At 47.3% G+C, this 58962-nt stretch overlaps 1 protein-coding gene and 1 long non-coding RNA gene across 6 annotated transcripts; both read right to left on the bottom strand.

Moving 5' to 3' along the window:
• Positions 1-11068: 11068 nt before the first annotated feature.
• SPP2 (secreted phosphoprotein 2) lies at positions 11069-38870 on the bottom strand. 5 transcript variants are annotated; one of them, XR_013340389.2, is made up of 8 exons: positions 38669-38870; positions 38448-38572; positions 37514-37636; positions 36307-36417; positions 34548-34602; positions 33933-34043; positions 18206-18395; positions 11069-11417 (listed from the first exon to the last, which is right to left on the bottom strand). XR_013340389.2 is itself a non-coding variant. In XM_021552914.3 (7 exons), the coding sequence occupies exons 1-6, from the start codon at positions 38856-38858 to the stop codon at positions 33943-33945; spliced, it is 705 nt and encodes a 234-aa protein (XP_021408589.2). In that variant the 5' UTR covers positions 38859-38870; the 3' UTR covers positions 28688-28978; positions 33933-33942. The 5 variants fall into 5 exon arrangements, 1 of the variants encoding a protein (XP_021408589.2); XR_013340390.2 differs by having other exon boundaries at positions 11069-11352; XR_013340391.2 differs by having other exon boundaries at positions 11069-11349.
• A 15446-nt stretch (positions 38871-54316) lies between these two features.
• On the bottom strand, positions 54317-55059 carry LOC144246658 (uncharacterized). The gene is made up of 2 exons (XR_013340325.2): positions 54907-55059; positions 54317-54634 (listed from the first exon to the last, which is right to left on the bottom strand). It is a non-coding gene; the product is annotated as an uncharacterized LOC144246658 (long non-coding RNA).
• Between the last annotated feature and the right edge of the window lie 3903 nt (positions 55060-58962).

Here is a 58962-nt window from a genome sequence, read left to right as displayed (position 1 = left end):
AGGTTTGAACGAAAGAAGGAAAGTACATTTGTATTTTTGGCTTGTGACATCAAGCTCTGGGAGGGGCCACATGCTGCTGCCCAGCCCCTCAGCAGGATATTTTAGGGCAGTGTTTTAATGTGATCAGAGCCCCTCTGCTCTGAAGTCAGGCTGGGAGAGCTGTGGGTGCTCATCTAGAGAAGAAAAGGATTCAGGGAGAGCTCAGAGCCCCTTCCAGGGCCTAAAGGGGCTCCAGGAGAGCTGGAGAGGGACTGGGGACAAGGGATGGAGGGACAGGACACAGGGAATGGCTCCCACTGCCAGAGGGCAGGGATGGATGGGATATTGGGCAGGAATTGTTCCCTGGGAGGGTGTGCAGGCCCTGGCACAGTGTTGCAGAGGATAGATAGATATGATATTCCCTCAGCTAGCCGGATGTCACTTCTGCCCTTGGATGAATCCTGGATTGAAATGGACTGTTCCATCCCACCCCCCAAAAGATTGTATGGCTCATCCCACACCTCTGTACCTGCCCCTAAAACATCAGAGTCTGTAACCCCATTGGCCCATGCCTTGTCCCGGCCCATCTAGGAGCCTCTGGAAAGGGAGCTCCGAGGGGCCATGCGCTCTCTTGGACTTCCTCCCTCTCTTGGACTTCCTCCCTCCTCCCCTCTTGTACCTCTCCCCCTCTCTTGGACTTCCTCCCCTCTTCCCCTCCTGGGGCTTCCCCTCTCCTGAACCCTTCTCCTTTTGTCTGTCCCCTCCCCACCCTCTCAGGCCCGGCCACGTGCTGTGCCTGGGAGCACGAGGCTCGGACCTTCCTGCACCCCCAATAAGTCTCTTTCCCCAAGAACAAGCTTCTGAGATCTCTGCCTCCCTCCACCCCCACCGTGCTGGAGCCTAATCTTCTCACAGCACAGGGTGCCCAGAGCAGCTGTGGCTGCCCCTGGATCCCTGGCAGTGCCCAAGGCCAGGCTGGACACTGGGGCTTGGAGCAGCCTGGGACAGTGGATGGTGTCTCTGCCCATGGAATGAAATGATCTTTAAGGTTCCTTCCAACCCAAGCCATTCTGGGATTCAGGGCCATCATAAAGGTACAGGGAACATTCATGGCTCAGCCCCTTTTCACTGATACAACCTGAACTGAACAAGCTTACAGACGCAAAAAGCAGTTTGAGGCATATCTTGGTTTCAAATAAAACCCTCCCTCAGCAGAGAGGCAGAGGTGAGAGATGAGGTGGTCCAAGAAACCATTAAGCAAACTCTTCATGCTGAACATGAGTGCCAAGGTTTTGAGGAGCTCAAGGGCTCAAAGCCCCCTGCAAGTCACTTGTGACTTGAGTGTAAACCATGCTAAGCCAAATCCCAGAGCTGGCACTGATGACATCCAAACCATGCAGAGATCAAGAGTCTAATGCCACATTTCAAACCCCCCAAATCATGAGATGAGCTGAGGATTTTCTTATACTTGTATACAACAGAATTTATGAAACAGATAGCAAAAGCCATCCATCTTCATTTATAAGTCATGGCTTTTGCCTTTGTTAAATTTAATTGCTTCCCCTGTGGCTTCAAATCAAGGGCAGATTCTATTAAAAGTAATTACTTTGCTGTGCAGCTGGCATAGCAAAGTTGCTTGATAAAGGTTAATCTACTAAGTGATGGCAGCTTCCAAATGAGGGTGATGATTTTCATTAATAACTTCATGGGGAGGATGATGCTGGAATTTACACATGCATTGACATGATAGCCACAGCTCCAGAGGGTGCTGTGTCCCCAGCCTGGCCCAGGAGCCAGGACAAGCATGACACTGGGGCCATGGGGTCTTGCTGCAGGTGCCAAGCACTGGCAGCTTGCTCCCTGTGTCATCCACAGGGCTTCCACTCACACTCATCCTCAGGGATGTTCAGACTGTGGTCTGCTCCATCCCTGGAAGTGTCCAAGGACAGGCTGGAGCAGCCTGGGATAGTGGAAGGTGTCCCTGGCCATTGCTGAAGGTTGGATGTGATGGGCTTTGAAGTCCCTTCCAACCCAGACCCTTTTAGGCCAGTGTAGAATCAGCACCCCCCTGTGAGGAGCTCACTCCGAGCCGTTTGCTTTTTAGGATTCTTTTTGTTTTCCATACTTCCAGCAGAAGAGAAAGCAGGGGCAGGAGCCTCCTAATAATCATCAGCCAAAGTGGGACCAATCTCAGATGGAAGGCTTCAAACAAACTCCTCGTTTTTCTTTCTTGTCTACAGTAGCCCAGAAATGCAACCCATCCACATGGGCTGCAGCATTCTGTGCAAAAGGCCACTTGTGCCACACAAATAATGGGAGAAAGGCTAGAAGATATAAAAAATACACTTCCGCCCCCCACTAATGCCATCTTTTAGCTGCAATGGAGGATTTTACTCCTCCCACTCATGACCAGAATGTTCAGTTATGCAGTAACAGCACTGCTGCTCTCTCCAAACTAACTAAAGCTGGTCTAATGATCCTTTGTGGATCTCTTCCAACTCAAGATATTCTATGAATCCTGTGGGTTTAGGCACCAGGACATAGCAATTCAGTGCCTACTGTGGCAGATTTACAAAAAAAAACACAAAAAAACAAGCATTTTAATGTTTTTAACCATCAGAACCCAGTTTTATACACAAGCTGTAGATATTTCATGGAAAATTAGACCAGCACTCTCAACCACAGGAAAGTTTTACACAATAAGTCACAAGTGCCTCTGAAATCAGGAGCTTGAGGGGAAAAAAAAAAAAAGGTTAAGAATTAGAAGCTTAGCACCAGCTATTTTTAACATAATACTGAGAGTAACACCCTGCAAGCAACACACACACCCTCCATGAATAAAGTAAAAATTCAGCCTTCTGCACACGCCTGCCCTTCTGTGAAGGGAGCTGCCATCTGCATGTTGAAAGGTTTATTTTCCACGTGGGAGGCCAGAGAAAGGGCGGGGGGGGGGGGGGGATGGAATCCCAGAAACCTGCTAGGAAATGCAGTCAAGAGGGCAAGTAGTCTCCTGTTTCAGCAAGCAGAGGTGGTCCAAGTGGAATGGCTCTGGCAGAGGGGAGTGCTGGCTTTCCAGCCTTGCACCATTAATTGCCCTTCAGGGAATTAATTAATTAGGGAATTAGGTAACTTCAGGGAGAGGGTTGAGACTGAAAGTTCTGAAAGGGGCGACCTGCTGGATCCCCAAGTCTTTAATATTAACCTTGGAACCATCTTTCTGTAAGGTGGAAACATCTCTTGGCACCTCTCTTCCATCCCAGCTGCACAGTTTTCACCCCACTAACCATAGTCATGTAAAGTTTCAGCTACCAGGGCTCAGTCCCTGGCTCAGGCCAGTCCCAAATGGGACACCCCAGCTCCAGTTTTTCCTCTAAATAATGAAAAGCCACTATGAGCACCTCTGTTCCTGCTCCTCCAGCAAAACAAAGCCCTTTTAGAGCAGCAGGTTGCTGCTCCTTCCTTGCCTGCTGTACTTCACAAAGCCACTTAGGGCTATTCCCATCTCCCCAGCCCTTGGTTTCCCAGTGGTTTCCCCTTGGTTTCCCAAGCTTTGCCTTTCCTTGTGTCTGTGACAAGGATTTGTACTCTGGGGGTTTCAATTTCCCCTTGGTAGTTATCATTCCAGAGCAATAAAAATCTCCTTGGGTCAGATGCAAACAACACGTGGCTCCAACTCCCCCTAAATCAAATTTTACTGGAAAGTCACGGGAAGCTCCCAAGACTAGAAAGAGAAAGGAGCTATTTATTCTTGCAGTTACACCAAGCTAGAGCTGAAAAGGTGTTACATTGCTGCCAGCTTAGCTACACATTCAAAAATAAATGTGTTTTCTTGGTGATGGTGAGAGTGCAAATCTCCAGGGAAAGCAAAATCAGAATGGAAAGGCAGTGAGGCAAAGTTATTTATTCAGACTACGGCTGTCAGAAGGGTCTGTTTTGATCAAAAGCTGTTCTGCTGCCCAGGGGGAAAGCTGAGCAGCCCTACCTGCAACTGGCAGGTGAGAAAAGCAAGGAATTCCTCACTGGGAGCAGGTGAAGCAGCCCAGCAAGGCCGTGTGGGATACCCAAGGGATGAGCATCCAGTACCACCTGTGTGATCCAGCAGGCAGGGCAGCAGCTGGGTCAAGGCAAGGGCTGTGCCAGGTTGTCCACTGTGGATATCCTCAGCTCAGTCAGAGAGAAAACGGAGAGTTTCTACCCAGGCAGGAGCCTGGGAAACAGTGGGAAAGAATGTAAATAATTCTTTATCTCTCTTGTTGTTCACATTGTTTATAGATAAGTTCTGCCACTGTGCATCATTCACTGCACACTAATGGTGTGAGATGTTTTTACTCTGGGACCGATGGAATTGGTCTGGATGGTGCTCTCTATAAAAGAGTGATGTATTTGAAATAAATCAGAGTTTTACTCTGAAGCTTTCCGAACTGGAGTTCTTCTATACCGTCCTGCCTCAATGGCATCAGCTTTTTTGTGTAATTATGTGGGGGAGCAAGCAGCAATTTCACCAGAGTCTTCTTGAGTTTGATCAAGCCTTCAGTAGATAAATAGAGCAGTCAGAACAATCCTGCCCCAATGTCACTGCCCCAGAAAAGAGGAGGAATCCCTCAGGGACATGAGCCAGCCCTCGGGGACAGGACGGGACGGTGCTTACAGGGGGAAAGGACCAGGCCTCATGGCAGTGCTCCGCAGCTGCAGCAAGCTGGGGCGGGGATCAAGGTTAACACAAGTCCGGATGGATTTGTATCCTCAGTCAAATTGTGCTCCCTAAAAGAACAAAGAGATTTTAGGGCAGTGTTTTAACAGGACCGTAGCCCCTCTGCTCTGGAGCCAGGCTGGGAGAGCTGGGGGTGCTCGACTGGAGAGGAGAAGCTCCAGGGAGAGCTCAGAGCCCTGCCAGGGCCTAAAGGGGCTCCAGGAGAGCTGGAGAGGGACTGGGGACAAGGCATGGAGGGACAGGACACAGGGAATGGCTTCCACTGCCAGAACAGGGTTAGATGGGATATTGGGAAGGAATTGGTCCCTGTGAGGGTGGGCAGGCCCTGGCACAGGGTGCCCAGAGCAGCTGTGGCTGCCCCTGGATCCCTGGCAGTGCCCAAGGCCAGCAGCAACCTGGGATAGTGGAAGGTGTCCTTGCCCATGGGAAGAAGTGGGCTTTAAGGTCCTCCCAAACTATCCAGTGGGATAATTTGGAAATAGGATCCATGCTTCCAAACGATGCCACCTCGGCCCTGGAGCTCCTGGAGCTCTAGTATTCCCTGGAGTACTTTTGATTAGCAGAAATGGGAGATGCAGCTGTAGGATTTGTACAAAGCTCAGTAAAAGCCAGCCTTGAGCACGCCTAGGAGCGTGTGACCCTCCCTGGATATTTTTGGTAGTTTTGGGTAACAATGTGTACATTACACTGCAAGTCACACTGGTGGATTGCTGCCAAATCCAAGGCAGGAACTATTCCTGGTGCCTCCAACCTGAGGAGATGTTACATTTCCAGAGCAATTTGATATTAAGAGCTTAATATAAAAGGAGAAAAGAGGAGCTAAAAGTGAGTTATTTGTTTCTTATTTTTATGGCCACTTTGATTCTTTAGCAATATTTACCACAAGGGGGGGAGGTGGGGGGGAAGCACACCAAAACTCTAATAAAAATCAACTACTCTTCAGATTTTTAGCTAAAAATAGGCTATTGGATGCCACAGAGCTCCCTCTTCATCATTCTCTGTATAAATCAGACTGAGAAAGAGCACAGCCAACCCTCACAGTCACCTGCAGAGTGGGATGCTCATGCACACAAAGCCAAGATTTAGAGCTAACCCAAAGGCAGAGCCTCTAATCCATCACAGTTTTAATTGCTTTTAGTCCCCAAATAAATACTTCAGTAGATATGAACTGAACCTGGCAGCCATGCAGGGATGGGAGAGAGGCACATACTGATTCTAGGGAGAGATCTTTAAACCCCAAGACCGAGCCTTGGACACTCAAATTGGTTTCTGTGGAAAAGCTGTAATGAAATTTTATGGCTCCTTCAGAGGCACAATAGAACTAGCTGAATTTGAGCAACCTTCAGTGAAAAATATACATAAAACAAACCTTTTCTCCCTCTCTTTTTTAAAAAGAAAAACCTTGCTGCTTCAAAAACATGAAACAGGAAGGAGAAGCTAAAGAGAAACGGGATAAAAATGCCCCCCCTTTTTCCCCCCTCCCTCTTTAAAAATCAAAGGTATTTTACCTCCCCTAAGGCACCAGAATGAAATAATGAAAAAGCTGAATGAAGCAAAAGTTTTGTGGAGGTTCACATGTGGATTTGACCTAGATACAGTGAACATTCTTGTGATTAATACAGAGGTTATAATTTTTACACCAGAGCGCTCCAGCTCCAGCTCTAAAACAAATTGGACAGAGCGTCTTATTACACCCTCACTCTCCTTAATAGATCACTAAATAGCTGTGTGCTTTAATTATTTGAAACTGACCACAATTCATTATTTCCCCTTTGAATTCTGGTACAGAGTTGGATTTTCTTTCATGCCCTGCAAACTGCATCAGGCTATAAAGGGACTGGGATACTAAAGGAATATGAAACCCTTTGCCCACATGCCAAAATCTGTGGGAGGTACCAAATGCTCATACACTGCCCACACTGCACACTCCACTCCACCTGAGATTATTTAATGCTCTTGAAGTTTGTTTTTTTTAAAAAAAAGCAGGTGAAAAGGAAAATTTGAAAGGCAAAATAAAAGCAGGCTTCCTGGGTTTCAGAGCAATTGGGTTTGTTTGACATCCCAGAGCAGGTTGTTCTGGAATGGTTTGGTTGCAAGGGACCTTAAAGATAATCTAGTTCCAAGACCTAGAAGCTTAAAAAGTCTTTAAAAACTCCAAATCAGCATTACTTTTCCACTTTTGCTGCCATACAAAGCTGGGTTTCTTACTGTCAACAGGGTTTGTAGCCAATCACCCCTTCTCTGATCCACATGTGATGCCCCCAGGGCCTCCCTGTCCTGCCTGACTCCACCTGGGCTCAGCTACAGCAATCAAGTGACCATGGATGTCTTCACAGCATCAGCTGGCACCTGCACCCACCCACCCTGAATTTAGTAGCAACCACACAAAACTCACAGCCAGCTTCTCTTAACAAACCAACAGCAGGGTAAACGTTTGCAGTGGACACAGTAGGGGGAAAAAAAAGAGAAAAAAAATTATAATTTATTAGAAAAATTAAGCCTCCTTAGACATATATTGAATTTCCCATGAGACACGGTGTCCAATATCTGGGAGGAGGGAAAACACCTTGGCCTTCCTGGCAGGACACATCCCTGGGGGATACATTCTCATCACATCTCATGCAATTAGATGAAAAATTATAAACTAGAGCATCTCTGCCAGAGCAGAGCTAATCTAAGGCTAGCTTGACGACTACTGCTCTGGCTTGTCAGGTGTGAGCATCTAATCACACCTCCATTCTTAACCTACTTCAGCTGTCTGCTGAGGTTTCCTTCATTTTTCACCAATTAAGCCTCCCCAGACCACCTTTACTCAGATTTAATTCTCCTGGTTACCTGAGTAGCCAGGGCTGATTTATAATGTTCTGCAGGTAATTAATCCACTGATGGCAGCCTGAACAATCACAAAACAGGTTGGGCTGAATGGGACCTTGAACTCCATCTCATTACTGCTCCCTCTTTCCCATCTCAGTTTTTCTCCATTTGTGGGGACAAAAAAACATTGCTCTGGGGAGAAAAATGCAACACAGGCACATCAATAGCTGTAAAACATCTGTAATATCTACCAGGAACTTTGCAGCTGGTGGTTGAAGAAGCACAACCACCACCTCCAGTGACTCCTTCCTAACCCTCCAATCCTATCACTTGCACTGCAATCTGACTAAGAGATGTCCCCAGGCCAGCCACAGAAAACGTCCTTAGATGTTCCCTCCAGGGGAGAGGAGGGCAATGAGAGGAAAACAGGGATAGGAGAGAATACAGCCAGCTCACTCAGGCATCTCCAGCCATTTCATGCTTTCAGTATTCATCCCATTCAAATTCATCTTGCCCTACAGACAGCATTTTAGAGAGAATAGAGGAGAAAGTTTCTCTTCTTCCTACTTTGTGCCCAGAAGGCCAAAATCAACACATCCCTGCAAACAGACTGGGACAGGTACTAAAGAGCTGAAGAATGCACTTTCTCCCCAGGCTACATATGTCTAAATGACATTTGATTCCACTGAAAGGCAGATTCATTTGTATCTGGGAAAAAAGCAAACATGGAATGTGAGTTTATTTTTAACAGAATCAGCATTGTGGTAGCCAAAGCTCATTAATTATGAATTTTATCAACTGTTCACTGAAATTTGTTCTGCTAGCACAGTGTAACTGCCTGCAAAAACAGTACTTTCAAAGAGAAAATGCCAAGCTATGAAATAGCTTCTGGAAAAGGAAGGATGTGGGTTCTCTTGTTCCAGAACAATTATAGCACTGGGAGAATCCTTGAGGTTCTCCAAGCATCTCACCACAGCATTCATTGCCAACAAGAAGTGCTGAAGGGCATAATGGGGTGAAATATGAATGTGGAGCACAGGAAGGAGCTCTCCTGCTTGCTGCTGGGGTTCTGGCAGGGTGCTTAAGAAGTTTGTCACTGAACACTCCCATGTTTGAAGCATATTTTCTGCTGTTCAGCTGGGCTGTGAAACAAGGAGTAAAAGCACCACCACCCCACAGCCTCAGGGCTCAGAGAGTGAGTCAGCCCCACTCAAACACTCACTCCCAAGAATCCCATTAAGTGCTGAACTAAGAGACGGCTCTGCAGGGCACAGGCAGCACTTAGCATTACAATTATTTAGAGACACTGATTTTAATCAGCAAGCAGAGCCTCCCAACTTAATTTCATTTTACACGCACATACACACACACCTTGGCAAAGACAGAGCAGTGGTTTGGAGGTGATGAAGAGGATCATCCTCCATAGAACAGCACCCCCAGACACCCCTGCTCCTGGAGGAACTGGGTTTGAACTGAGCCTTCCAGCCCAACCAGCACCTACAAACTCTGCATTGTCACTCCTTCACGAACAGCAACCTCCTCCCTGCCATCTTTGCCTGTCCTTAAATAGCATTTTTGCAGAGCTGCCCCACCTGTGGCTGATATGCCTAGCTGTTCCTCGTGGAGAATCCATTTGGAACAGCTGAGACCTTCCCTGGGACCTTCCCTGTGGCCTTCAGAGGACATCCCTTCACGGGCACAACTGCCCCCAGAATCCATCACTCAGCACACAGGGATCAGCAACTGATTTGTCTGTGTTTGTTGGAACTAGATGCTCTTTAAGGTCCCTTCCAAGCCAAACCAGCCTAAGATTCCACGTTTCTGTGTGTTCAAAGAGCAGCTGTTGGGCTAAAACACACTGTTTCCATCAGGGAAGTAATGAAGGACATGACATGTTCTCCCAGCAGTTAAAATTAACCTGGGGAACAAAGATGTGGGAGTTGTGCAGGAACTGAGATCTTCACAGTCCACTTTGGGTCTTAGCTGCAGGGAAGCTCGAAGTGCCCCCAAAACTGCAGGGTGACCTTCACAGCTCCATTTCTGTTACCAGTGTCACTGGAAATGAGGTCTGACTTGTCCCCTTTTTCATCCCGTGAAAACATTAACTCAGCTGATAATTAGAGGGGCCTCAGCCAGGTATGTTAATGACTATGAGAAGAGTTTCTGTTAATCAGCTGTCGATGAACAATGGTTTTTCTCAGATGGTTTCCAGATGCAAAGTTGTTAGAAGGTATTTTCATCAATGATCTGCATTACATTTCCTCCTAATCAAGTTCCCAGTGATCTTTTGATTGGGATGAAAGGAGATACAGAAATACTACTCAAGTCTAGAGTGATCTATTGCTCTTGTTAACCCCTTCCAGTAAGAGGCATTTAAACAGCAGGAGATGCTAGCCACTGGTTTTACCAAATTTTTGGTAACACCGAGAAACAAATGCTGCCCCAGCGTGGCAGGACTCCAATCTGAGCAACCAGCGTGGTGTCACTGCAGAGGAAAACTCCAGCAGCCCTTGCCTGGTGAGAGCACAAGCCATAAAATGTGCTAAAACAAGATAGGTTCACAAAATACCAGCAAGCTACAAGGACTTGGAGGGAGCCAGTGCAGCCATCTGTGCCTGGCTCCCAGAGCCAGCCTGACAGAGACTGTGATTAGCTCTGTCCAGACAGATCTCCTGTCTGCTGTCAGCAGCACTGTCTGCTCCAGAGCCTGCTCATGGCACCAACAGATGTCCCAAGCAGCTCCAACCCTTGCACAGAACTCCGAGTTTCCATTTCAATTCCCCCCGATGGCTGGTGCTGGAAGACACGGAAAAGGTGCAAATAAAAATAAAATTTTTTAAAAATCCTCTTCCTAGGGGTTCAGTGAAGATGCTAAAAATGCCCACTTGGCATCCTCTGGCCGTTGGACGAAACCTCAGCAGAGTACCAGTGGGTGGGAGGCAGCACAGAAAGACAGGCAGGGCCAGACTTGAGCTGCCAACCCTCAGCAACACTCCCAGCTGCTGCTTGGGTAAGATAACAAAGGTTTTACCTCTTATTTTCAATCTAGGATGTCTTGCAGTAATTCCTACAAGGTGCATTGCTGCTAAAATATCCTGGAAAATCTTCCAGGATACATTTTCCTAAGTACAGAGGTCTCAATTAGTGCTTTTCAATCTGTTGACACAGCCTCAAGCCCAGCCAGGTTAGACAATCCAAGCCCATGTATCAAGCCAGGATTGAAATTCAGCTCTGCTCTCCACTTGCACTTCCCAATGAGAATTTCTCTCCAAATAAAATAAAAACCCTCAAAATAAATTAAAAAAAAAAAGAGAGAAAACAAAGAAAAACAAAATCCATCACAAACAAGACAGTTGAGTAGGAAATAAATAACCCAGAAATACAGCAATAGCTTATGCATATTTGAAATACCCAACAGCTACAGGGTGTAAGCTGCATGAAGAGTACTGAGTATAGCCTTTGGGGAGCAGTTTGAGTTGTGGTAGCTCAGAAAAGCAATCACTGGAGCAGTATGACAACACACCTGCCTAGGAAAAGCCTCTCCAAAGACACTGAGTGAAATGATCAGGTTTTATGCCTTTATTAGTGTTCAGCTCTTTATTAAAAAGTCAGCTCGGTGGGGGGGTGGTGTAGCCTCTTCCAGTAGCCGAAGGGTGAGAAGGCTGCAGAGTCTGTCCCTGGAGTCTCCGTGGCAGAGGTGAAGAGGTGTCCAGTCTGTATCTGAAGTCCTGATCAGCAGAGCGTCCTCTCTCCTTTCCTCCTGGCACACTGGTGGCCACAGGGTGGGGGGGGATGTGCAGAGCCTGCTGCCGAGATCCAGCAGCAGCTATCCCTCTCCTTCCCTCCTGCTAACACCAGGTAAAATGTCTGATTCCTTGTGCCTGTTTCCCACAGCCCAGTCCAGCCTGGTCCTCTGCAGGTTATAGTGACAGGTCAAACACAGACTAGGGATGGGGTTCCCTTTTCCCCAACCAGCACACCCATCCAGCCCCCTCCACTGTGCCCCTCTTTTTCATTTTGGGGTGTTTTTAATCCCCAAAACCCCCTCCCATGATTCCACTGGCTTATTTTGCATCCTAGTCCTAGTTTGGGTGGGGGTGTAGGTGATTCCCAGGAGCGATTAGCTAATTAACATTTCAGTGTCAGTACTTAGTTCGAGCCAAGTGTCCCAGCCAGGCTGTTTTGTTCATAACACTGAGAGCTGTCATCTTTGAAAGGAAGCAGCAGGAAACCCAGGGGCAAGCTGGAGCGGCTGGAAAAGTGGAGTCTTCCTGGCAAGTGTTTTGTTATTAGGCAAAATAATTATCTTACAAGGCAATGGTTATTGTTGCTAATTAATAAGTGGTGTGCTTAATATAAAGCTCTAATTTGAGTGATGAGGCAGAGTATTAAAGAGGGATTTGACAAGTGGAAAAGCACCTCCAGCTCCATGGGTTATGGGGGGTCACTCTCCAGGTACACACAAGGGGTGGCCAAGTTAGTCTCATCCCAAGTCATGGAATCTAGAATCCCAGAATGGTTTGGGTTGGAATGGACATTAAAGCTCTTCTTGTTCCACCCTTGCCATGGACAGGGACACCTTCAACTAGACCAGGCTGGTCCACAACCCATCCAACCTGGCCTTGAGGTGCCCATGAGACAGTATCATTTTGGTGCTAAATAATTTTAAAGGATACCCAGAGTGCCAGGGATCCTGAATTTTGCTCCTTCCTTCACGGTGTCTCTCAGAAATCTGCTGCAAACCATATCAAAGGTGATTTCAATACTTGTTTCAGGCTGCTCAGCATCTGCAGAATTCAAGTTCCCACAATTACTGCTGCAAAGAGAGCTTTCAAAATCCTCTTCCAAAGGCATTTTATCACCTTGGCTGAGCAGTGACAGGCAGCAAAGCTGATCCTGAATTTGGAACTCCTGGTCAAGTTTAATGTGTAAAACTTCAGGGAAGTTTTTTTTTTTTTTTTTTTTTTTTTTTTTTTTTTTTTTTTTTTGCAAGTTACTAGAAAACCAGCAGGAGTCACATAACCCAAAATTGAGAGTTTACATGTGACACAAAGCTGTTTGCTTTCCAAAAGCTGAAGTGGGATTGGGACTGTAGGTGTGACAGGACATTTGACAATCACTCCTCAGCGGCCTTCTCAGACATGAGTAATGACAGGTCCTGGAGCTTGACTCGACTCATTCCTCACAGCCAGGAATGCCTGTAGGGGATGGTGTTGGGTTTGCCCATGGGAATTAACTTCAAACATTCCCTGACCATGGCAGGAGATTGTAACCAGATGATCTTTAAGGTTCCTACAAACCCAAACAGGTCCGGGACTCAATCTCTCTTGCCACCACAGCATCACTGATTTACATTTAAAAGTCATAACATTCCTTGCATGGTACCAAGGTTGGACTTGATGGTTTTGGAGGTCTTCTCCAACCTAAATTATCCTGTGATTCTCTCCCATACAGGGAACCAAGTCTGGGGTTTACAGAGGTCAATTTTAACTGGTGCATGACTGGCTGGCACAAACACTTCTGGGAACCAAGCCCATTAAGGGGTGGAACCGGAATTGCCAGAAGCTTATGTATGCATGGTCAAGTTCTAAATGATCTCAACACTTCACAGAAAGGCTCCTGCCAGGAAGGCAGGAAGCCCTGGATAGGGGCAGTACCCCCTTCTTCCCAGCTGGAGTTGTAGAGGGACTGATAGATCCAAGTGATGTTTTGCCCCAAACTTGTGTTGACCTTACCAGGATTTGCCTTCAGGCAAATGAGTCAGATTTTGTGGCTTTGCTTGCTTTTCTAAGGACACAGCTGATTCATACTACAAAGTAAAAATTAATCTTGGGGGAAAAGAATAATCCTGAAGGTTCCTGAAGGCAGACAGCCTGACTACTTGATAGCTCCAGTGGAATTCTGGCATCCAGCCCTACTCTGTCCCAGCTCTTTGCTAAGTCACACCATTTGTGCTTGGACTTCATGATGTCAAAGGTCTTTTCCAAGCTGAATGATTACATGATCTACAGCAGCATCACCATCCACCTCCAAAAATCATTTAAACAAACACCATTTAAACAAACTGTGAATGCTGTGAAGGATCAGCTACTGCAGGAACCTTCTTGGGGGTGCAGGTGGCCAGCCCCAAGATCACCCATCGCTGCCCACATTTGCTGTGAGAGGGCCAGGGATAGGAAAAGCTGTCACTGTGAGGCTGGAGACCAGTACCTGATGCTCTGTGCCATCTGTGCCAAGTGGCACTTTTCCAACCACGGGGCTTCAGAACTTGTCCAGAGCCACATCCCACCCCCTCGTGTGACCAAGGTCAGCCGCTCCTGCTGAAGGGTGGAGACCCCCTCCCTCTGCAGGGCCCAGCTCCTGCTGCCAGCACAGCAAACCCTTTCTCCTCTCACATGTCACACAAGAACTAAATGATGGAAAATGTGGCTCCCCAGCAGCCCTGGTGGAAGATGCCAACACTCACACTGTGACACTTACAGTCTGTCATTGACAGCTACGGAAGGATGAGGGGGAGAGAGGTTCTTCTTCTCCACTCCTGACTCTGGCAATCAACAAAATTCCCACTTCCATGCAGAGAACGTTCAGCTTTTCACCCTGCTGAGTGCAGGGAAGGCTAAAATACACACATTTAAGCTCATTCACTTTTCAAGTTTCTGAGCCATGGGGTGAGTTTTAGTATCTGCTGAAGTCATTCTCAGGGTAAGGAAACAGGAGCCCTTTCTGGATGTGCAGGAGTACCAGCACTGCAGCATTGGTTGTTCCAATTGGGAAAAGGCTGGGCCAAGGATCTGGCCACACTTGGACTTCCACTTTTCCACCCCATCTTCATATCAAGGTTAGGAACAAAGCCAATTTAAGGAGCCCCCATGGCTCCAGCAGCCCTCTGCTTCTTCCACGCACAGATCCCACTCTCAAACTGGTTCCTCATTCAACAAGCTGCTATCCCCTTCTGCCTGAATAATTTAAAATCGGGGAACACAAGCAGCAGCAAACAGGCACAGGCAGGATAGGACAAACACTCCAAGCTCCTCGAATGCAGAAATGGCTTAGTGACCGTGCTCAAAAGCTCAGGGAAGAGGAGCTCCTGAAATACCAGCTCATTTCAATTCCCAGTCCTCCCAGTGAGCTACGGCATTCCTGCCTGCCCCATTAATTCCAGCATCTCATCAGCTCACTCGTTTCCACTTTTTTTTCTGGATGCCAGTGGTATGGAGTGCTCACATATACATTTGGCACAACTCTAGGCTGTGACTAAAGGGTATTCTGAGCTTGTTCTTGTTCTCCACAGCTGCTGGCTACACCTTCCCTTGTCTCGCTCTGCCCTCGCTCTCTGAACTCCAGGAGCCTCCAGGGGCACTGCCAACTCACAGCAGCTGTTCCCATCCTCCTCAACCATTAGCAGGGAGCATTTTCCTTCAGAAATCCAAAGAAATCTCCTTCCCCAACATTCCTGCCAAGTGGAAGCATCAACTTCCCACATGACAAAAAGCAAATTCTCCACCCAGAACTTGTGGAGTATTGAATCTGATATTCAGATCAGGTAGTCTGAGGTCCAGATATTCTGAGGTCCAATATTCTACCAGAGAGTCTCCAAAAATAAAATCAGCCATTTTAAAAGAGCTCTCAGAAAGGGTTTACGAAGGTGGGGGAATTATCAGAGAACAAGACTGCAAATGTGCTCTATCAAAGATGTTTGGCTGCTTCCTAGAAATAAGCCAGGAACTGGAAGACTTGAAGGATTCTCCCTCATAGAAGAAAAATAGCTATATATTAACATTGATAGACCAAATAAAAATGCTTAATGTGGATTTTAGAACAATCTAGATGAGGCCTGATACATCACTAGCACTGCAGGGTAGGAGGAGATTACAGGGACAAGGAAAACAGCATTATTTACAATTGTAAAGATCATGGCCAGTTACTCAGCGACTTGGGGAAGAAGTTCTCCTCTAAGATTCAGAAGCTGGATTACAGAGCCCATTTCAGGGCAGTTACAGGTGATAAAATCTATAAAACTAGGAGCTCAACATACATTTCATAGTCTTTCAGCAGGCAGAAGCATCTGGATCTCTGTGAGCTGTTCCTGCCTCATTTGTTTGGAGTTCAGCTTCTTCTGGAGCCCAGCTACACAGCCCCCTGGTTACTCTGCTTATTTACAAGTCTCTTGGAAAAGGAACCTCAGACAGTTCTGTCTGGCATAGCCAAAAAAAACCTCCTTCTAAACAAAAAGCTGGGTCCACATCCAACACATCGCAGGCTGGGCACTCAAAAGATATTTTCCCGAGAAAAAAGTGATGGCTCACAGGGGAAAACAAAACCAGGAGATGGGTGGAAAGGTCCTTTCCTCCAGATATCCAGCTGAAGTCCTGGCTGCTTCCAGTGGTCTGGGGATTTTGCTCAATTAGGCATCTGACATGGTGACATTTAACAGAGATGATGAATTGGGCCCAGGTTTCTCTGTTCTGGAAGAAGAGCTCAGCTGCCTGGGCTGAAGAAGCAGCTGTTGCTGCTGGAGTTGCTCCCAGAGAAAAAGAGAAGTGGGAGGACCACAGACTTCACATGCTCTAGGCTGGCTCAACTGGAAGCTGCCTATATTTGCCGGAACATTCCTGCCCACCCCACAGGAAAACCAACCCTTGTGATCTTCCCCCAGCCCTGCTTCCTCTTGCTGGGAGAACCAAGAAGCTCGAACGTCTGTGGTGGCTTGGAGTGCAGTGCCAAAATCCTGAATGCACTTATGCAAATGCTGAAATAACACAAACCTGAAGTGACAAGCTATTAAGCAGCCTTTAATGCTCAGCATTGTAAAGGATTTATTAAACACTACACTTGCAAGGCCAGGACAAACAGGGAAGTGGGAATTTGAAATAACTTGGCAATCTCATGACACCCTCAAGTAGCACAGGCATTAACTGAACCCCAAATATTTAAAAAGACAAAGTCAGTGCTGTTTCCTGCACTGGACTCAGAAAGGAAAGCCTAGAGGATAAATCCATTTGCCTACAGCCCAGATTTTGGGTGTCTCAGCCCATATCCTCCACTGCTGTAGCTTCTCTCTTGCCTCTGCCCAGTACTTCCTGGGGAAAAGTGGGAAGAGGCAGGAATGGCAGAGGAGAGATATTATGGGCTGACGGCAACCATTCCCAGTCCCTCAGGGGACAGGGACAGAAGAGTTGGGAATGAAGGAGCAAAGGCCACCTTGGGCGAAGAGTGTTGGAGAGAAAGTATTATTTTAGTCTTTGTTTTTCACCGTCCAAATCTGTTTTAATCATAGAATCATGTGGCGTGGAAGGGACCCACAAGGATCATGGAGTCCAAGCCGTGGCCCTGCACAGACAACCCAACAATCCCATCCTGTGCATCCCTGAGAGCTCCTTGGGCTGTCAGACTGGCACTGTGCCCATTCCCTAGAGGAGTCTGGTCAGTGCCCCAGCACCATCTGGGAGAAGAACCTTTTCCTAAAATCCCACCTGATCCTGCCCTGACACAGCTCCAGCAGCTCCCTCAGGTGCTGTCCCTGTCACAGAGAGCAGAGATTGGAGCTGCCCCCTGGGAGGAAGCTGAATTCTGCTCTCATGTCTCCCTTCAGTCTCGTCCTCTCTAGGCTGTACAAATTTTAACAATAAATTAAATTAATTTCTCCCAAGGCAAGTCTGTTTTGCTCATGACAATAACTGATGAATGATGTCCCTGCCTTTGTCTTGATCCAGGAGATTTTCCACATTATTTTCTCCCTCTGTCCTGCCAAGGAGGAGCAGTGAGAGAGCATCCAGGAGGGCATCTGGCAGCTGCTCAAGGCCAGTCCACCTCATGTGGAGAGAAAGAGACCTCTGGAACAGAAAACTGCTTTCAGAGGCCGACTTAATTTGGCTTGGAGTTCATTTTTTGGCTGTCCTATCCTCTCCCCACCCCTTGGATCTCATTTCATTAAGGTGAAAGCAATGACATCTGATGTTTCAAGTCTGGAGACACTCCTCTGACATTTGTACAATGCCTTTACCTGGGGATCTGACTGCAGCAAACTGGCTGACACTGGCAGAGGAGCATCAAGCACTGCCTTCCATTCACACCAAGAGCAGACAAGGTGCAGCATGAAGACACTTGGAAAAGTGGGGGGTTTTGTGGGTTTTTTGTTTTGTCTTGGATTTTGGGGGTTTGTTTTGTTTTATTTTGTTTTGATTTTTGGTGGTTTTTTTTTTGGGGGGGGGGTGGGGTGTTTTGGTTTTTGCATTTTTTTAAATAGAAAAGTATTTGGTTACTCTGAGAGCAAGCATCTGATGAAACCATCCTGTCAATCTCTTTCAACATTCCAGCTTGTTCTGCACTGTTTTCTTCTTTTGGCTCATCTTTTTTTAAAAAAAAATTATTTGCTTCTTCTCCTCCACTTTACTCAAAGGAACTGCAAATCACAAGAACAGCCTGGCTTCTGAAACAGACTTCAGCAATTGCCAGGATTCCCAACACCCCGAGAATTGTGTGTCACATCCAGCAGAAGGGAAGGACAGGTGGGAGAAGAGCATGCCAAGCAGCTGAGAGTTACCCTCTGTATTCCCAGCATCCCAGGGAGTCTGCAAGATGTGCCCTCGCAGAAGTCAGGGAATGATTGCAGAGCAGTGTGAGAGCAAAGACTGGGGCTGTGACATTTCTCCTGAGGCTTTTCCGTTCCCAAGACCTTACAGGAAAGCAGTGAGACCTCACCTGAGTGCTGCCTCCCGCTCTGGGGTTCCCAGCACAGGAAGGACATAGAGCTGTGGAGAGAGTCCACAGGGATGACCTTGAGGGATGGAGCCCTCTGCTCTGGAGAGACTAGGAGAGCTGGGGGTGTTCACCTGGAGAAGAAAAGTCTCTGGGATGACAAAATTGCAGCCTTCCAGTGTCCAAATGGAACCTGCAAGAAAGAGAGAGACTTTTTATAAGGGCCTGGAGTACCAGGACAAGGGGGAATGGCTTTACACTTACACAAAGAAGGTTTAGATTTGATATTGGGAAGGAATTTCGCCCTAGGAGGGTAGGGAGGACCTGGCACAGGGTGCCCAGAGCAGCCATGGCTGCCCCTGGATCCCTGCAAGTGTCCCAGGCCAGGATGGATGGGGTTTGAAGCCACTCAGGATAGTAGAAGGTGTCCCTGAACTGGATGCTCTTCAAGATCCTTTTCAACACAAGCCATTTTACATTTATATGAAAACAAGAAAACTTAATTCCTTGCACCACAAAGTCTCAACCAGTCCCATCCCAGAAGAGACCGGAGCACCTGGCTCTTGTACAGCTCTTTTTTTCTCCATCTCATGAGGATGGTACATTTTAGAGATCTTTGGTCTCAAAGGCTTCCCATCCAGCCCAGCAGCAATCCAATATTAGGGGCTGCTTTTGTCAACATGACCCTTGGTAGTGTTCCATGCCCTGGAGGCTTCAGCTGGATGCAAATCTTTGGTTATCTCAGCAGGAGACACCTTTGCAGCCAAGGAAAGCCTTCAAGGTCTGGTTTTCTGGGGTCACACAACTCTGCAGCCTCAAGGAGAGCACACAGCGATCACACAGAGATCTCATTTATGCTATCTTGTTTTAATCCCTTAATTTAAAAAAGATTTAGATGGCATGGAAAAGAAGGGAAAAAAACACCCCAAAAACCTGACATTTGGATGCCTGCCTCTTGATGTTCAGCCAAAAAGAGGAACAGCTGCTGTGCCACTCTGGCATTTAACCATCACAGAGCCCAAGCACATAGCAATGCAAATTACGATGGGTGATGGTTCACAGGAGTCCCAGGAGGAGCCACCCAACAGCCTTGTGTCAGCAGGAGTGAAGCAAAGGATGGCTCCAGTGATTTTCTGAGAGCTCTTTATCTCCTGATGTCAAGGCCTTGCAGAAAGTCAGCCAAACCCACTGGCTCATGACCTTGTGCTCACAGAACTGCCAAGCACCTGAAAGCCACCTCATCATTTACAGGGAGGTGGCACCTAGCCCAAGGGCTCTACCCCAGCCTTTGAGAGAGCACACATTCCCCAAAACACAGTTTTGATGTTGCTAAGAAGGAGCAAAGAATGACCAAAGAACAGACACATGGAAATGCGTTGGATTTTTTTTTACCATTTAACCTTTCTCCAAGTCATTCCAGAGCTTGCATCCAGCCTAGCAAGTAACCAACATGGTTGCATGGCTAAATTCAGGACTGCTTAAAAATCCATCTTTTAGTCCCCTGACAAGTAGTTTCATGGCATTTTATTGCCCTTGGGGAAATGAACAACCTTGACACAGAGCTGGTTTTCCCTGTGCAGCTCCCTGACTCTATTTAGCAGCAGGGAAAGCAGGAACAGAGCCCAGACTGCTGTTACGCAGAATATCAGCTCACTTCCAGAATTCTTGAAGCAGTCACTCAGGGAAAGGGAGAGGTGAAGTAATATGGCATTCCTCTTCTATACATCAACATCCTCCTAATCAACAACAGCTGAAGAATTGCAGCGTGCAGGAGGAGAAGAAAATCCTGTAGATATTGAAGAAATCTTTATATCTATAAATACATACAGATGGATACGTGCACATCCATACTTAGCGACCCCAGCCAGCTGGCATTAAATAATCAGGAGGTGCTGTAAATTTTGGGACAAACAGCATCTCCTGGGTGCAGCTTTTGCTCTAATTGTTATTTTTTTCCTCATGAACAGGACAGGACTGCTGGGGTACGGTCTTTGAGTTTTATTTGCAGCCTCAGCCTCATTGCATGGTTGAGACAATGGCAAGATGGCAAAGCTCAGGTACAGCCAGCAGCAGCCAAAGATTTCTTTGTTACAGAGCATCTTAAAAACTTTATAGCCAACAGCATATTGCTAAAGCTTACAGATAGTTGTTTTAGCTAATTACTAAAAGTATACATACACCTGCTTCACAAAATGCTTGCTTGTCTTCTTTCTATTAACAATACATCACTATTAAGCTTAAAACCTTCTCCTTTCTTGATAAGCATATTTTCCTGCAGTTTCAAGGTTTATCTTGACTAAGCCTAAAACTCAAGCTATTGTTTAATGTCTTTGCTTGCTATACCATTGTAACTTTTTCTGCTTTCATACTTTGCAGCTGCAGCTAGTTCTCTGTTTCTCTGCTCTTTCTATTTCTAAGGCCTGCTTTTACAGCTTTCTGAAAATCTTCTTGCCTTCACTATTTCCCACACTAATCTTGGTGTTCGATTTTACAGGGCATAGCCACTTGTTAGGCCACACCAGCCATGGAAAGTCAACACCTGTGTCTGCATTCTGGAAAGAAAAAGGTTCATCTGATGTGTCCAAAGTAGAAGGTTCTTCAAGCCACCTCTTAATGGACAGGTTTTGTGACACTGTTGTGTGCTGTAGCATTTGGGTCTGAGCAACAGGGGTCACACAGAATCACACAACCATGCATTTGTCTTCTAAGCTGGCAAAGAACCCCAAACCCTCGGGGGCGTGGTTATGTCATTCCAAATGCTGATCCTATTAATCTAACAGCAGATGCAATGAGGTCCCACGAGCACTCCTCTGGTTCCAAAATCTTCTAAGGAGTTGGTGGGGGGTGTAAACACAGATCGATCTCTTATTTAGACTCCACTGATACAACTACAGCATGACAGACTAGCTGTTATTTGAACATCCTACTTTCCTGAAAGAAATATCTGCCAGGAAAAAGCAGAATTAGACCTGAACACATACCTCCCACCCCAAGGTTACTACTATCTCCATATAAACGGCCCCTGGAAGCCCAGGAGACCCAAAATTCCTGATACAGAAAAAAAAAAAAAAAAAACAAACCCAAAACTTCTCTGTCCAGGTGTTTGGTAGATGGCAGTGAATGTAAGAGAAAAACCAATGGGTAAAATGAGATTTAAATTAACTTCTTTCTATTTGAGCTGCTTAAACAAAGAGAATGAGAGCTGTGCAGATGGCAAATCCTGTACCAAATGATGAGTCAACCCTCCAAACAGGGGGGCATATTTTAGACTCCAGGGGGTGCAATAAAGCCAACATGAGGTTTACCTGAGTGATCTCCTTGCCTTCTGGGAGATGCTGCCCTTGCGCTTGTTCCTCTGCATCCCTCACACCCACACAACTCCTCTTGGTTTGTGTCTTTGGGATCCAAACAGAAATGCAGGGCTAATCTCACTATTTCATTAATCATTTATCTCATCAATCATTTTCAGCCATTTCCCTTGGGCCACCCAGCCTTGCCTTGCAGCTGCCAAATTTCAGGCTCGTTTCATCTCTAACCTAGTTTCAGAGCTGCCTTGTCTCCCTGCCTTTCATGTTCCCAGCTCGTGTTCCCCTTGCACACTTGAACTGGCTGTCTCTGATCAGCAAAGAGCAGTATGAGGGGGGAGGAATGAGGGGAATACAGACTTTTTGGGATTGTTGTTTGCTAAAATCAGTGTCTTGGAGCCAGATGGTGGCTGACTTATTTAATTCTCCACTAAAAGTGGACTCAAAAGAGGAAGTAACCTCAAAGTGGGCAGCACTCCATGCTAGCAAGTGCCTACAGGTCTGTGATCACATTTGTGTGAACATTTGTGCTCTGTGTCCCTATACAGCAGCATATCCTGTGGTTACCTTAATTGGGATTAGTGCAAAGAAACCTGGCATGGAGTTCTGGCCCACACTGGGCTCAGCCATTCAAAACATCATTTACCAGTTCTGGAATTAAACTGTTGCCACAATTTTTAACACTTTAGGGGCTGGAGAGGTGTGTTTTCAGGACAGCAGTCACATCTCTCTCTGCTCTCCCAGCAGGGAAGAGATGAGATATCTGAGGAAGGACAAGGCAAAGGGCTCACAAGACTTTCAGCTGAGCCTTTCCTGAGTTCTGCCGTATGTCATGGGCTGCTAAGGAGTGAATTTCCCACTCTTGGCAAATCACACATACGGGGAGAAATGCCTCCCCTTAGCTGAGAGCTGAAAAGCATCTCTTCCATGTAAACACAGATCACTTCTGTTTCTCCTTCTCTCTAGAAGCAAAAGGGAGGCACATACATGAGAAACTTTTGGCAAACTGGCCCTTGTCTCTGGGAGATTTGAGGTGAAACCAGTCCAGTTCCTTCCACTGGGACTGTGCAAAAGGTAGCAGGTCTGGGAATGCTTGGGGATGGAGGGAAAACCACTCACACCAGGTTCCACAGAAGCCTCACCCCTAAATGAACAGCCCTGGCATCAAGTAAATAAAAAGAGTGAGTTTTAAACCCAAGATTTGAGCCTTGTGGGTTTCTCTGGTTGCTCAGAGAGGTGGAATCCAAAGATCCCACTCAGCTCCTACAAACCAGGTTCAGGGGTTTTGGAAAGCCAAGGTCCCTGCAGTATCAGAGCGTGGCTATGAATACAAAACACAGGAAATCTCCTGCACCAGCAGCATTCATATTCAAACTGTGGCAGGCTTCAGCCTCCCAGGACATCCCTGTGGAATTCCAGCCCTCTGCTCCGAGCTGCTCTTCTCCAGCACTGCAAATGTCAGTCGATGGCAGGCATGGCAGCACACTGAGAATCTCTGCTTTTGCTCACTGTGGCATCAGGTAATGCTTCCAATAAACAGCAAGTTCTCTTTAAAAATAGGATTTTTTAGGGGAACTGAATTGCTGGCAACTTCATGCAGAGTTGTTTTGGCCAGAGAGAAGTGTCAGGACATGTCCTGTTGCCCAACAACAGAGAGCAACTACAGAGTAATTTCATGATAAAATAGTCATAATGAACAGTCATTTTAAAGAAAGATACAGTCATACAATCGTGGCAGAAAACCAGGGCCTATTTTTTCAGCTCTAGGCTTTGGTTCCATCCTCTTTCAGTGAACTGAAATCTCTGACACTCTCCAAAGAGCACCCAGCTCCTACCTTTTGGTCTTCCCTCAGACACCTCCACTTCAATGGGTGTACTTTCAAACTTTGGCATGTAAGCTTTTAGGACAAAAAGCTCTGTTTTGGTTCACTGAACACATTGCAAATGCACAGATCTGCTGCTTCAACCCTTTAAAAGGGGCTGTGTGTCTTTCTTGTTGCATAAACCTTATGTATTTGAGACCCTTTCTCTCTCCTAGGAAAAGTGGTGTGGGGCCTGTTCCAGAAAATTCACCAGCAGGACCTGTGAATGCTTTAAAAAGAGCTCAAGAAGCTGGAAAAAATTGCATGGACAAGTGGCTTTTTTTTTTTTTCTTTTCTCTTCAAGAGGATAAAAAGCTGGGAATTAATAAAACACCAGCTTAGAAAACCAAACAACTCAAAGGCTCTTGCAATCAGTTCTAGCATTACCTGTAGTCAGAGCTTCTTCCCTTCAAAATACCTGGGAAGACCATTCCACTTATCAGAAAAGGTATAAAAATATTCCTTAGCAACCCCTGCATCACAGACTACCCCAGGGTTTTCTGTTTTGTCTTTTTTATCTGATCTATCTGCTCCCAAAGCCCCTGCTAAACCTGTCTAATGGAGATTTCTCATGCTTGAACAAGACTGCTTCCAGTATTCAAACACAAAAGGAAATTAAAGACCTTTGAAACATGCACAGAAGAGTGATTGGGGTTTGCTGCCCCATCTTTAGGTTGACACTTGAACTTGATGATCTTAAAGGTCTTTTCCAATCTAAAAGTTTCAACAAGTCTATCCCAGTAACTCACACCAGTCATGTAGCCTAGGCTGAAATGTTTCTGGCTCCCATTTTTCTGCACAGGACCTCTTCTTGATGTGATTATGGGGTTTCCCTTACTCTTTAATCCATAGTCTTCCATTTGGGATGCTGGGGATTTTTTTTCCTCTCCATTATTCATTCCAGATCAGGAGGCTCAGCCAGCAGCATCACCTTCCCACTGCTCAGAAAGAATATTTCACAAGCACATAAGTTTCTTTTTAAACTCTCATTAATCAAGGCCTGTAATCCCTGGGATCCTGCCAGGCTTTGTGGTTTTCCTGGTGGTCTCCTCCTTCAAGTCACAGATAAATAATGCCCTAAACCAGTTTGGTCTCTGGAGGCCAGCCTGAAATCCCTATTTCCTTCTTGGGCTGTTTCTCCCAGCTTAATCTCCCCCTGATTTAATCTCCAACGGACATCTAGATAACTTCCAGGAGCTTTATTTCCTTGGAAGAGTTAAGGCCCATGTTTTAAGATCCCCTTTCCAGGTCTAATGCCATTTTCCCAGTCCAGACTCCTTGTTTGCCACAGGGGACAAGCAGTGCCCACAGATATGTCACCACCACCCTCTCAGAAGCCTCCATCACATGATGGTTGCCAAGTGTTGGCACACCATTTCCTTCAAAGATTTCCCACTGTGCCATGAAACAGAGGCAACAATTTGTCCTGGGGAAAAAACAGGGGGGAAAGTCAGGATTTTAAGGCCAGCAGGAGGTTTGAAGGGAGCAAACACTGTGGCAGCTGTGAATGTCAGAGAGCAGAAGATTTCTTCCTGGTTGTGGAAGCATTAATTATCTCACCTAATCTTTAAGAGGCATTGGGATGCTCTTGCTAAAGTTAAGCAGCTGCAGTGAATGAACTGAGCTCCTGAGTAAGAGCTGAGATGGGAGCTGGGAACAGTAGAAGACTTCAATGCTGAAATCAGACCCTCTCCACAAGCAGCATTTATTTCTCTAGCTCTCCTCTTACCAAAGGCACTGCACAGCCAAGGCTGGGAAATCTGATTTAAAGCCATTTTATCAAAAAGGGTAAGTCTGTCATACAGGAGAAAGAAAATTCCACTGTCCACAGAGTAAAAAGCAAAACCATCTTCATGACTGGGGCAGAATTTAAGCTCTGGGCTGCCACAGGCAAAACAAGCACTCCAATCTAGACAGGATTTTTTGTCATTTCTCCTCTGCATCCCGTTCTCTTCACCATTTAAACGCACTGACCCTCCTTGCACAAAGGTCATTTTATCACACAGCTGGCCAGAAATCAGAAGGGGGAGGGCCAGAAAGGGGAATAATTTGAGAACTGAGATGCTGTTTCCCCTTGCATTTATTCAATTCTGACATCTAGTGGGCATCAGCACCAACAGGGAGCAGGAGCAGGAGTGGCCAGGCAGGCTCACTGACAGCCCTGGAATCAGCCACTGATTCTTTGTGCCACAGAGGATGTTCATCACCCTCAGCACAGCTGTGGCTCCTGAGGACCCTGCCAAGTGTCCGTGCTGAACTCGCACTTGCAGACCTGCTCCAAGCCCATGCTCCACGGCAGAGCCCACGGGAAAATGCTCAGGTCCTGCTCCCAGCAGTTCCTCAACAACTCTGAATCAGGACACAGATTGGGCAATTAATGCCTCTTCTTCATTCCAGAGGGATCATCTAGGGGTCAGGCTGGATGAGCAGCCTGAGCTGAGGCTGCTGACAGCCGAGCATGCGCCCAGAAATCTCCACATTCCTCCAGGATGAGCAACAGCCTTTTCTCTATCTTGGGCTAAGCTCCATCCAGCTGATCATCTCTGCTCTTTGGGAACTTTTTCAGGCTAGCTCCATGTAGGACTGGGCCCCTCTTTATTGCTGGTAGCTCTACCCATTTCCAGCTAGCCCATATGAGCAGGATTTGATGTAGGGCTGCCAACACACCAGCACCAGTCTCGTGGTGGCACAAGTCACACTGGTGCCTGGCAGTGATCCCAGAATCACAGACTGGCCTAGAAGGGACCTTGAAGACCATCTGAGGGCACCTTCCACTAGACCAGGTTACTCCAAGCACTGTCTGACCTGGCCTTGAAGCACTTCCAGGGGTGGGGGTTTCATCACGGAGCATCTGTGACATGATGCCAAAAAGAGGGTCTGGCAAATGAGATGCTGTGGCACCCTGGAGCCCAAATTCCACAAGTGCTGACTGAAGGGAGAGAAGGGAACTGAGCCCAGTTTTTCTGCAGTATCACTGCGTGGTGCTGTCCTTCATCCATCCCACACCATGGGAATTCCTGCCCAGACACTGTCAGCATAAAAAGTGTCGGGCTGTACAAAAACCAAACAGAGAAAATGAATATGAAAAGAGTGATTCTGCCATGGATGCAGGTTTTACTGCTTTTCTCAGAGAGCAGAAAGTCAGCAGTTTCCACCCTTCCCTGGGGACAGATTGCAGTGCCGGAGATCTGGGCAGGGGCCAGGTGTCCTGTCCTGTGTGGGCAGCTGCAGTTGCTTCTGTTCATTACCCAAGTCACTGCACAAATCCAAACTCTAATTTCTTTCCTCATCCTACAACTGCTTTGCATCGGAAGGGTGACAACATTTCACTTTCTGCTAAGGCAGCAAAGTTCAAACAGCCACAAAGTCCCTGTATGCAGCAAGGCCCAGACTCATGCCCCATGGTTTTCCTGTCTCCCTTCCCTTTTTTGCTGCCTCAGAGTTTCTGAATAGCCTCAAAGTCTGCAGGAAGAGAGAATTTCTACTCTGCACATCCCTTCCAGGGCAAGTAGTGCCTCTAAGCGTTCGGGGAAAGCTCCCTCCCTATCCCTGCTGCTGCATAAATCTCCACTCCCCAAGCAAAATCCAACAACAAAACTCATGGTCTGCTTACACAGACCAAACTTTCAGCCAGGGGAGTTGGAAGGGAGCATCCCTAGCAAGGGTCACTGATATGTTGGAGTACCGAGTGCTTGAGTCAGCAATCTGGGACCAGGAAAGGCTCAGGAAAGTAATGTGGACAAAGGAAATATTGCTCCCTGCTGCCACATAAACATCTGCACAGCAGATGCCACATCAGCTGCTCCTAGGTGTGAAGGCATTTGCATGCATGCAGCCAGGAGTTTAAAGTACACTGCAATCATTTTGGCTGGTGGGGGAAAAAAAAAAAAAAAAAAAAAAAAAAAAAAAAAAAAAAAGGAAAGAAGGTGGGGATTTTTTTTTTTTTGAGTGTGTGTGTGTGTGTGTGTGTGTGTGTAGAGACGTGCACATTTAATTATCACATATTACAAAAATATGAAGTCAAAGAATAGCCTGAGTCGGAGGGGCCCACGAGGACTGTTGAGTCCAACTCCTGGTCCTGAGAACTGCCTGTTGGGGAACTGAGAAAAGCAAGAGTGAAGCAGGGAAGTGTAGAAGCCCAACTGAAGCTGTTTCCTGTGTCCATCCACCTCATCCCTTCCAGGAAACAAAGCCAGGTCTTGGAGAAACAGGCCAGGAAGGTCTTCTGCTCACCTGGGCCAGAAAGACAGTATAAAAAGACCTAAGCCACAATCTCTTAAGCTCAGGCATTTCAGAAAGCACCTAGGCTGTTCCTGCCCAATGAAGAGTAATGGTTCTACCTAAAATAAGCACAGATGGGTGGAATCAGCCCTATTGGGAAAAAAGATGCTCAGCAAAGATTTGGAAGAGAGACAAATCGTGGAGGACTTTGGCACTGTGCATTCAGAGCAAAGGAATAATGGAATCTCAGGCTGATTTGGGTTGGAAGGGACTTTAAAGCTCATCTCATCCCACCCCCTTGACGTGTCACGGACACCTCCCACTATCCCAGGCTGCTCCAAGCCCCATCCAGCCTGGCCTCGAAGGTTCCCATCCTATTCATCCAAGCAAAGCAAAACAACTCTGGAAAAGGAAAACATCACTTCCTCTGTTAGACCTCTGCACCTAACCAGCACCCTCTGCTCCCTGCTCCCCGGTGGTGGTCATCGAGGGCTCTGACTACATATTCTCAAGCTTTTGAGGTGGAAATTCCTACAAATCAGCTTACCTTGCTGCAATCAGGAGGGAAAAATGGGTGACAGTCAAACTGGGTGGGACAATGGCTTTAGAGAGAAAAATAAGTCTATTGTGACTGATAAATCCTTAAAAAAAAAAAAAAAAACAAAAAACAAACAACCAAAAACAATAAGAACACCCAAGCTGCACAGCAACCTTCCATTTCCCGAAGAGCTGAAGGGTGGGCTCTGTGCAGGGAGTGGAGAGAAGGGGGACAAGACTACTGAGACCTTTCCCAGGTGAGGAACACATCAGAGGTCTGCTATAACCTGGCCTTCTTCCAAAAGCCATTAGTACCTGACAATCATTGTCATTAGCAGCCCTCAGCTCTCTACATTAGCGACCAAGTACCCATTAAAGCCAAATTCCTGGTGGGCTACAACTCCAGCCTCTGGATTTGGAGCGAGGTTTCTCTGTCTGCAGCTGCTGCAGCCCGGAGAGAAAGGAATTCAGTGTGGGTGTATTCTTTTGAATAATCGATAATTAGCCGGGAGCACCACAGAAAATAACAAGCAAGCAGAGAGAAACACAGAACAAACAAATGGAATAATGAGGTTTTAATAGCATCATTATGGGATGATGGAAATGTCCTGGACACAGTTAAATTAGAGTTCTCCCAGGGAGACCTAACACATCAAAAGGGCTATTGATGGATCAGGGTGTATTTAGCATCTCATGAGCTCCTCCAGTTGCTGTCAGAGCAGAAAGTCAGTTTGGGGAAATACTCTCACTACACGGAAGAAAAGTTTTTTCACCAAAAAGGAAAGGCCAAGGCATCAGGTTCTTTCTTCCCATGCTAGATCTTTGAATCTTGACTTTTCTCATTCTCCAATCTGCTTTGAAAACAGAGAGCAAGGAGAAATGTCTGAGAATTTGTCTTAGAACCAACCAAACATCCTTGGGAAAAGTGCATTCAGCTTCAACAAGTTACTTATTAATTTCCTTCCCACCCTGTGGAATCTGCAAAAAGAAACCTGCATATGCAAAACATTTTGTATGTGCATAAATGTCGTGGCAATGGCTAATTAGGGTGAAAAAAAAAGGAATTAAAAGAAACAGACTGTAACAAAAATTAACAACAGTGAAATAAAATGCACGGGACACAAATCAACACATATTGTCAAGTCCCAAAATTAGAGCTGGTTGAGGCTAGAAGCTGATGTGTGGTCTGCTCTGAAATGGATCTGAATCCAGAGCACAATATTCAGAAGAAATGGGAGATGTACTTTTCCAAGGGAACATGTGAGAGCTTCCCCAGCACCCTGTAGTCCACATTGTCTTCAGCAAGTTGGTCACCATGGCAACTTGAAATTTTTCTGTCAGACAATTTTGTTAGTAAAATTTCAGAGATAGATTCAGGCAAGAAAGGAGAGTCTGCACGTGTGGAAGGCATTAAATATAGTGACTGTCTAAGAACAGCTTGTCCAGGAGCCACTGAATCCTGCCTGGAGCCAGGCCCAGGCCTCCAGCCCTGGAGATGGGGGATGCCAGGACCAGCCACTGCAATCATCGCTGGGGACCAAGGGACAACAGCAGAAACAGGAACCAGAGGGAACACGGGAAATTCCAGCTCAGTTTAAGGACAAAGTCTTCCCCCAAGAGGGTTCCAGTCTGGAGCTCAAAGACGATGAGGGATCTTTATCCCATGGTATTCCAACCTCAGCTACACAGCCCTGCTTTTTGAGCCCTGCTTTTTGAGCCCTGCTTCCCAACTGCATGATTCTTTGATGAGCTCATTTCTAAAACCCAGCGCTGAGAACAGGCAGCCGACAGACCTTTCTGTTCTTCCAGGGAAGGAAGACCTGTTGGTGTTCTCGTGGAATTAGATGAAGGGGCTTGTGAAGTGTAAGGGATCATCCAAGCTCCACATCCTCCCTAAGCAGGAACAATTTCCTCCATGCAGCTGTGAGTCTAATCCTTCAAAACAGATTGAGAAGAGGGGAACAAAGTGCAACAAAAATTGCTGCTGCTCACAGCACCAGGAGGATGCCACAGCGATTCTCCTCTCTGCTCTAACACTGCTGCCTCAGCCCTGCCATGCTCTGACCCCAGAAGCAGCAAAGTTCCTGCCTGGCTTTGTTTCCCTCCAAGTCCTTTGCCTCTGAACAGATGAAAGCATGCTGTCCCCTGCCACAGCGTGTCACAGCTGCCAGGTGACACTGAGGACTCATCACAGCCAGGCTCTCTGGCAGGAGCAATAAAACAACAGCCTGACATTTCCTAAAGCACCAAACTGCTCCAGCTCTGGCTCCCAAAGCACATCGGTCACGGAGCTCATGCACCCTGCAACAGATCCCACCCTGCAGGGATTTTCCTTCCCCTCTGGTGCTTCACTTTTCTTTTTTTTTCTTTTTTTTTTCCACAGAAAGCAATAAGCTGCTCTATGAGAACCCATAGAAAGTGGTGGGTGAATGGGAGAGGCAAAAACAAAGACATGAGGATATAAAACTGCAACTAAAATCAAGCAGCTCCTTAATGAGGGCACTGGGGATTAAAGCTCAGTTTTCCATTGCCCAGGAGAGCTGTGAACCCTGTTCTGATATTATATTCATAGGAGACAGGTAAACCATTTCACTCTGAAGGTCAGATCCTGGATGGATCGTAGGTATGAGAAGAGGCCCAATGCTGCCTGTTACTCTTCCATTGAAAAAAACCTCAGCCTAATATTTAAGGATGCCAGTCTATCCCAGTGCTGCTGCTAATCAGCTCCTCACTGCCACCACACTCCTCCTGCCAGCAGCGAGCTGTGCCAGGTGACAGAGTCCTCAGTCAGAGAGCAGTTGTAAGGAAAATACGGAAAACTTGAGGACAAAATCACAGCCCCTTGGCTTGATGCTGAAGGAAGTTGATTTCCTGTTAAAAAACCACTTTCCTCGTGGTTAATGAGTAAGATGCAATCAGCATTCACCATCTACTTGTATTTTGCAAAGGCAGGAACTTGCTTCTTGATTTTCCTGTTCAAGGACATGAAGCAGAGCTGGGGGAGACTCCAGATATAATTCAAGGGTCTCCACAAGAAAAAACTGTCTTAGGCAGGTGATTTTGGAACAGCAAAGCATCAGGGCTCTTTTGCTCCCTGGAGATTAAGGTGGTCGGCAAGTTTGAGCCATTTTTAGGCTTCTCTTTGCAATTCAGAGCACCATTAAGCAGATTCCAGCTTGTTGCAGGCACAGGCTGTTAACAGGTGATCAGCTCTTGTACAGCAGCTTTTTCCCCTTTCCTGTCACTCCCGGTGTGCCTGAGCTATTTATGGGAAAGACTGGTCCCAGAGCATGCCACGGAAATTTCACAATCTCCCCAGTTCTGGAGATGGACGAGGAAATAAATCCAGAAAATCTGATTAAGACTTGTCACTGAAGTAAGCCCATTAATCACTGATGGGGTTTTTCATATTCAATTTCTAATTCCTGCAGGCACCAGCAGACTGGCGGGTCTGAAGGCTGCAGACTTGAAAATGTTCTTTATATAACAATGGCACTGATTTCTTTTTTTTTCCCTCCTGAATATTTAAGACATTCTAATAAATAAAAAGAGCTACAAAGCACCAGTGAGTCCGTTTAGACTAGCTTCTTGCACGAAGTCAGGCACAGAATTCTCCTGAAATAATTCTTGAAGCCAAAAAAGATAAGAAGGCCTAGCTCAGAAATTTAAAATCCAGCATGAAAAACTGTCAGCCACTTGCCTGAGCAATTTTTGCAGCAGTCAGTTACCCATTCTGGTGTGTAAAAGAAAAAAAAATCACATTTAATTTCTTACCTGGACTTGTCTAGCTTTGCCCATCAGCACCAGGTTCTTTCAGTAACAGATGAAAATCTTCTGTTATTAAATTGCTATTTCCCCAGCATCCCCCAAAATCTCAGCTAAGCTAAGCCAGTCGAGCCTGCTGCCATTTCAAAACTCAGCACTCATTTTCCATGCCCCCACCAAACCCTGCATGGCTTGTAATAATGCCAGCCAGGATCATACATATGCCAAAACCAGGGAAAACAGCAGGGAATAACTTTTCCTGGCCTCCGAGACATAAAATCTGTTTAATTTTTGGCTTCAAATGAAATCCTCTAATTCTGGATACTAGCAAAATCGAGAAGATTCCTCTCCAGACTTTGCAATTAATAAGTCAAATTGATAAAAGCAAGAGAAACAAGGGGCTTTGGGGGTAGAGTTGATATTCTCTTAAAATCTCCTGATGTATCTGCCTCTTACATGTCCAAAACACAGGACATTCATCGGGGGAAAAAGCTCCATAAATGATACTTGCAACCCGTCCTCAAGAGCAGGCAGAAAGAATTACATTTCGAGCTGCTCTGTGTTTCAAGAACATAAATTTCTTCCCACTTGTTTCACGTTCTATTTTCAGAAATATTTAACATTTTGCTTTTAGTTTGGAGATTTTAGAAGTCAGAAATTAGACAGAAGAACACAAAGCATTTCTGAGTGCTGCTTAAAGGGGATAGCTCTTTTCGAGAGCGAGAGAATTAAAGATACCTAGCACTTCCCAAAGGCAAAGAGAAGTTAGAAATTCCTGTAAGAAGGCAGGCAGTGATTAAAAAGGCCTATTGGTTTTAGGGGCTCAGGGATAAACTAAAATAGCATATGGGTTTAATGAAATAATTCTTACAAACACAGCAGAGTTCCTGGGTGTTCCTTTGATATCTCGTTTCCAGGAGAGCAGGAGGCTTGTCTCCTTCAGCACATCGAGGTTTACCACGGCTATGCTTATGAGTAACATGTGTTAGCTTTTGGTGAGTCACCGGTGCTAAATTCCATCTAAAACTGTCTCAGTTTCCAACGCAGCAGGCTGGAGCTGAGCTCCACACACAGGGAGCTCTCAGTTCTGGCACTCCACAGGGACAGAGACCTGCTAATGATATGTACCCGAGCGCTGGGATCCTTTTTAATCACAAAGACAGAGCACTAAGTAATTTCCTCTGCCCAGCTACTTTAAACCTGTTTAGCATGCCAAAGAATGAGCTCATTCCGTGTTGCTAAAACTCTTTCAAACCGCTTCCCTTTAGATTAACGCCTTAAGATGGCAGGTAAAGCATCAGCAGCAATTAGAGCTGCTCCCACACAGAGGCAGGTCAGCAAAGGTGCTTTGTGCGGGATAGGCTCTGCCAGCTCCAATAAATCACGGGTGACTTTCATTAGTATTCCCATTAATTGGCTTCCAAACATCTCCTTCACAAATTCTCCAAGACAAGTGCTTCTCCCCACCGTGGTTCTCCCAGATCCCTTCAGTTTTGTTTGAGGAGCTGTGTGGCCCTGGGGCACTTGATTTGTCACAGACACAGCCATTCCTCCATATCCCATCTCTGGATATGCTCCAGCCCTTCACTGTCCTTGTCATGAGGAAAATGTGGGTTAAAAGGCTAGAAGCCTACACTAAACCCAAACTCTGAGTTTACAGAAGGATTTTCCTGCATGTTTTGCACACTACCTGTACCCCAGGACACTGGTGTATGTTGGAGGATATAGGATGGACAACTGAAAAGTGAGGGACAGCCATAAGCTCTGGAGCCGGAATGTCTTGCAAAGAGCAGAAAGTCCTTCATCCTGAGGAGTCACTTCCCCACCTTGCCACAAAACCTGCAGACCCAGGGCGTAAAAAAGCTAACCCTAACCCTAAGCCTAACCCTAAGTCTACCCTAACGTGAGCCCCATCACCATTGGTGGTGCAGATCAGAAAGATGGAGGAACAGCAAAGCTGGGATGGCCTTTTGCAGCCCCGGTCTCCCTGGAACTGTAGGTTCTTTGGCTCTCCCAGCCGTAACCCTAACCCACACTCACCCAACCCAGGTTATTCCATCTTGTCAGGGCTGAAGTAGCTGGGTTTGTTCCAGTATCCACGGCTGCTGTCTCTTCCCCTTGAAGGGAAGGCTTCAGGAGCAAAGGCATCATCTAAAAAAAGAACATGGGGACATCTGTAAGCATGAGATGCTTTCAGACTTGTGTTGATTGTTGCCCAGAGAAGCCATGGCTGACCCATCCTTGCAAGTGTCCAATGCCAGGTTGGACAGGGCTTGGAGCAACCTGGGATAGTGGAAGGTGTCCCTGTCCACAGCAGGGGGTGGAATGAGATGATCTTTCAGATGTCTTCCAACCCAAACCACTCTGTGATTCTAGACTAGAAAATATTCAGCACTGCATTCCACACACTGGTTATGAGAGCACAAATCTGGCAATCCAAAAAATGTATAAGCCTCAGCATGGCCTGGCTTGGCAGGACAGTGCCCTCCTTGCACCCTAAACTAGACACCCCTCTTCAGGGGAAAAACCAGTTGCCCATGACCAGGAGCAAACAGCTGATCTTTCACATTGTCTTTTCCCTCAGACAGATGACCTGGAGATGTTCCTAGAGGAAAATACAGGTCAGGGTATTCCAGCATGGCAGAGCTGGCTTACCTTCCCTGCGGGCGCTGCCTCGCCTGTCAGGGGTCGTTATGGGCATGTGCATCATCTGGAAATTAAAAGCATTTCTTTAAAAACCTCACCTGGCAAGAAGTCCCACCTCTCCATTCCCTCAGGCACGAGGTGGTTACTAAAGTAATTCCAAACCTCATTCTTAATTTTGCTGATAACAAGATTATTGCTGGTGCTTCTGCAATCCAGAGGTTGGACTCTATGATCCCATCAAACTCAGGCTGTTCTTTGATGCCAGTCTCAGTCAACCACAATTCCCTCTCCCATCCAAATACCACCACAGGCACACCAACCACACACCTCAGCCAAACTGAGATCCCCTGAGGAGAATTACAGCTCCACAGCAAGAGCTACAGTGCACTTACTGCAGCCCTCTGCAGAGGGAAACACTTTACTTTTCAAGTGCAGTAATTCCCTTTGGCATTTATTCCTTATTAACATTGCAGGAAATATATTCCCCAGCAGGAATATGGCAACAGCACTGAATTTTAAGTGATGGTTAAGGAAGACTTGGGGGAAGATGTCTGCTTGTAAAAGCAAGTGCTGAGTGCCCTGTTAAACAATGGTTATGTCAACCCACAGAGGACTGACTGAACATCCCAAACTGTTACACATTGCAGTGCTCCACGTGCAGTCTTTCTGCTCTGCAGAGCCAGGCTTCCTGGGGTGCACTCACTAGCCAGCTCTGAACGGAGATTTTGAGAAAAAAAAAGAATAAAAGAATAAAAGAAGAGCTAACTTGGCAATTCAAGCCAAGGAAAAGTAACAAAGAACCCTATTTGCTTACAAGGTGGCTGGAGAGGGACTTTTCACAGGGGCTTGTCATGACTGGACAAGGCAGACTGGCCTTAAGCTAAAGGAGTGAAGGGTGAGATGGGATATTGGGGAGAAATCCATCCCTGTGAGGGTGGGCAGGCCCTGGCACAGAGTGCCCAGAGAAGCTGTGGCTGCCCCTGGATCCCTGGAAGTGTTCCAGGCCAGGCTGGATGGGGCTAGGAGCACCCTGGGCCAGTGGAAGGTGTCCCTGCCCCACCATAGGGGGTGGAACTGGATGGACTTTAAGGTCCCTTCCAACCCAAACCATTCTGAGATTCTACAATTCAAATTCTTCATTTAGATCTCTGAATTTTCCAAAAATAAAAGCTGTCCATAGCCTTGCTTGTTAAATTGTGTTCCCTCAAGCACTGTAGAGCTGTATTCTAAGTACAGACGCACAAGTTCAAGAGTCACTTAATGGATAAAGTAGACACTGGCACAGTTTGGAAACAGTCAGTAGGAATCCCCAGGTTAGGTCAGCATTGAATAACACTCTTAAAACCAAAAAAGAGCTCAAAAAGGGAACAAAGATCTCAGCAGAGCAGATGTCCTTGGGCTGTGCTGTAATGACATGCTCAGCTGGGAGCTGGGTTTGGTAAGAGACCCAAGACATAGGGATCTCTGTGTGTCCAAGAAGTGCCAGCCACTGTTCTCCAGGCCCATACTCAATGAAGGAAGTGCTGGAGTTGATAGATGTGCCAGAGTGCCACAGAGTCACACTCTCCCAGGCAAGGCCAGAGCCCTCAGCTGATGGAAAGGGAAGAGTTACAGCTGACAGATGGATTTCAAACTACATCCACTTTCCTGATCCAAAACTCCTCCTGCAACAGAAGCACACACAGACACCTGACTTCTCTTTAAAAGAGGGTAAGCAGAGTTTTCACTCCTCCAGGCAGCAAAAAAGGGTTTTCCCCCCGTTCCTTACCTCCTCACTGCTCATGGATTCAGAGCTGAATGTGCTGCGATGGCACCGCATGGTGATGTTGGCAATCAGCCCTCCAGAGACCTCCACAACACTCCTGCAGGAAGCAGTGGGCTGTAACAGAACAAAATAAAGCAAATCTCACAGAGCAAACATCTAATACAAACCCTCATTGGTGGTGTAAACCTGCAGAAGGATTTAAAAAACTAATTCCAAGAGAAACAAACCTGGAAACAATTATACAATGACATGTTATTTCTCCCCAGCCATGTGTTTGTTGTACAAACCTCTAAGCCTGCTCGGGGTAGGAGAAAATCTCCACATGCTTTTCACAGCTCAGCACAAAGAGAAGGACAGTGCAGGGCTATGCCAACAGCAGTTCCAGCTCTGGAAGTTAAACTACCCTTAGAGATTGTCTCTGCAATTGGACAAAAAACCGCAGCAAAACCTGCACTCAAGTTTGGAAAACACATCCTCACACTACCATATTGCCCTAGGAAGAAGAGGGGGATGGCGTCAGTTTAGGATACAGGGATAACACTGTAGCAGCCAACTTTTGTGTTTTTAAAGAAAAATAGCAAAGCAATAACCAACAATTCTGTGTGCTGCCATCTACACACATGCATGAGCTGCTTAGTCCCAGAACAGAGGTGTCTTGGCCTGAGTAACTGTGCACAGAGAAGTCCCAAATCTGTGCACAGACTCAAAGACAATGTATTTCCACCAAAGTTGGTGATTTAAGACTCAGAGGAGAGCAAGAGCTGTATCAAGAGGCTTTTTATTTCAGGCTGAGAGTGAAAAATCCAAAAGAGATCAGCACTGTCAGCACAGAGGAAGAATCCGCACAACATGGGAAGGTAACGCTTCATGTGGTGCCCAGATAGGTAAAAGCAAATGGAATACCAGCTTTTCTACCCTCTTACCTTAGAAAACAAGCCATTCCTTCCATGATTTGGCCCCAAAAGCACACATACCTTCACTACACACTGCTCCCAGACACTAATCCTCTTTGCAGCTCCCTGCCCTCCCCACTGATCAAGCAGAAGAGTTTCCCACCACTGACCCTTCCCACCCAACACCCACTCCATGCTGCAGGTTGTATCAAAACCAGGCAGCCATTCCTCACTTCTCAGCACCAGCAGCGCTACAACCCTTCCTGAGAAGATCCTGCATGGAGGGGAGGGTTCCCATTCCCACCAGGGGCACCTACCAAGAAAGGGCCAGTTTTGAAGTCACAGGTAAAGGGGTCTCTCCCTGAAGCTTTGGTGCACACGGTCTCACGGATGCTGAAGTGCAGATCTAACCCATAAGTATCACTGTCCCACATGTGCACCTGGTGAAAGCAGGGTCAACACAACACAGCATTAGTCCATTTTGATTATTCTTTTCCCTTTCTCATAGTCCAGTCAATGCTTTAGCTCAAGATGGGAGACTTAAAAAAAAAATTTAAAAGCAATGCCCCAAAAAAACCCAACAAAAAGTAAATTCCCACTACTTTCACATACTTGAGGTTTTAATCCAAATTATATAAATCCATGTGTCATACTTGATACAGACCACCTATAGAAACAGAAAGGTTCTGAGGGTGCTCAGGAACATGAACTTTATAACTTTGAATTAAGAAGTTTTAACTCCTTAACTTGGGGAGTATCCAATATAATTCTGAGCACCACAAATTAAAACAGATAAGGGTTTCTTGCTTGCACCTGGACTCTAGCAGATTTAAACCAGAATTGGTGCATAGAGACAGATGACATAAATAAAGATCAGAGAAAGAATCCTGAATTGTGGAGGCATTAAATCAGCAAGGAGCTTCAGATGAACCAGGCTGCTTGATGCCGAAAGCAAAGCAGTTTGCTTGAGGTATTTAAAAACATAACTTTTGAACAAAATCCTACAAGACAACCCTCAAAAACTTCTACTCTAGGCATGAAAAATCTGAATGCCTAAAGTATTTTAATTACAAACTTATATACAAAAGATTCTTGAAGTTGTAACTTCAGATAATGGCCCAAACCCACCCTCTTTCAAGCAGCATCAGCCAACTCCAACTAAACCTGGGTTTCTAGGACTGGGTGGAAAAGAGTTTTCCATCCCAGGAAAGCACATTTCAGGTAAAGGATCTCCGTTGTCTTTGTACTTACTCCCATGACTCGGCTCCTGACAACACCATACAGGTTTCTGCTCCATGACTGGGAATTGATCCGTGCAAGGGAAGCATTGAGAGCCTCTTCTGTGACAGGGAGGTCATAGTCATGTGCTGGAAACCCTGAGAGGGAGGCACAATTCCATCAGAAGTCCATTGCAGGATTGTACTTTTCACCCCCAAACCCTCCTAAAAAGGAAGTCAAGGCTCCCAACTTACCTGAACATAAGAAGACGTTCAGTGTGAGGAGAAAAATTAGGATTCTCATAGTGTGTCTTCCAAAACCCTCCAGTCTTTTTCCTTTCCAAGCAGAGATTCCCAGTGCATGTCCCTCTGTCTTTATATAAATGCAACCTTTATAACAGTATGTACATGGAGCAACCTGTGGGTGGGCCTGACCTCCCCACATCCAAACTCTGCTCCAAACATTGCACTTTAAACGAATTGATCCGAGAGTAAATATTTGTTGTCAGCTTGTCTCCATTTAGCAGCAATTCTCTGATAATTGATTGGCTGCTGTGCCTTTTTCACAGGGCTGAATTCTCCTCTGGGGAGCACTGACTTCCTGATATGTTTGTAGCCAAAGGCTACTAGACTCTAGTGATTTTGTTCTCTTTTAGCCATTAGTTTTCCATGGGGTGAGTCAATTCTGTTCTTAGCACTGGACCTTCATGTTTTGGCAGCTCCTGGAACCACTTCCAAGCTGGCATTCCCTGAGGATTCCCCAGCACCAGAGGGGAATTCACCCATGAGGAACTGCCACCATCACCCTGCAGACCAAAGAACCCATGAGTAGCCTCCTAGACACCAGGCACATGGCACATCACTGGGGCACAAAGTTACAGCCCCAAAAGTTAATGGGATTTTTGTAAAATTATGTTGGAAACTGTTGCCTTCAAGCAAACTCATCTGTTGCTGCCTGTTCACAAGGCAGGGGTGGGTGTAACCATGTCCATTCTGAAGTGAAAAGGAGTGAAAATATAAAATATTTTTATTAAAAATTGATCAAAATAGAAATATAAATTTAAATAAATTTTAAATTTGAAAAATTTTAAATATAAATAATTTTTAAATATACATACATTTTAAAATATATTTATAAAATAGTGAAAATAGTGGAAATATTAAAATATTCTTCCATATGAGTGAAATTCCTCCATTAACCTTCAAATTGCAGTTCTTGAATTCTGTGGCACACGTTTATTTTAAGAACTTCCCAAACAGAAGAACTTGCAGGAGGCTCAGATTTGATAAGAGAAAGCATAAAGTTCCTCCTGCTTGTAAGCAAAAAGGAAAAGGGCTGGGCACTTTTTACCAAGCAGCTTGGATTTCAGCATTGGGGGGTCAAATACACTGATTGAAACTTTTCCCAGCGAAAAGTTGGAGCCTCTCTCTACATCCATTCTCCTTATTCTGTGCAACTGAAGATGTTCTCTCCTAACTCTTGGACTGCGGGAAATGGATTTGTAGAGTTCTCAGGGCCTGACGGAAAGCTCACACAGTGTGCATCCATATGCAAACTTTGAGATAAGAAATGCTGACTTTTAAATGCCATGGAATAGGTCAGATATTGTTGAGAGAGAAATTGAGCTAGAAAAAAGTTTCAAAGGATGGCCTCGCAAATAAGACTACATATTTTGGAGAAATAGAACTATGAAAGATGCATTGTAGTGGGACCCACAAGGGGTAATTTTAGATTATTTGCTTTAACACATTTACAGCATGGTGCGGCTAAAGCTGATAGGCCAAGAAATGCTTACAGTGTGTTTATTATTTATTATTATTATTACTTATATGGTAATTAGAAAACAGTTTCTGATTGTGATGGGGTGAATTGTAACATCTGTATTGTCTCATCCTTCTCATGAGACTGAAAATGGAATAAAAGTTTTTAAAACACCTCTCAGTTATCCCATCTCTGGGTCAGAAAAGGGAATTGTCCAACATTGGACACCCTCACCTGTAGCCAGGAAAGTTCTGCTGTGGCTGTGGTGACCATGCCAGAGCACCACAATGCAAAGGATTTAAAGTGATCTGGAGACTCTCAGGAACAGCCTTTTGTGCAGTACCTAGCTTTCCTGCTGCCAGAGCCAAGACCAAGCTGCCTCAAATCAAGGGAAAACCTTCAGGCAATTTCTTTGACCCACTTCTGCTGTGGTTTCTCTACAAACATTCAGAGGCAATGTTGAATAAAGTACATACTGCCATAAAGGATACAGAAATGTTGATACATGGTAATAATTTTCATTCACCAGTGTCTGTATTTGAGCTGGTCCAATGTTCTAATATTTTTATATTATTTTTCTGTCTTGCAATGTTTTCTGTGGCTCAAATGTCATTTGGAAGAAGGAGTGGTTTTGTTTTGCAAATGAAGATGGGCCATAGAGTTGATTAAAGTATTTTGATTCCTGAATGTTAATCAAAGAAATGTGTTTTGATTTTTAAAACTCATCCTTCTCATTTAAAGCAATATTTCAAATTCTTTTCTTATGAAATGTTGGGAATTAGAGACAAAGAGCTCCAGACTCAATGCACCTTTTGTCAAAAATAAGTGTGTGCTGAGATTGTAGCAGATGAGGGAGAACAGTGTTTTCCTTTCTCCCCACATTCCTTGCCAAAGAGGTGCCTGGGTGGTAGTAGGATTATTTATTCTGCCTCCCATCTTAGTTCTGGGATGGATGTTTGCACTCCTTTGTGCACTACTGTTTCAGAAACTGAGGAAGGTGAGTCTGCCCAGTGGAATGAGACCACTCAAACCATTCAAACGGAAAGGCCTTGGCATTCAGAGTCCCAAGATCCTTGTTGTTCTTCACCTTGCTGCAGTAGTCTGGATAGCATTTAGCTTTCAACTTCATCCCTAGAAAGGCAACCATTTGCCTTTTGTATGCTGGGATCAGTTAATACTCCACTAGAAGCTGAATATGTAAAATTCCTTCCCAACCATTGAGGCACAGTGTTGTAGCCAGTGCAAGAGTAATTTTAAATATTGAGCCAACTGCAGAGTTTAAAGATTGTCCTCTTAGAGCAGATCTTTAGAAATGCTGCCAGCAGGATTGTAGTAATGCTGAGTGAAACTTGGAAATTGTTTAATGAAATCAGAGTTCCTCTGAAGAGCCCTGGCTTTACAGCATCTGGACAACAGAGATGTTTGCTATTCCAGCTCCCTGAATCTCTGATTTCAGTATATTTAAGCAGTGGAACCAATTTTACATTTTCAGACTCAAGTTCTGGGTTTCTGGGAAGGTCTGAGATTTTCTCCACATTCTCTTTGTGCTCGGCTTCCAGCACTGGCTGAAAAGGACTCTGCTAGGAAGCACCAGGTGGAGAGTGGTGCCATGGCACACAAAGAAATGATGAAAGGTGAGATGGAGAATTGGCAGTCTCAGGACTAAGGACTTGGACTCTAGATGACGAGGCAGATTGGAGCAGAGGGAGGGAGTTGTATCCGATTTAATCTACACACCAAACAGGCGCTAGTTAAGAAATGAGGAAATTAAAGCGCCTCTCTTAGATGACTATTTTCAGACTCCTTTCACTCCCGGAAATCAAGTCAGTTCTGTTCCCAGACAACTAGAACAGCAATTTCTCTTTGTGAGTGAAATTTTGGTAATTACAAGATGTATTTTCCTTTAAAGTGTAAATCATCCAGCATCATCACATACCTGTATGCTGAAAACAGTCTAAACAGCATCCCAGACACTGAGGAGCTATTCCCAATCTCTTGTTTCCTGGACATTCAGATGACAGAAGAAAGTTAATGGTGTCCTTTCTGATAAGAGAAAAACCAAGTAAATTCACAGCAGTACATTCCTCTGTTTTTCCATAGCTTTTTGTGGTGTGCCATTAGCAAAACCAAAAGGTCCCTGAGAAGTTCTTCACCATAGGCATGGCACAACAGAACAAGGGGGGGATGGCTTCCCATTGCTAGGGAGCAGGATTAGACAGGATATTGGAAAGAAATTTGTCGCTGTGAGGGGGTGAGGCCTTGGCACAGGTTGCCCAGAGAAGCTGTGGCTGCTCAATCCTGGGAAGTGTTCCAGGGCAGGTTGGATGGGGCTTGGAGCAACCTGGGAGAGTAGAAGGTTTCTCTGATCATGTCAGGGAGGAATCAGAATGAGATGGGCCTTCAGATCCCTTTCAAACTAAAGTGTTTTATGATTCTCTGAGTAACTTCACTATAGCTGCAGAAGTTGTGCATTGACATGAGCTGCTAGAGGTAGGAGAAAGGCTTCTAAATTTTGGTCAAACTACCAGAGGATTTGAGACCTGATTCATAATTCACAGACACAACAGTCTCAGCCTTGATTCTCTTCCTAAGTCATCTGTGTGTCCCTTGAGGTATTGGCAGAAAATCATACAGCCCATGCAGGCACTGCCTGTGGGATGCTGAATATTCTCCAGCCCTTGACCTCCTGGGAGGGAGAAGAAATCTTTGAGATTCCAATTTCTCTAACTGCTCACACACTGTCCTAAGCAAGTACTCTCTGCCACACATTTAAGTCATTGAGGAGACGCTGAGGGAGCTGGAAGAGCTCAGCCTGGAGAAAAGGAGGCTCAAAGGAACTTCTCTCACTTCTACAACTCCTTGAGAGGAGGGAGCAGCTGGGGGGAGTCGGGCTCTGCTCCCAGGGAACAGGGACAGGAAGAGAGGAAACCGCCTCAGGCTGGGCCATGGGAAGCTCAGGTTGGACATCAGCAGGAATTTCTCCACGGAAAGGGTGCTTAGGCCTTGGAATGAGCAGCCCAGGGTGGTGTGGAGTCACCAACCCTGGAGGTGTCCAAGGAAAACTTGGGTGTGGCACTCAGAGCTCAGGGCTGGTGACAAGGTGGGCATAAGACACAGCTTGGATGCAAAGGTCTTGGAGACCTTTCCCAAGAAGAACTAAAATGATTCTGTCATTCTATGCTGTGTCTGATCCTTTGGGCACTGCAGGTCTGATGGTCACAACCTCACCCTCCGCAACTTCTACTGGTGTTGCAGGAGACAGACTTTCAGAGCGAAGCAGCAAAAAACACAGGTTAAAGCAAACAAAACCACATTAACACAGCCCAGATGGGCATTCTGAAACATCACAGCCTGCAGCACAATCTCAGAAGCCTCACTTCATTACTTTTAGCCTTTGAAACTTCAAATATTTGAAGTTCCAGAGGCCTTCCTGTGACTGTCAGAAAGAAAAGACCTTATAGGGTCATTGCCACAACATTGTACCTGATAAAAGGCAAATATTTCCTCCAAACCCAAAGAGTCATGCCTGAAAAGTCACAGGGCTGAATCTCTTTTTGATTTTTTTTTTTTTAAGTTTTCCAGAGCCTGCTGATCATTTTCAAGGTTTTCTCCCTCTCTGTAGGTCCACAGGGCACATTTTCCAGAAGTTCTGCTGTTACATCCTTTTGCATTTAGTGGAAGTTACCTGCAGTGACCAGTCAATCAAAGCACTGGGAAAACTTGAACTCCTGGGTGAAGCCAGACAAAACATTTATCTCCTAGATCTGAAGCCATTAAGTGCCAGGTACTGTCACCAGTGTCATACCTTGTATCCTGTAAGTGTGCTGATGCCATTTAAAGGCATCAATGCCAATGAAAACAACTTTTAACATTTTTGTAATTTCTGCATTAGCACTGAAATCCTTGACCAGAAAAACCACATGTCAAAATTTCTGGGATTCTTAAATAACAAAGCTGTTATTTTCACCCTGCATTTTAGAGTCTATGAACAGCCACACAAGGGTTTAGGTTTAGACACTACAGAAAAAGTCCCTGGTGTTTAGCTATAGCTTTACATCAGCATATACTCCTGATTATTCCTTTAGGCAGGAGCAGCAAACCCAAGAATGAGCCAAGCAGGCGATTCCTGTGTTCTCATGTCCTGCATAGCACTAACTGGGAATTCAATAGCAGATTCTGGAGCCTCAGGGTCCACAGGAAGCCACAAAGACTTTGGGATGCTAAAATGGATCAGCCTGGTGCCTGTGCCTGGGCTGCACAGGGCTGAGCTCTATCAGAATGATCTAACAAAGGCCGAATGGACATACCATGGCCCACTGGAGACTCCTATTCCAAGTCCTGTGAGCTACAAAATTCAGCTGTAACTGACTGATTTTTTTCATGTTAGCTTGAAATCCAGGTGAGGAAAAGGTAAACATGGAAAAGTATTATTCCAATCCTAGTGACAGCTGTGCTTGCACAGCAGCTGTGGCCGTGGCAGGGTGGTAGAAGGCCCAGCTCTTCTCCGGCGCCTCCTTTGTTCTTTGTTGCAAGCAAGTCCAGGATTCAGTTTCAGAGCTGACAAACGTGTCTTTAAGGTGCCTGCATGGAGGAGAGGGAGGGCAGCTGCAGCACAGGGCTCGTGCCCTATCAGAGTCTCTTTCTCACCATAGCACCAATGTTGCTGCCTTGGGACGCCCGCCTGTGGAAGGCAAGTCTGCCCTCAAGCGTGGCTGTGGAAGTCAGCCAGGAGCACAGGCTGCAGCTGCAGCTGCCAAGCGCCGCTGTGAGGCTGGCAAGTCAAGAGAAAGCCATTGTGGTGAACGCTGCTTAACTGTTCCGACCTGCTCTGGACTGGAACCTGAGGAAACACCGAGAGCTCACACTTTGTGGCATCAGCCTTTCCCAGTGCCAGAGGAGCTGATAACAGAGCAACCACCCACCGGAGAGATTTTCTGAATTTGTCATCTCATCAGAGCGGTGAATGAGTTTTGTCATCTGGTATTGTTCACTTTTTGTGCTGAGAGTGCTTTACCTATTTAAATAAACAGGTATTTTTCTACTTCTCTCAGAAGAGATTTTTTTCATTAACCATTTGGAGGGAGGGGCCATGTGGATTGGCTTTCTGCAGGGGGGGCCCTGTTTTGCCCTAAACCAGGACACTCAATCAGATCCAGTCTCCCACATTTGCCCTAAACTAGGACACTCAGTCAGATCCAGCAGGATCCTATTCAGCTTGACCTCCTTCACAGACTCCTGTCTTGTCAAACCAAGACACTGGTGAATGTCCCCTCAGTGAACCTCATATCCCTCAGTGACCCAGGTCTCCTCAGCAATGCTTGGGACACCCACCTTTCACTGAGCGACTCTTATGGCCTGTCAGCGAGTCAAGGGGCAGCAGCCACCCACCCACCCCTTCAGTGACTCAGCCCCAGTAGAGCAGCTCACGCTGGCCAGGGGCCAGCAGCAGGCAGAAAGCCGCTGGGGCTGGGGAAAAGGCTCAGCTCTAATGTTTTGTCTATTCGAGCCTGGTCTTATAAGCTCTCAGAGGCCATTATACCCTTGATAGCTCAGCTACATGCATAAAAGTAGCAGGATGGCTCTTGTGACAGTGTTGGAAACAATAAGTTTTAATAAAAGGCAAAATAAAAAAGCTCTTTACAGAGAAAAACCAAGTCAGGGCAAGAGGTTCTTGTTCCTGCTAAAACACTTCACAAAAGCAATTGCTTCTTTTGTTTTCTTCTTTTTCTAGTGAATTGCTTAGGTGGGACTTTTTGGCTTCTGTCATTGCCCTTGGAGACCACTCAAAAAACACATCCCACCAATGATGGGATGGGTCTTTTTCTATTTTTTTTAATACTTTCCATACAGTCTCTGTGTCATAGAGAATTTTAAGTTCTTTTTCCTTTAACTTCTTTGAGAATTTTCTTTAATTTACGATGTTTTAACAATTGAGTAACTAAAGTTAAGTTCATCCCTATAGACACAGACAATATTTTTTGGACAGCAATCAAATTTGCCTTTATATTTTGGTATGATATGACAGATGCCTGATAGGAAAAATCACATCCTTTGATTTTGGCAAAGTTACAAATGCACAAGTTAAATTGAGTTTTATTCACAGTGATCTCATCTACCATTATAGTGGGTCATGCTGTTCTGAGGCAGATACAACCTTGTCTTGTGTACACAAGCAAGCTTGTCTGGTTAATGAGATGCTTTTCAAAGCGATAAATACTTTGCTCTGTATCCAGAGACTAAACTTAGAGTAGTTAGTTAAGCATTTATCACAGTATTTAGGATTTTTAATGAGATTCATTAAATCTATCTTGGACAAACACATATTCACATCTCTAAACATTTCTTCCTTCTCACACAGTTGCATTTGTAATTTTTAGCATTTGACCCAGAGATTTATGGGAGTCAAAATCATAGGCTTCCCTTTCACACTTATATCCTAGTTACATTATATGTAAGTGGTGCTGTATTAGCTATGGTTATAGCAATAATCATAAATGCAACAACTCTCCAAGTTACTTAATTATTTATTACAGCTACAAGCTTTTATTTTCTTTGAGGGATTACTACACTATGCTTATAATTTCACTTGCACTTTATTTATTTTATTGAAAAAGTTTTAATTTAATTTCATTGTCATTCAGTATAACTTTCCAAAGTACCTCAGGAGCCTTCTTCACTTGGGAATGATGGATCCAGGGGCTTTGTTCCTTAATTTTGATTGCAGCAAAGGTGGTGAGGAGCACTTAGAATGGTCCCTCCTATATCAATTCCAGAGTCTTCTCTGCAAAAACCTTAACATACATAATCCCCAGGCTGTACATCATGTCCTGGATCATAACAATGCTTTGGTTATCTGCTGCATTTTGGTAGTTGTAGCAGGGAAAGCTTCTGGCTACTCTGAAAAGGGATCAAGTTAAAACCCTTCTAAAAGAGTTGCTTAACCCTTTCAACTCAGGCTCAAGTTTAATGTACAGCTTAACAACACAGTTGTTTAATGTACACAAGCTTAATGTACAGTTAACAACACAGCTAACACAAAACAAAAATTGCCAGTTTGTTATAATTTTTACACATTAACCAGCAAAATCTTACACCACACCAGATGAATCTAAAGCTGTAGCTTTACAAATTGCACAAGGAGAGGGACCACAAAGGTGCCATGTTACAGCATTCAAGCCTTGCCTCCCAGGTCCCACAGGCAAAGGATTGGTTAATACCCAAACAAAAAGCGTTATGAAAGACTGGTTATAGTCAAATACTAAGTGCCATAGGGAATATTGTTCCCTGCAACTAGAAAGTTTACACACACAAACTCACTGGGAAAGGGGCATTTCTTTCCACACACATAATCTCACTGGGAAAAGGGGTATCTCTTTCCACATACAAATTCACTGGGAAAGGGGTATTTTTCCCACATGCATAAACTACCTGAGAAAGGGGTATCTTTTTCCACATATACAAATTCACTGGGAAAGAGGTATTTCTTTCCACACACATGAATTCAGTTATAACAACCTTAGACCAGGATTTGTCCTTATGACTGGTAGCCCCAATTGCTGCCAAATTGAGCCCTCTATAGTGAAACAAATGGCAAAATCACCTTCTGCCAGCAACAAAAGCCAGAGCTCGCTACAACAGTTAAACAACTCTTTCTGCTGGCAAACAGATAAACCAGATTTCAACTGCATCTTCAGCTTGCGAGCACACTACAGAGACACAAGTTGAGCATGGAACATCTCCCACAACTTATCAAACGGCCTTTCTTGACCATTTCTATGCCATACAGATCACTATTTAAAACTGTTTTAATTTTTAAAAATACCATTTTGTTCAGTGTTTTAGCAGTGAGGGGTCCTTGTCTGCTGCTGGATGAACAGTCCAAGTGGTGGACCACACTCTTTCAGGGATACCCTGGGGTCGACCCGAGGGGGTCTACATCTCAAGCTGGCCTCACAGCAGAGCAGAGTCTCCTACTGGCTGGCATGCCAATTGAATCATTAAAACCAAAAATCATGGACGAAGACTGTTTAACTAGTCAAAGTTAGAAAGTCGTATGTTCATTATGCCATCAGGCAGCACCGTGGGGATTGTCTGCGAAATGAGTGACTGCGCTGCACAAGGATTTTTGCCTTCTATTTATTTCCCAAAATAGTACATATGCATAACCCCAGTACCTCCTATCCCCACTTTGTATTAAAATGAGGTTTAGTCCTTCACATGTGCGCAGTTCTCTTGAATTAGGCAGTTGGTCATGAATTGGGTCAGTGGTCCCAGGGAAAATCTTTGTCAGCTCTCTGTAACCCTCTGACATGATCCAAAGCCCCTACTTCATGTTGGATTAACATGGAGTCCAGGTGCTAGGATTTTCCCAATTGCTGGGAATGGTTCTCTGGGTCCCTGGTGCAGAACGCGACTCCCCAGCAACTGCAGATCTGCAAGATGATCAACAATTTAGGCAATCGGTGATGCATCTTTCTAAATCACTCTCCTTTCTCTCGTATAGTACTGATTCAGGTGCACTACCTTGCTTGGTTTTGCTTGTCACTGTCTTGGTTTGACAAGACAGGAGTCTGTGAAGGAGGGCAAAAGCCTCCTGTGCAATGGAGAAGGTAAACCCCCTCCCTCCGAATTACTAGGATTTTTAAATTAAAAGGCTCTCAGGCAAAGATATGGGAATGGGAGTAACAATTCTTTACTAGGAGAAAACTAGATAACAATTTTAAAAGGCAAATGCAATCGGTACAAACAAAACTAGTGATAAAGTCCAGAACCTGAGGAGTCGGGGTGTTGGTAGCAGTCCGGTTGAAATGATAGCTGCTCCTCTTGCAGTGGCTGATGAATTGCAGCTGAAGTGGTGATCTTTAGAAGGGTATAGTTTTCTCTGAAGATCTGGTGGCAGTGCAGCCGGTCTTCCTCTGCACCGGGGCCGCCTCCAAGCTCCGCCGCCGCCGCCTCACCACGCTCCAGCCGCTTCTCTGGGAATCTTGCCGAAGGAGCTGCTTCTCTGGGAATCCCGTAAAGAGAGAGAGAGCTGCTTTGTCTCCAAAAAGGTACCACTTTATACAATAAAAGAGTGCTTGGCTTCCCCCTCTGGGTGGAGCATCTCACAATGGGATGGTGTTACGCTACCAGCCCTGCAAGTGAGTCAGTCAATGGCCCATTAACAAACCATTACCTCTTCGGAGCAAACCATTGTTCTTGGAAGACATAACAAACCTGCCCAACCTCCAACAGATGGCAAATAGAATACAAGCTTATCTTACAACCCAGGACATTATCCACCCCTTATTCTATTTCCATCTGCACAACATGAAATCTTACACCCAGTTCTCACTTAAGACTAAGTTTCCCTGTGGTACACAGCGGGTCTCCCCATCTTTCTGCATTACCCACCAAGTGTAACTAGGTCCTTGAGCAAAGACAATCCCACGAATGGGTTGGTCTTTGCCTGAGGTGGGATTAATCCAAACAGTTTTCCCTAAAATACCTTTCATATGTACTACAGGGACCTTATCTCCATCTACTGTGTGTAAGGGTTCTGACTGGGCAGGGCCAGCTCGATTGACAGACCCTCGGGTGTTGACCATCCAGGTTGCTTTTGCCAGGTTAATTTCCCAGTTTCTAAATGTTCCCCCACCAAGTGCCTTTAGGGTAGTCCTAAGGAGTCCGTTGCACCGTTCAACTTGCCGGCAGCTGGAGCATGATAGGGAATATGATATATCCATTCGATACCATGTTCTCTGGCCCAGGTGTTGATAAGGCTGTTCTTGAAATGGGTGCCGTTGTCAGACTCAATTCTCTCAGGTGTGCCGTGTCTCCACAGGACTTGCTTTTCCAAGCCTATGATGGTGTTCTGGGCAGTGGCATGAGGTACAGGGAAAGTCTCCAGCCATCCAGTGTTGGCTTCTACCATGGTCAGCACGTAGCGCTTGCCTTGGCGTGTCTGGGGCAGTGTGATGTAGTCAATCTGCCAGGCCTCCCCATACTTGTACTTGGACCACCGCCCACCATACCATAGGGGCTTCACTCTCTTGGCCTGTTTGATGGCAGCACACGTCTCACAGTCATGGATAACCTGGGAAACACTGTCCATGGTTAGATCCACCCCTCGGTCTCGTGCCCACTTGTAGGTGGCATCTCTGCCCTGATGACCTGAGGCATCATGAGCCCATCGAGCCAGGAACAACTCCCCCTTATGGTGCCAGTCTATCTTTGACACCTCTATTTTTGCTGCCTGATCTACCTGCTCATTGTTTCGGTGCTCCTCATTAGCCCGACTTTTGGAGACATGGGCATCTACATGACGGACTTTCACCGTTAGCTTTTCCACACGAGAGGCAATGTCTTTCCATATATCAGCAGCCCAGATTGGCTTTCCTCTACGTTGCCAGTTGGCCTTCCTCCACCTTCCCAGCCAGCCCCACAGAGCATTGGCTACCATCCATGAATCAGTATAAAGGTAGAGCTTTGGCCACTTCTCCCTTTCAGCAATGTCCAGAGCCAGCTGAACGGCCTTGAGTTCAGCGAGTTGGCTTGATCCACCTTCTCCTTCGGTAGCTTGTGCAACTTGGCGTGTGGGGCTCCATACAGCTGCTTTCCACTTCCGGTTCATCCCTACAATGTGACAGGAACCGTCAGTGAAAAGAGTGTAGCAGGTCTCCTCTGCTGGTAGTTGGTTGTATGGTGGAGCCTCTTCAGCCCTTGTCACTTGTACCTGCTCCTCATCATCAGTGAGACCAAAGTTTTCACCTTCTGGCCAGTTCGTAATTATCTCCAAAATCCCAGGGTGATTCAGGTTTCCAATACAGGCACGCTGAGTGATGAGGGCAATCCATTTGCTCCATGTGGTGTCAGTGGCATGGTGGGTAGTAGGAACCTTTCCTTTAAACATCCACCCCAGCACCGGTAGTCGGGGTGCCAGGAGGAGTTGTGCTTCAGTGCCAGTTACCTCTGAGGCGGCTTGAACTCCTTCAAAGGCAGCCAAGATTTCCTTCTCTGTGGGAGTGTAGTTGGCTTCAGACCCTCTGTAACTTCGGCTCCAGAATCCCAGTGGTCAGCCTCGAGTCTCCCCAGGCACTTTCTCCCAAAGGCTCCAGGACAACCCATGGTTCCTGGCTGCAGAGTAGAGCACATTCTTGACCTCTGGTCCCGTCCTGACCGGGCCAAGGGCTACAGCATGAGCAGTCTCCTGCTTGATCTGGGTGAAGGCTTGTTGCTGCTCAGGGCCCCAGTGGAAATCATTCTTCTTTTGGGTAACCAGATAAAGAGGGCTCACAATCTGGCTATACTCGGGAATGTGCATTCTCCAGAAACCTATGGCACCTAGGAGAGCTTGTGTTTCCTTTTTGCTGGTTGGTGGGGACATAGCTGTGATCTTGTTGATGACCTCAGTGGGAATCTGGCGCTGTCCGTCTTGCCATTTCACTCCCAGGAACTGGATCTCTCGGGAAGGTCCCTTGACTTTGCTCTTCTTGATGGCAAAGCCAGCTTCTAGTAGTATCTGGATGATCCTCTCACCTTTCTCAAACACTTTTGCCGCTGTGCTCCCCCACACAATGATGTCATCAATGTATTGCAGGTGTTCTGGAGCCTCACCCTTTTCTAGTGCAGTCTGGATCAGTCCATGGCAGATGGTGGAGCTGTGTTTCCACCCCTGGGGCAGTCGGTTCCAGGTGTACTGCACACCCCTCCAGGTGAAAGCGAACTGAGGCCTGCATTCTGCTGCCAGAGGAATGGAGAAAAACACATTAGCAATATCAATGGTGGCATACCACTTTGCTGCCTTGGACTCCAGCTCGTACTAGAGTTCCAGCATATCCGGTACAGCGGCACTCAGCGGTGGAGTCACTTCATTTAAGCCACGATAGTCCACAGTCAATCTCCATTCTTTGTCAGATTTGCGCACAGGCCAGATGGGGCTGTTGAAGGGTGAGTGGGTTTTGCTGACCACCCCTTGGCTCTCCAGCTCCCGAATCATTTTGTGGATGGGGATCACGGCGTCTCGATCCGTCCGATACTGCCGGCGGTGCACTGTCGAGGTTGCAATTGGCACGCGTTGTTCTTCCACCCTTAGGAGTCCTACTGCAGAGGGGTTTTCTGACAGTCCAGGCAAGGTGTTCAATTGCTTAATGTCTTCTGCCTCTACAGCGGCTATTCCAAAAGCCCACCTGAGAACCTTTGGGTCTTTGTAATATCCGTTCCGGAGGAAGTCTATGCCTAGGATACACGGAGCATCTGGGCCAGTCACTATAGGATGTTTCTTCCACTCCTTCCCAGTCAGGCTCACCTCAGCTTCCACTAGAGTCAATTGTTGTGATCCCCCTGTCACACCAGCAATGGAAACAGGCTCTGCCTCCACATGTCCCGATGGTATCAGAGTACACTGTGCACCAGTATCAACTAAAGCATCATATTTTTGTGGCTCTGATGTGCCAGGCCATCGGATCCACACTGTCCAGAAGATCCGGTTTTCCCGTGCCTCTCCCTGGCTAGAGACAGGGCCCCTCTAACACTGGTTATCATTCCTTTCCTGGGCATACATACTAGAGGTCCCTTCAAGGGGGTCTGACAGATCGTACCCACAAGCTTGGTCACGGGAGGTTGAGGCTACCTTCACTTTGGTGGAAATCCCCCGGTTAGAGTTTCCCTCCTTGAGTTGACGGACCCGTGCTGCCAGGACAGAAGTGGGTTTCCCATCCCACCTCCCCATGTCTTTCCCATGGTCACGCAGGAAGAACCACAGATTAGCCCTAACAATTTTAAAAGGCAAATGCAATTGGTACAAACAAAACTAGTGATAAAGTCCACAACCTGAGGATTCGAGGTATTGGTAGTAGTCCGGTTGAAATGATAGCTGCTCCTCTTGCAGTGGCTGATGAATTGCAGCTGAAGTGGTGATCTTTAGAAGGGTATAGTTTTCTCTGAAGATCTGGTGGCAGTGCAGCCGGTCTTCCTCTGCGCCGGGGCCGCCTCCGAGCTCCGCCGCCGCCGCCTCACCGCGCTCCAGCCGCTTCTCTGGGAATCTTGCCGAAGGAGCTGCTTCTCTGGGAAATCCCGCAAAGAGAGAGAGCTGCTTCTCTGGGAATCCCGTAAAGAGAGAGAGAGCTGCTTTGTCTCCAAAAAGGTACCACTTTATACAATAAAAGAGTGCTTGGCTTCCCCCTCTGGGTGGAGCATCTCACAATGGGATGATGTTACGTTTACCAGCCCTGCAAGTGAGTCAGTCAATGGCCCATTAACAAACCATTACCTCTTCGGAGCAAACCATTGTTCTTGGAAGAAATAACAAACCTGCCCAACCTCCAACAGATGGCAAATAGAATACAAGCTTATCTTACAAACCAGGACAGTACTTTAAAATCTAAAACTCTAAACTATGCTCCACTTAGCTGAACATGTCTGCTTTAAAAGATAGATTCACATTCTCAATTCAAGCACCTAAGTTTGGAAGCCTTTTCCAAGGTCTCACATCAAAACCTGTAAATCTAAGGATTCTAAGCCTTCACTTACAGGCCCGAAGATCTGAGAATTCCTTGCATTTCGTTTTCCAACACTGATGGTGTTAGAGAGTGCCCAGGATCTGTTTTATAAGTCAGCTCTGGCAGGAACAAATTGGCTGCCTGAGGGCTGCTTGTGGCCTCTGACACCCAATTGCTCAGGGCTTCCCACTGCCCCAGTCCCTCCGGGTCTCCCCCAGCCCGGCCAACCTGCCCGGCAGCGGTGCTGCAGCCCCACAGGAGCTCCAGAGGAGCCCCACCAAGAGGCACCTCAGAGCCCTCAACCATCCAGCCAGCAACACACGGGCAGGAGGACACGGATGGTGCTTCCTGCCTGGGACAGGGCTTGTGGCCATCTCCAGGCACCGCTCTCGCAGGGATCCCTGCAGCTCTGGCCTTGCCCACCCGCTCTGTGGGCAGCACAAAGGCTTCAGCAGAGCCACCAAAGGCCAAGGGGCTTGTGGCCATTTTCCCTGCAACCCTGCATGCCTGGGCACCTTGCTGAGCACAAGCAAACTTTTCCCCCTTAAGGGCCTCAGGCCCCCTCTGCTTGCTGTGCTACTGAGCACAAGCACCCTTTTCACCCTTTCCTCCCACTTGCCCTGCAGACCCTGTGCAGCAAAGAATAGCTCTTGGGCATCTGCGTATTCTAACACATTCTTTATTTACTCAGGATAAAAAATGGAAGGGAAGAAAATAAATATCTTAGAGAAGAGGAAAATCCCACTGGCTCAGGTGGCCCCAAGAAAGAGAGCTTCCTGAATCAGCTCTCCTCCGAGCTCCAACAGTGCAGACATCCGAGCCCTGACAGACAAGGCCATGTCATCCATTTCCGGCGCAGCTGATCTTGCATCTTCTGGAAGATGGAGTATCGCCCACACTGTATTGCCTGGAGGACATGCAGTGTTTGAAGTGCCAGCTCTAACACGGCAGTACTGACATCCTCTGTCAGACATTCAAGGGCTGCAAGAGAAAGGAACAGAGCCACGGTCAGATCCCGACTCTGCGGGGAGCCGAGGGGAGTCTCCCGTGCCAGGGCCATCCCAGCCAGCTCTTGCCATGGCCGGGAGGGATCAGGGACCAAGGGGATCAGCCCGAAGCTGCTGGCCACGAATCCCACACGTGTCCCTGAACCCTCTGTGTGCTCTACCTAGGAGAGCAGAGCTCTCCGCAGTCGGGGCAGGGCTTGCAGCTCGCCCCACAGCCCCCGCTGTCAGCCCGCTGCCCTCTCTCACCATTGCAGATCAGCTGGAGCTCTTCTTGCTGTCCCCTCAAGCTCCGCCCGGCCATCCCTGGGAACACAGAGCCTGTCAGCCCAGCGGCACAGCTCCTGCCAGCGGCGCTTCCAGCCCTGTGCCCACAAGGCCTCCTGGCCCGGCAGGGCTCAGCCCGGGCCCTGGCCGCTCGCTGCCGAACCCAGGGCACGGCTGCCAGAGGCGCCGGGCCCGGGTGGCGCTGCCGGGGCAGCAGGCGGGGCTGGGGCCGAGCTGCGGCGGGGCGGGGAGGGAGACCGGGCTCGCGGCTCACCCATGAACCTGACGGCCGCCTCTCGCAGGGGTTCCTGTGGGCTCTCCAGGTAGGGCAGGGCCCGGCGCAGGAGCTCGGCCGCGCTGCTGCTGTCCTCTGCTAGCTGGAGAGAGCGGCAGCAGAGAAGGGTTGGCGCGGGCTCAGCCCCTGGGCCGGGCGCTCCCCGCGCCAGCCCCGGCCTCCCCTGCCCGCACAGCCCTGAGGCCCGGCCAGCAGCCGCTGGCGCCGGGCTCTGGAGGGGGCAGAGGGCCGGCTGCTGCCCGGGGAGCCGCGGTGCCGCCCCGCAGCCCCGCCGGGCCGCGAATCCATCGGCACCCGGCTGGGCCCGCAGGAGCCTGGAGCAGAGCCCGCGCGGCCTCGGGCTGCAGCAGCGGGCAGGGGCACAGCTGCCAGCCCGCACACCGAGCACCGCGCTCAGGGGCTGCTCCAGGCTGGGGCTGCGGCCTCCCCGCCCTCCTTACCAGGATGTCAATGAACCTCCATAGCTTCTCCTTCTTTACAGATTTTTCCAGATCTCTCCTCTTCAGGAATTTGGCCACACAAAGCAGCGTTTTCCAAGAAGCCTGGAGAAGAGCAGAAACATGGAAATGCCCTGCAGCCAAGGGCCCCCAGGATCAGCGTCTCTGTGCCAGGGCCTGGAGGAGGCTACAGCCCTCCAGGCACCAGGGCAGGAGGCAGCTGAGCCCCCTCCCAGGGGGACAGCAGCAGCCCTTGCGTCCTCACCTTTGCCACCTGCCAGTTCTCATCATGGCAGTGGAAGAAGAGTGGGAGCACACTGTGGCACACTTGTGCCTTCAGGGCCTTTCTTCCCTTTTCCAGTGGAAGATTCAGCAATGTTCTCAAGAGCAATATGGAGAGCAGCTGTACCTGGCTATTGTCCTGTGTGAAGAGATGAAAATAAGACCTCAGCATGGGCTGCAAAGGGCTCAGCTGGGCACAGGCCTGAAAATCCACAGGGCACCAAGTGTCCTGGCATCAGCCAGTGGCTGTGGCTGGGGGTACGGAGCCTTACATGGTCAAAGAGAGGCAGGAGGGACTCAGCCAGCTGCAGGACAGTGGGGCTGGGGATCCACATGTCCTTGTCCATGATTATAAAGTTGAGTACCATGACTGTTATCTTAACAATCTCTCCATCTGCATCCTGCAGGAGCTCCACAAGACGTTCAGTCAGGTTCCACATTTTTTTGGTCTGTGTAGAACACAAGTTTGTGAAAGGCAACTCTGCTGCCGCAGGGCCCAGAAGCCAAAGGCCTGTCCCGAAGCACTCGGGCAGCTGAAGCGGGAGGCAGGAGAGCTGGGAGTGGCTGTCCCAGCGGACGAAGCCCTACGCAGCCCAAGCAACAGCGTTCCCCAGCCCCACGCTGCCTGCATGGCTTCAGCTGCTGCCCCCTTCTCACCCTTGAGGGATCGTCAGTGAGCTTGAGAAGGGCCTTGAGTGCCAGGCAACGCTTCTCCCTGCACTCGCTCCACAGGTGCCTTGAGAAGATTTGCTGGACTCTGTCAGCATTGTGTTCACTCAACTCCAGGTGCTCAAGGACCTGAAAGGCACAGGGCAGTGACAGGGGACCCGGCCGGCAGGAGCCCAGAACCGCACAGGGCGGGGCCCAGGCAGCAGCACAGGGCGTGGGCACCGTCCCAGGCAGCTGCGGCTGCGAGAGGGCAGAGAGCTGGGAGGCAGCAGAGCCAGGCAGCGCTGGCCAACAGGCTCACCTCCACAATGAAGGCCAGGGCAGGCAGATCCCAGCGTGGCTTCTGTGAGCTGAGCAGCCGGAGCAGATAGTGAAAGATGCGGGAACATGAGGATATGGAGATGCAGGACATCTCCCTGTCAGGAGTAAAAGTCGCTTAATTAAGACTATGAGCCAGGGGAACAGACCTCTCCCCAGAACTAACTCACAGTGGTCTGGTCATTCCCCAGCACACAGAAAGGAGAAATGGGCCATTAGGAAGGTGACTCTTTGTGGGCACCCTGCTCTCCCAACCTTCTCCAGTCTCCTTGGCTGTCCCTCAGTGACAAGGCCCTCTGGCCCCTGACCAAGGGACTGTGAAGGACACCCCAGACACAGAGCACAAATGCCAAGAGCAATGGGAAAGGGGTCCCACCTGGCCAGCAGACCCACAGCATAATGGTGGGTGTCAGCACAGAGCAGCGTGTCCCAGCCACGCTTGCGTTCCATTGACACCACCACATGCTCATACTGCTTTCGGCACAGCAGGGACTTCAGGGTTCTCACTGCAAACCTGAGTGCAGAGCAAAGCCCGGGTCACACTGGGAGCACTGGCTCCTGCCCTGTCCATGTGGCAGGAACAGAAGGACTGGGATGGAGCACCTGTTGGGGCTGGTAGCAAGGCTGTGTTCTTCCTGGCATCCCTTCCAGAAGGTATCAACCGCCTCTGGCATCTCTTTGGTGCTGGAGAACACTTGGAAGAGCAGATGCACAAATAACTGCGGGAAATGCACCATCACTTTACGTGGGACACTGGGCTCCTGGAGGATCTTCCATATCACCACAGTTCCCTGCAAAGGACAAAGCCCCCCAAGACAGCGCTCAGTGCTGAGGTGTCTGTGTGACTGGGACCGAGCGTGGCAGGGAGAGGCCCAGAGAGACACAGGGGGAGCAGCAGGCCTGGTGGCCCTGCAGCTGTCCCTAGGCCAGCTTTCAAGCCAGTGCCTGAGGAAGGGAGATGCAGTGGGGGAAGGAGGATGGAGAGCTGTAGGACAGGCAGCCTTGGGGCCAGCAAAGGCCACTGGCAGAAACTCACAGCCAGGGCAAAGACACCCGTTTTGTCCCCATCGGAGGTGCATGTGCTGTGCTCTGGCCAGCTCCCCAGCACATCCAGGAGTATCCGCTGTGCCAGCTCTGCAGTCCTGGGCGTGCACATGATGGTCTTCCACATGGCCATGGCAGCTCTGCAGGGTTAGAGCTCTGTCTCAGGGCATCTCAGACACAGCACCGTGGCCTGGGCATCTCTAGGGGCCCGGGTTGACTGCCGGCTCTGCCTTTGCCCACTGCCCCTCTCCAGCAGCAGCCAGGCAGCCCAGCCCTGTGGGGACAGGGCCCTGTGGGGCAACAAGGGAGCATGACAGCAGGCTCAGGGGTGACACGCCAGGGCTGGGAAAGAGAGCAGCCAGAGGGCCCTGAAACTCTTCTGTCGGTCAGACACCTGGCACAGGCTGTACAGGGCGATGGGTTGTGGTGAGCTGTGAGACCTCTAGGCAGGTGGGCCCCTTACCTGTCACAGGATGGGGCCACACGCAGGAGTGTCATTACTGTGTCTTTTGGCTGCGCTTCTGTGAGATACAGCAGGGCGTTGTCCAGCCTGTGCTCAGCAGAATCATTGGCCATGAGCCACTGGTGGATGTATCTCACCATGGCAGGGACCTGGAGAAGGCACGGGGAGACTTGGAAAGCTGCCAGAGGGAGCAGTGTTCCCAGTGTCCCCAGAGAAGTGCTTCCCTTCCCACCGCACTGTGATGGCCTCAAAGGCTCACCAGTGGCCTCCTTAGGAGGCCAAGCAATTCCTGGGAGGACCAAACCCTGGCCACAGGCTGCTTACTTGCTTTGGATTGTAAAAACCTTCCTGTACAAGCAAATCCAGCAGGGCAGCGCTGGTCTTGGTTTGGAAGATGGGCGAGTATGCTCTGAGCCCAGCGCCCCTGGCAATGTTCTCTTCCTGCCGAATTGTCTTGATGAATTTGCAAACGAGCTGAAGGAGAAGGGCAAAAAGCCATGGATGTTACATGGAGTGCTCCACACACGGTG

Source organism: Lonchura striata, chromosome 7, assembly GCF_050655825.1.
Source record: "Lonchura striata isolate lonStrDom1 chromosome 7, ASM5065582v1, whole genome shotgun sequence".
Classification (NCBI taxonomy): Eukaryota; Metazoa; Chordata; class Aves; order Passeriformes; family Estrildidae; genus Lonchura; species Lonchura striata.
The sequence above is the reverse complement of the archived record's forward strand: the minus strand, read 5'-3'. Positions and strand labels throughout refer to the sequence as shown.

What these genes read in the sequence shown, in the direction of transcription:
- SPP2 (XM_021552914.3), bottom strand. Translation starts at nt 38,858, where the DNA reads ATGTGGGGAGGTCAGGCCCACCCACAGGTTGCTCCATGTACATACTGT. An exon ending in TCAGGAGCCGAGTCATGGGA is followed by an intron (nt 37,637 to 38,447) that starts GTAAGTACAAAG and finishes TGCTTTCACCAG; the next exon opens with GTGCACATGTGGGACAGTGA. An exon ending in AATCCATGAGCAGTGAGGAG is followed by an intron (nt 34,603 to 36,306) that starts GTAAGGAACGGG and finishes TTTAATTTCCAG; the next exon opens with ATGATGCACATGCCCATAAC.